Source organism: Onychostruthus taczanowskii, unplaced genomic scaffold, assembly GCF_017590055.1.
Source record: "Onychostruthus taczanowskii isolate IOZ18803 unplaced genomic scaffold, ASM1759005v1 scaffold12, whole genome shotgun sequence".
Lineage (NCBI taxonomy): Eukaryota > Metazoa > Chordata > Aves > Passeriformes > Passeridae > Onychostruthus > Onychostruthus taczanowskii.
Window position 1 is genome coordinate 1,844,890 of NW_024498351.1, and position 72,089 is coordinate 1,916,978.

A 72,089-nucleotide genomic window follows, 5' to 3' on the forward strand; every position below is an offset into this window, starting at 1 on the left:
GCTGCATCTTTGAGGGTTTGTTAAATATACTTTTAATATGGATGTTAGAACATACCCTTCAGTCTTGTAAAAAGTCTGACCTGGGGGAGGGGAGGGAAATGTAATAAGAGTAGGTTTAGAAGTGTCAAAATTAGAGTTCAGGTGCTTAACTTCTGATATATCTGGTCCAATCTGTAGATGTGCTAAATGCTCGGCATTCTTATTGGTGTTAATGAAATTAAGATACTGTGGAGTGAAAGGGTTGTAAAAATTACTCTTTCTGATCATCTAATTATGATAACAATGCTACTTTTAGTTTATCCTAGCTTATTGTTACGTGGGCAAGTGTTGAAGTAAGAGTCTAATGTTTTCTCCTATCTGCAAAATAGAAATACCACATGTTTTTGGTAGATTGCAGCTGTGAGCCCTGTAACTGGTGAAGAACTCAAATGATTTAACTGTAATGTTTCATTAGAATGCTGGGGTTTTTTCCTGACTTCTCCTTCACCCCTCCTCCCCAACATGCACTCTACCTTTTGTCCTTGTCCATAGGATTGGTATTAGGAAGGATAAATGGGATTTTGGGTTTCTGTTAATGTTTATGACCTGGCAGCATACTGACTTCTCTGTCGTTGTTGTTTGAAATCTTAGATGGTTTCTCATGTACCAAGGCTATTTTAAGACTGAGATGCTTTGGTTCACGTGCAAATAGAAGCTGTCAACTGTTCAGCAGAACCAGGATACTTTCAGCTCCCCAGCTGAAGGCTGCCATATACTTTCAGCATGCCCTTGTCTGTCTGAAAAAGTTCACAGCTGGTTAGCTGAATGACGTGGAGGGCCTTTTTTCTTTCCTTATGCAGCTGGTGCTAACCAGGGACGCAGCAGTGGAAGAGATCAAGAATTATGAGATTTAAGAAGGAACAAAATGTTAATTTGAGCCCCCCAAAAAGGCCAGATTTGGATGTTTTTGTAAACTGCAATTCAAAACCAGAGGAAGAGCTCCTGTTTTCTTTTCTGGATTGAAATTCTCTTTTGGTACAGAATTAAAAGTACGCCAGTGAAATGGCCCCATTCTCCATAGTGTTTAAATATTTGGTTGGACAATGTTTTAGAGATAGTTTTCTTTGTTAGAAATTGTTCTACTCCTTCTGAAAGGCAAGCTTTTTTGTACAGGCTCTAAGAGGATTCCTAAAATTGCTAGCTGGCTGTAAAATGTCCTTTTTTGTCCTTTTTTTTTTTTTTTGGGGGGGGGAGGGGGGAGGAGTATCACAAGTAACGTACTGATGGATATTATATTCCTGCTGAGTATTTTCTGTCATTTTACAAGTTTGTTTTAAAATTGAGCATCTGCTCAAAAGTAATGGTAGTTAAGGACTTAGTTTCTTGGCCAGGACAACACTTAGTTTCCTTTTGTTATTAGTTCTGTGTCATCACAGAAAGTAGACTAATGTTATTTTGAGTTTGTCTTACTTTTTTTTTTCTAGACATATTGGGCTGAATAGCTCAACATAACAAATTATTCTATGTGCTTTAGTTTCAAATTTTTCATGTAGAATCCAAGTTTTAGCATCAGGATTCAATTAAATGATAGTTTGATTTGACTGAAAAATTAATGGTCCGGAACTGAAACCTCATAGTATTTTTTAAAGTTCTTATTTTCAGTACTCCTGTTTTGAATAAAAGTCTGGACTCAGCCCAGTAACATAAAGCTACATATTCTCTCATCATCTAAACATACATGATGATTAAATTTAACAGTGATTGTTTTCTCATTGCTTCTTTTGGCTGCATAGGTATCTTTCTGCATTCATAAAATTAGTTCCCTGGCCATAAGTGACACTATACTGACTTGCTGTGAAAAGTTCCTTGCTACTGTCTGTTGTTCTTTTCAGGAAATAATAATTTGTCAAGTACAATTCATATTCAATAATTATATGTCATCTTCAATGACAGCTTGAACATTCAACTCCTGTTTATGCTTGAATTGGACATATTGATTTTTCATTTTAATCATAAACAGATTGGCATGTAATACATTTGACAATACATCTGCTTAAAATGTGTTAAGATCGCTGAATGAAAAAAAGGGGTTTGCAGTGCAGGCTAGTGGAGTTACTCAAGCCAAAAGGAAAATGAGGATGCATTCTAATCTAGGTAATTCCCAACAAGAGAATGCAGTCCCTTTAATTTGGTATCATAGCAAGCATATTTATAATTGGCTTTTCTGGTTTGCTTTTAGTCTGTTTTCTGGCCAGGAGACATTCTGCAGCCAAGAATACTGGGAGTATTTAAAAAAAAATATTGTGGCTTTACTTGAAAAATGTTTTTGGGTTTGAATTTTGATTTTTTTTTCTCATAGAAAATTCTACAAACGAAGATTGAATTTGGCCTAACTGTAGAGTTTAAGCTCTTGTTACCTCTGTATTCAGTCCTTAATACTTTCATCTTTGGAGTTCTATATCTATGTATATGTATCTTAAAGTGTTAGGAGAGTGTGTACTGACTATATTAAAACCATCTTCTGCTAAATTGGTGCTTTTGGATAAAGATGAAATCTTCCAGGAATACTCCAATTTTGCTGACTGTAATGGTTTACTTAGCCCCTCAAGTTTCTTTAGAACTTAAACAGATACCTTAAATTTGAGTCCTTAAAATTTTTCTGTGAACTTGCATGTAAAACTGAGTGCTTGGCTTTATTATAAGCTATCTACATACTATGTAAAAGCAAGTTATCAAGTTTTAGTTTTGTAGGCACTGTGATGTAAATACATTTTTCCAAGTCCAGTATTTCTATCAGACACCAGGTAAAATATAAAAACATGGAAATATGTATATGCACACTATGTGTACACTCAAAAGCAGATGATTGGTGAATGTTTGAAATGCTTTGGCTAGAGCAGATTTAACCAGAAAGTTTCTGGCATCTTTTGACAAAAACACCACACAAACTGTAATGGTGGAATTGGTTGTGAGTGCAGCAGATTCTCAAGTGAAAATATATGGGAAGTATGTCTAAGTACTCGTAATGAAACACTTATTGTTTGTAGTTTGCAAAGGATGGAATTGAGAGATTTGGATAATCTTGGTATTTGGACTTCTGTGCTTCCTGTTACAGAACATCTTGAGGCTCTTCTTGATCAGTGAGCCTGTCACTTGTTCTGTCCTGAGCATCTCTGTCCATAGTGATTTTTAAGGCTATTTGTTTCTTCAGACTTTGATAATTCGAAACTTGAAGACAAGTGGTTCATAGTCCTCTATCACAAAAGTATGTATTTCTTATTTTTAAATAAAGCATGAACAGTTTCAGAGTTACAGCAGTTATTTTGCTGCTCAAAGTGGGGTGAACCTAAATAGTTTGTCATTACAGAGCCTTTCTGAGGCTGTCTTTGGTGGTGGTGTTCATGTTTGTGTTCAGGCTTGGTTTTTAACGTGAAGGTCATGCAATGATTCCTCTAAGGGTACCATATTTCTATGGTTAGTTTGTTGCTAGTGCTTATTCTATTTGAACCCCTTGCTCTTTGTGACTTTCTAATACTTTTCTGTACTTCCATGTTTTCTTTGATCTCACTTGTATTTTCAGGATGCTGCTTTTATAAGTATTGCTGGTTTTAATCATACAAAGGATAAATCCATATTCAGGTTGAGTGGTCTTTGAGTGTGGCCTGTCATGACTTGCATTTCTGAAGAGTCATGGAATATAAGACTCTTTAGATTTAGTATGTTCCTGTGTTTTATTCAGCTGCTATAGTGTAGAAGTGAAGTATCCATGCTTGTCTGGAAAAAAAAAGTAAATTAATTATTGATTAATTGTGGTCAGTTAATGGGGAAAGTGTAGAAGATACTTGAAGAAATGTAAAGATCTACAGACTGTTGCTTTTGCAACAGAGAGACATTTTTCAATTAAAGAAGGGACTTCACACATTAAAAAGTGCAGCTGTTAAAGAAAAGTATAAAGAAGCAAGGAGCTGCTCTTTAGACTTGATTATGCATAGTGGTGGTATGTTGTTTCTCCCAAATAAATGTGCCTTTCCTGCCAGTCAGGTGTCTGATTTGGGATGGAGAGGATAAAAAAGACAAACTTTTCAGGCACATAAGCCCTTCTTCATGCTGGATTAGATGCAGTACACAATTGCTACAGGTCCTGTAGGCACATGGGTCTGGTGCAGTCGCTTGTACAGCACTGGGATAGGCTTTTTCATGTAAAACATACATTTAAGTATATAAAACAACTGAGATGGTATCTTAAATTTGTTCTTAGTAAAATATGTCAGCTTATCTTAATTTTCTCATTAGTGAGATATATGATAAATTACTGGAGACTTAGCTGTGGCATTATTTATGTTAACTGATATAGCATAATAGTGTGGTAATGAAAAGGACCTGGGAGAAGAAGAGGGAAAGCAGAACTTGGACAGCTATCTACAGAAATGAAAGGAATCTTGACTGCCCACTAGGTTTTAAGTGGTTCTCAATTGTAAGACAGGCATTTCAATTATATTACTAAAAATTAACACACACCCCACCTCCCAAAAGAACAATCAAACAATCTACCATAGCAAAACCTGGGGCTGTGTCATCGCTTGACTTGTCTGTAAGCAGTTCGGTCACTGTTTTGACTTGGATTTGCATCTACTTCTGAATAGCAAAATTTAGAGTTGCCATTTCAAACAGAGATTCTTATATTTTTTTCCTTTTGAGACAACATGCTGATTTCTGAAAAAGGCTAGGACTCTTTGGTGAGTCAGTGCCTGGTTGTTGATGCACAGTTCATCAAGGCAGAGATCTAAATGCCAGCAGAGAATAGTAAAGAGTCTGTACATTCTATTAGAATACCTTTGCTAGCTACAAATAAAAGGGTAGGAGATGAGCCACCTGGCAATGTCCCAAGTACATCTCAGGTCACGGTAGTCTCCTGGCAGAGACAGAGAACTCCTGTCATATGTGATTGTTGTTGAGGTGAGGGTTGAGGTATGTGTGCATTATAGCTGGGGAGAGTGTTGCTGTTTAGAGCACAGCTCCAGAAGCAGTGGAGAAAGATAATTTGGTTTATGATTTGTGTTTGGCACATAACAATGAGCAGGAATCTTCTTGGCAGACCCCATGCTCCTCTTCAGAACCACAAAAATAATAGAAATGGGCTGTTGTAAAAGGAAAGATGGATGTCTGTAAGGGGCACTTGAAATTGGCAGAAGTTAAACAACACCAAACAGTTGAGCTGAGCCCTCCCTTGTCCTCCTGGTGGCCTGCTGATTTTAATATGATTTGGTTGTTACTTGAGTTGTTCCTATAGTCAGATTACATGTGGATATTTATAATTATCCCTGCTATTTCTTCTCTTCGTGGATTTTTTTGGTCACACTTTTGTGCATTTTGTCTCTTCAGTTACGTTGTAAACCCTGAATGATGGGGTGTGGGAAAGATTAGCATTCTCTCTGCTGTGCCATGGGTCCAATCTCTGGAAGGTGGCTTTTCACTGTGCTTAAAACCTACAATAGAGCAGGAATGAGGATGATGGTTTTTTGTGTACACATGTTCTTCTCAACCACAGCTGCTTCTCTTCCTCCCAGACTTTCAGAGCCAGTGAAACTCTAATCCTAATCTAGCTGGCAGTCTCTTAGGGCGCCATACTGTGGGGTGGGCAAACACTTCTCAGTTGTTTAATTTGTGGCCGGGCACAATGAAAGCAAAGTGGTGCCTGTTGCTGTGATTGGAGAGCTGCTGGACATTGGTGCATTTGAAATATGAGTCCAAACGTTGCTGCTTGTATCTTTTTCTGCTTAGAGATGCCTGCCCATGTGTCTTTTTGCTCCCACTGCCTAATTCAGCAGCTGTGAGCTGCAGGCAGTAGCACATGTGCATTGGCTAAAATAACCAACCAGCCTCTCCCTTTGCTCTTGCCAGAGTCTCATGTTGTTGAAAAGAGTTTTTAGGATCAGATCCGGCTTCTCAATTTACGTTAGTCCTTTGCCCAAGCCCAGCAGGAAGGCCTCATCAGGGTGGCCTGTCCTCTTATTCTTTTCTAGATCAAGTTTAAAAAATAGTAATTTGGGGAATTTTGTACAGTAGCTAAGTGGTTCTTATTTTAACTTTAAAGTAGTATTGCATATCAGGAAAATGTCTCTTAGGCCTTTTTTTTTTAGATTTATTTTTTTTAAGAGCTCATTTTTATTTTTACTCTTTTAAACATGTTAAAATACTGTTTGGGTTTCTACATGCCTTTCACTTTACTGTAGGAAGCATGGGCTTTTGTTTTTCAGTTGCCCAGTGCAGACTTACAGGGCAGGTAGGTAAAATGCATATTGCTTGCTCTTATCTTGAAACTGATTCCATGTATATGAATGATATGACTATGAACACTGTAAATACAAATATCATCTTTTTAGGGAGAGATCCTGGACCCTATGCCCAGAGGAAAGTGCATTCTACCTGTAGACACTTGTTTGTATATTCTGGTCCAAACACTCTTGTGCCAAGATGCATCCTGAATCAAATGTTTATTATTGAATTATAAGAACCTGAAAACTGTTTTTATAATGGATATATTGAAAGGCCATCAAATTTAGGACCAGGCACAGCTATAATTTTACAGGTATTAGGCATCTGAAATAACTTTGTCTGAAGATTACACCTGGATTTGTCATCTATTTTCTAGGAAATACTTGAACAGTGTTTTATGCACACAAAAAGACTTACTTCATAAGATAAGGAGCTCTGAGATTTACATTCTAATATTCAACAACAATTTTAAGTGCTTTTTTCATTCTCATAATAGAGCTGTCATAAACTATGTATTTTAAATGTATCAAAATAAATTTATGAAGAAATTCTACATGGAATCTTGATTCTCATATTTGAAGTGGAAAGTGTCCCATAAGGTTAGGTCAACTTTTTGCAAACCACATCTATTAACAGAGAGTTTTGTAGCTTTGCTTATTATTTAAATAGTTGCCTTAAATTACATTTTCATATATGAATGCTTGATGTGTGAGGAGGATTCCCTGGGGCTTCATCTTGCACTGTGGGAGGAAACAAATGAAGAGTTGCTGTTTCATCAAACAGGCAAAACACTTGCAATATGTTCGGGTGCAGTGGAAGAAATTCTCCTGACAGGCTGGAATGAAGGCAAGGCCTGTAGGGAGGTTGTATTCCAGCAAAAGGATGTGTGTCCAATTCTTGCATCAGCCAGCTGCTGATGTGCACTCCCTTGACATAAGGACCAGCAATGCATCACTGTCAGAATGTCACGCTGGCTTTTAGGGGTCAATTCTGTGTTGCTTGGATGTCTTGTAGTGACCGAAGTTCTGTCATGTAGAGCAGTAAAATGTTTTTTTCTTTTGAAAGTTGACTTCAAGCAGTGCTAGATGCCCTATTTCTGAGGGATAATCTGTTTCCTCTGTAATGTGGACAATGTCTTTTGCAGAAAAGATGTTGAAATGGTTCCCTTTGGTTGCTGTAAATGATATAGAATGGAGAGCATGTTACCTGCCACAGATCTCTGAGCATGGATTCAGTAATATGACTGAGTCAGCTAAATGATCTCATTGGACTGCATCCTCAAGGAGTGTCAGGAATCAGTGTCTTAAGTAGCTCAGAGACTCACAGCGTGGCTGTGGTTGTACTACTGCAGAGTGTGACATTGACTGTGCACTAAATGGTGGCCCAAATGTTTCTGGTTGTGGTGGGATGTTCTGTATGTATTTTCAGACATGCTCTTAGTACAGACTTAATTAACAAGTGTTATTGCATGAACTTTACTTTTCTGTGCACAGTTCGATCTGTCTGTGTTGTGGGGGACTTGGCAGAGGGACAGATATGGGAATCAATGCATGTCCAAATGTCGCTTTATTTTCACTTCTCTTTAGTTGGGAAGTTGGGATGATATAGGTGGTTTAAAAACCTCAATCACTGAGGCTACTGTGGAGTTAAATAGTGGTTGCAGAGATTTCCTGTGATCTGGAAAGGCTGCTGTTACAGCAAGGAATATCAAGGGGAAAACTCTCATTAGCTGAATATTTAAGTGAAGTGTGAGTTGAACCACACATAAATTTAGCAGTGTAAATTATTATAGTGATAACATAATCCACTGAAGAGACGAACATTGCCATCATTCTTGTTGGTGATTAATCACTTACCAAATTAGGGAGAAATTGTAAGGAGAGTTGGTAATATTGCTACTTCTCCCAGCAAAGCAAATAAGCAGTGGCTGAAGGAGTTACCTAGCTGTCTGTGGGAGGTATGTGAGTAGAAAAGAGGGAGGAAATTGGTGACTCTTAATAGGTGGTGCATATTTAGTGTATACACTGAATATAAAAACCCCTGCGTCTGAAAACTCCCTAGGTCATTATTTATCTGTTTTTAACAATAAAAATGTTATTGACCTTGTAATACTTTATCAAGTTCAGTAAAAAAATCCATTTATTTAAAGGCTAAAATTTGTATATTTAGTTATTTCCTACATGCACAATTTAGGAGTGTGTGTCTGCTCAAATCTTGGAGTTCCTTACCCTTTGTAACTTTACCAGTGTAATAGGTTTCAGATGTAAATAGTCTGTGTTGACTATTTGGTTGATGAATTGTTTCACACCTGCTTTCCCCTGCATTTTTTTTTGTTTGTTTTTGTGGGTGGAATTATCTGGGGAAAACTGCAGATCAGGTGAAGCTGAAACCTGAACAGCAAGTGTCAAATAAAACTGATGGGAAAGGCTTGCAGAGGGGCAGAAGCACAATCAAGATTGCAGTTGGATATGTGAGTGCTTTTTGAAGAATTTATGCGTGGTTGCTTGCTTCAGAAAAGTATATATCCAGACAGGCACATAGATTCAAGTATCTAAAGCATGGAACATATCTCAAATAATGGAGGGGCTTCATTTATCAACTTTATGAAGTCATGTAAATTAGTAAAAATGCAAGCAGAGTGGTGGTGGTGGTGATGTTATGTCTAACTTATTCTGCTAAAAACCCAGAATGTGAATTGTATTTAAAAGGGGATCCCAAGAAAGGTACGTGTCGGATTGTTCAGATGTTTCAGTTCATGGTCTGTTATTTACCTGTTGTAGACTCAGATGATGAATAATGGGGATACTATAGACCAGTTGCTCTGGGGAGGCTGATTCTAACAGTGAATTGTTTAATTTCCTGAAGGATGCAAACTGATGATTTCTTACCACTTATTTAGGCATTTCTAAATAAGTGCATCAAATCATTCTGCAAACCATAACATTATGATATATTTTCTAACAACATCTGAAAACATTTCTGAATAGGTCTAAGCCACTGAAATCTTTGAAGTTTTATGGAAGGCTGGAATTGACACTAATCAAATTTGCTACTGCAGTTTTTTGCGATACAGTATGTGTTTGAGCAAAATAACTTGATTCGTAGTCAAAGATTTGCTAAAAAGAAGCTGAAGCAAGACTGTGCATGTTTTCCCTGGAAGGAACAGGAATTCTGCAGTGAGCACTGGTATAATGGATATTTAAAAAGCCACCACTACTGGGTTTTGTTTTACAATGCCATATGAGTAGCTAAGAATGTCAGTTCAACTGAACTATTGATTTTTATCTTCAGAATTTACATAAAATCTGAATCTAATATCTACATAAAATAATACCTGTTTGTTTAAACATCGTTTAAGAACAGGTTGGAATTTCTTGAATGTAGAGGGATTTCATTAAAAATTACAAAAGCTCTCTAGAAATACTTTGCATATTTGGATATCATCTGCAAGTTTAGTGGCAGATTGATAGGTATTAGTCTGGCAGGTGTATACAGATTAGAATACTCTAACTTTTTTTGTTGTTTAATGTACTGAGATTATTTACTGCCTACTTTGTCATGAGTCAATTTTTATCAATATAGCTCTTGACATGGGAACTCTAACAATCACCTTTGATGAGAATGGGGGCAGTTTCTGTAGTGCTGATGGAAAAAAAAATCCCAAACCTTGGGTTGAATTGGAGGGGAGTATTAAATATAATACCTTTTTTTCAACCTGTGTAATATTTAAATGTCTCTTATTGACTTGGAAAATTGTATCCAACATTTCACATGTCCTGTGTGTGTTATAGTATATTTTGTTTTGAAGCCATAATAACCAATGTTTCCAAAAAAAAGCACTTTAAATTTTATTCCTAAGTCCAGAGATGGGGAAAGAACAGATTTAAAAAAAACATGGAGTGCTGATGTTCTCTTGGTATCAACTCTAATGAGCATCTTCTTGTGGGCAGTCTGGCAGCTATCAATTCCAAGCCTAGAAGGGCTCACAGAATCTGCTAAATGCCTGAAATAGAGCCAGCAAACCACTGTGAGCAGCAGGGATGTGGGAGCAGTCTTAAAACCTCCTGCACCTGCCACATGTGTCCAGTCACTGCAGATCTGAGTAGGAAAAGCTTGCTGGATACCTGTGGGAGGGCTAGACACACTTGTGCTCCTGCTGCACATTATTGCATCTGTCAGCATATCATATCTATTGCAAGATTTACATGGCGTTACTGACAAAACATACTGTTTGTGCTGCCTGTCAAATGCCTCCCATTTATTGTTATTGTTCCTTTTTTTCCTTTTTTTTTTTTTTTTTTCTTTTCCCCCTAGACTGCAGACAGGATGGGCAGACAGGTCTTCAGCTCAGCTACCAGGTAGTGTGAAGTAGCTGCAATGTTGGCTTAACTCATGGCTGAAAGACTCCTCTGTTGACAGAAGGTCACCAGGATGGCACTTCTGCTGCCAGAAAAGGCTTCTGCTTTCCTGTTCAGTGTAAGCACCCTTTCCTGGGCAAAAGTGAGTAGGCTGTAACATTTTCATGTGCTGGGAACTCCTGGCTGCCAGAAGTGGACTCTGAGTCCATATGAAGCTAGGTGTGAACTACTGTGCATGGGGCTAGCCCAGGGATAAAGGGGAGAAAATGTCAAGGTGATATAAAACTGCTGCTGCTTCAACTTTTCTGCTCTAAGGGGGCACAATAAAAAGACAGCTTAGAGTTGAGGCCAAACTCTCTTCAGAGGGGATTTTGTCACATAATTTCATGTGTTTGGGATGAGTGGGGAAATAATATAAAATGGGGTTAGAGTTGGGGGGGGGGGGGCCTTTTTATAAACCCCTTGGTAGGGGGGGCCTTTATATCAACCCCTTGGTATACCTGGTTCTGATATGTAAGGTATTAATTGGTTTCTATTGTTTTGGCTTTTATTATTCGCTTCCTGACTCTTAGATAATCTATTCCACCTATCTGATCCAAAGGAATATAAGATTTAAAAGGAAATGTGTTAATATAAGGCAGAGAAGCTTTCAGATCACCAGTGCAGAGAGGTGATGCCAGTTGCTGAATGAACAGTAAAGGCACAACTCTGGAAAAAAAAATCAGCAGAGGTTTGAACACTGGCTGAGTTGAGCAGTGATATAGTTTTTCGGTGCTGTGGAAGATCAAATTAATTGAATGTGGATTTTATTGTTTTGTGTTAGCAAAAAGTAGCCATTGAGGCTTCATGGAAGATAAAACTTTCAAATATTGATGTACACATCCCTCACAAGTTGTAAATTTTTTCTGGATATCTTTGGCATTTTTGACCTGTCTTTTAATAATAATCTAAATATTATTGACAATCTTGAGTCAAAATTCCTGCTGCCAGCTTTATGGCAGCAATTCTTTTAGTCTTGCTGGATGAGAGGTAGTGGAATGGGATCGGCCAGAAGAGCCAGTGGTTGTTTTGTGATGGCAGGGGAAAGGTTTTATACAAAGGACAAAAATAATCCTATGAGGTGTTAGTCCATTTGTCTCAGTTGGAAAATGAAAGATGTAGTTCAGCTTCCTCTGTCATTAAAGGAATTAATTCCAATAATTTCAAGAATTTCATATATAGATGTTTTATCCGGTTTAATTTTAAATATGAAAATTTTTGCCAGGTACTCTGTGGGGTTTTGCCAAAAGTCTTAAATGAAAGCCAAATTAACTTGGGAGATTAGTGGTTTGTGCCTGAGAGGGAATTTTGAGTGGCAAAAATCATCAAGTTCAGCTTTTGCAGGAGCTGTGGGCAGTGCTGTAAGCACTGTAAAATGAGTATTATAAACACGAGCAAAGTCAGAGTTTTGTAAATGCATGCAGACTGTCTGAGGATCTTGGACAGATGTTTCAGATGTTAAAACAGGATAGGCTTTGCCCATCCAAACAATCTGTCACTGTGCGTGTGTTCAATAGGCAAATAAGAGGGAACGCCAGCTTTTTTCATGTAAATCTCCAGGGATTTTCCTCTAGGGTTCAGAGCTCTGGCAAAAAGCTGTCTGCAAGAATAATTAAACACGGGGGGGGGCAGAACCCTACAAAATTTAAACAAAATATCCAGTGCACAAGCACAGCATATGTATATCTTTGACTTTAACATATCAATGCTTACAATTAGAAAAAAAAAATCTTATCCTATACAAAATTTCTTATAAAATAAAGTATTTTGAGGCTGTCTAAAGGAGCTCGTAGTTTTGTACTAGGAATTGGTCTCTATCCAGTATGCTTTACATGTATTTGTTGAAGGATACAATACACTTGTATTATTGCACCGATTTCATTCTTGGATGATTTCCCCTTTGGCATACTAGTGGCAGTTTTTCATTGGTTATTCATTTATATTATTGATTAACACCTACTGGACCAATTTATTAGTCCCACTGAATCCATTTTAAGTATCAGGATTTGCTAATGGAGAAATATCCTTTACAGAATACTAACATGACACTTGTAAAACATTCATTGGCTTCATTTATTTTGTTGTGTATAGCATAAACTATACATCAACAAGTAGATGTTTTGTTACAGGTCTCAAATTTAGCAAGCCTTCTGGCTTTTCTGATATGGAATATTACCTGGAGCACAAATGAAAATTATTCAGTGAGACTCATGGGGCTCTTCCTGTCTATCATAGAGCTGTTAGCAGTCCTTCAAGGAAAAAAAAAATTCCCAGTTCTGGTCTAGTTGCATATGTGGGCTTGCTTGTGTTTGGGGACAATGTGGAGATGGTTTCTGTTCTTTGTATCTCAGGGGTATGGGCTGAACTGGGTAAAATGAGACACTCCAGACAGAAGGAAACTAACTTAAGAGAATGGTTCAAGTACATGGCACAGTGAGATAATTCTTCAGGGAAGTTCTTGGTCAAGGCATTGTGACTCAATGACATAAAAGTACAGGCTGTATCTTCAGAAACCCCTTATGGGCTGATAATATTAAGTACTCTGGTTTAGGATCATGCGTTCCTTATTGTTGGGGAAATATATTTGCACATCACTGGGTACATATGTATATGTAGTTTTTAGCATTTGAATTGTCAAAAACCTTGTTACATGTGCAAAAATTAATGATTAAAGGCCTGAAAACTGAATGGTAGGGAAATTCTGCCAGCCTCCAAAGCTTAGATGATGTTGTTCAGTACATCTGTTGGCAACCTTTGGCCTGTTCCTAGCCATCTAGGTATTTTTCCTTATTAGCAGAAACAAATTGCTTTACTCATAAATTTCTACCTTTGCTGCAGCTTGTGATTGACATGCTGCTGATGACTGACAGGTGTGTGCTTACAAGATTTTTGTATGATGCCTGGGGCAGGCCTAACTGTATGGGGGAGAAACCTAGGGTTCAAAAAAAAAAAGGTATGAATAAGGCTAGTGTTCTGAACTTCAGCTGTTCCCCTCCAGAATGGAGTAATGCTAGAAACTGTCTCTCTGCATTAAAAAAATGTACTGTTCTCAGGCCTTTCTGATCTGAAGTGCCTTAAACAAATAAACAAAATATAAAATGTACGAGATTAAAAGAAATAACCAGAGTTAGGGAAATAGCAATTAAGACAAAAAAAAAAAAGAAATATTTTATACTCTAATCCTTCAGTAGTTCCTAGATCTCTTTCTAGTAGACCATTTTGGAATGGTACTTGTACTTTACCAAGGGCACATAACTGGTGAGAGGTTGCAGTAGGGCTGTGATTTAAGACGCAAACAGATGTAGGGCAGTAACTTGGCTGTGGCAGATGAATAGGTGATGAATCAGGAGAGCTTTGCATAGTACAAAGGATAAATGTTGTCAGTGCAAGTTGTCCTGTTTCTTGTCTTTAAAGACACCTCATTTGGGATGTGCTCTTTTCACAGAATGAGATGTCATGACTGTCTTCTGACTTGGTAACTACTTTGAAACTGGATAACTGTGGGCTGCAATTATGAATTAGTATTTACTGAAGCTGAGCATGCAATTTGTGGTGTTATATTGCTTTGAACTCTAACAGGTCACACTTGACACATTTCATGGGGTTAAAAATGAATATTTTAGTAACTGAAAGTGGGCCAGGAAACTCACATGAACTTGAATTTTTATTTCTTTATGTCCTATTTAGACGATTCATGTAGTGCAATGAGAAACCTTTATGCTCGGATATTCCCTAACCTTCGTATCCAGTCTCTTCCGAAACATAATTTCTTGCTGTCTGTGGGGTCCAAACAGAGCTTAGGGAAATCCAAGGCCTTGGACTCAGGAGGAAAAGGGCTGAATTAATAAATGTCCATAGACTGTGAAAAGAATTTGATGCTGACTAGCATTTTCCTCATGGGCCCCCTTCTGCAGTGAGAAACTGCATTTCACGGGGTATTTGCAGAAAGCTCCATCAGAACAGGTCCACAGAGTTACACAGACTGGAGAGCTATGAGAGGAACAAATGTTAAGCCTGGTATGGAGTGGAGGGGCTCCACGGAGATAGTGTCTGCTTCACTTTCTAGCAGTCAGTGGATTATTTCTTTATGAAAAAGATATTGATACATCCCAGTCATCTCTCCAGAACATACACTTTGGTTATTTTCTTCCTCTTCTGCCTTTAGTATTTCCCACTGTTCCTGCCATGGGAGTTGTGTGTGTACAGAAGAAACGCAGAAAGGTTGCATGGTGGACATGATTTCTGTTTTCTTCACAGGTTTCAGTGGAAATGCCTAAGAAACTAAGGGCATGGGTTCTCATGACTGCAATGATTCACAGTCTCAGTAAGGGAGTATAAGCACAGGCTTTTAATAAGCAAATTAGTTTTTATGTGCTAGTGACTATATAATTATTTGAAGTTACTAATATTTTAGAGCTTACACAAGGTAAACTTCTAGTTTTTTTGTTCTCTTGATTTCCCCCTGCCTGTGGGAAAGAGTGCTCAGAATGAATGTACAATGTGTGGAATACATTCTCATTTGATTTTAATTATTTGCTCTGTATATTCCAGTGCATTTTGTGGGACCCTGAACAGACTGGATGGCAGGTCAATTACAGGATGTCTGTCCACAAGTGCTGTTGAAACTGGCTTAAAGCATGGCTTTGTTGGGAATAACTTGCCCTTGTGCTGTCACTGAGCCATTTGTAGGCTCCTGTCTAGGTTGCTAAAGTGCCTGGAATTGTAAAACACAGACAACATGTAGGTAATGTCTTGACTTTTGACAAAGGTAATTTTCAGAGACTGGGTAGCTCTGACTGGTCTGGGCTAAAGTTGGAAGACAGACCTCTTTAATGCCCGTTTACCTGTAAAAGAGTAACTTGGAGCTGCAGATTTGTGATTTAACAATCCTTCCTGCCAGATCTCTGCTAACACTAATTAGGGCTGGATCAGTGTGTGCGCTCAGTTGTGCTGTGTTGAGCCAGGCGCAGCACAAGCTGTGCTGTTGCTGCCAGCCCAGTGCCAGCTGCAGTAGCACAGACGATACCTGATCCAGCATAAAGTGAAGAGTGGTGTAGACAGATGACACCTGATCTCGCCCAGTCTGCTGGGACAACAGCTACTCCTTGAATGTTTTTAACAAATCTGAAATGACCAAGCAATTTTTCACTGGCTCTGCAGTCTGTGTCATGGCTTTAGGGATCCTGATACAGCAGTAAGCATCTTAAAGCAATATTCTTCATCTTGCAAAATCATACTTACTTTATCTCAGTAAACATCTGCCTGTGCCCTTAGGAATTTGAATATATCTATTAGATAGGAGATTAAAGTCTACAAATTCTAGTTCTGTTTGGACTTTATTATTGCTTAGTTGTCAGACAGTTTTTTGCTAAATGCCTGTTCCTGTAAATGCTTAAGAGTTTAGTACAGTTTTGTTGCCTTCAGTGAGCACTTTACTTACCAGACTGCCATGTTAGCTCTTGGTATCTGGATCCTAAGCAAAGAAAGTCTTCCATGGTAAGAAGGTAAAGACCACACACACCAGATATTTTAATTTAATTGGGATTCAGTTGGAGTCTAATTGTAAGTTAATATTCTCTTAAGGGTTATGCACAAATTCCATTGAAAGTTGAGATCTGAGATCTAAAGCAGGAGGAGGACACTTTTTATATATATTACTATTAATATCTTGGTTTTACATCTGTTATCCAAGAGTTTGGATTGATGTTTAATAAGTGACAATTTGTGTGTGTGTCTGTAAGCCAGTTTGGGGACTCTGGTGTTTCTTTTTGAGGTGCAGTTCTGTGTTAATAATATAGGAGAAGTGTGGCTTGTCTTCTCATAGCACTAAAAGTGAGATAATCCCTGTGTAAGGAATCAGTAAGTATGGTCCGCTTAATCTAGTCCCAGTGTGAAACTGTTGACATTTGTTCTTTTTTTTCTATCATTATGTGACTGGGCCTGTTTTGTGCTGGATTAGGCACAAATCTCCTATGCAGCACATTTGGCATGTTACTAGTAGTTTAACTTCATTAATAATGTATGAAGGAAATGTAATCCATGACAAGGAAGGAAAGAAAAGTATTTTTACAGCTACCAAATCCTCTGGAATGGGTAATTATTCAAGATTTGATGTTATAGTTTACAACTGAGCTCCTTCCACAGAATAAAAGAAAATATACGTACATACAAATATAGTAGTACTATAGGAAATGTGCTGCTTCCTGTTTGAGACTGTATGTACTGGTTTAGAGTGCACCAAAATGCAGAGAAGTGTAGATTGTAAAAAGGATGTGCTTTATCTTTTATGTTGTAACCAGCACTGTGTTTTGATCTCAGTGAAAACAAGCTCAGACAATACAAAAAGCTTTTTAAAAAAAGGAGGGAAAAAAGGAATGAGCAGCTACTCACTGAATTATGTTGACCTTGCATAAGAAAGAAGATTACTTCCTTGTGTCTGTCAGCTACAGAGCATAGATCCTACACTGGTCTATGGGCTACTTCAAACAAATTTTCTTATTTAGAAATTCAATAGCATGCTTGGTATTCCCTCTCACCTGCAAGGCAATCCTAAACAGTCTCAATGTTTGAGGTGGCTGAAAAGTCACAGTGTGCTGTATGGCGCCTAAACCAACCCCAAAGTGGCAGTCACTTGCAAGTACTTTTGTGTTCTGCACTCCCGTCACATTTGTGCTATCAGAGCAACAGCTGGGGAGACTTTTTCAACAAAGATGAGTGTCAGATAATCCTGATGAGATTCCACATCCAACATCTTTTGTAATTATGTCACATTCAGCTGTAATGGAATAATTCAAGCTGAAAGGACAAGCTTTGATCCTTTCTTAAACCTTTCCCTGTGGACTGGCTATCTAAAAGATTTAAAGATATTTCTGTTACAAGATCTAGTGTTTCCTCAGAGAAGTCATGTTTCTGAGGCAGTGAGATCTGCAAGAGCAATATTATTTGCCAAATACAACTCTTGGAGCATTTTTGCAAAATAAAGATGTCAATAAGAATATGCCCTTCCATAACCAAGAAGGAAGGTAGAATTTATTTTAATGTTAAGTCATTTGTGTGCACAGAAAATGGGATTTATTTGTTAATGAATCACAGTGGTGCAATCTATAAATATTGGTGTAAAAATATGCTTGTGCTGAAGGAAATACAAATTTGTTTAGGCAAGGATCATATGTATTTGGAATACCTATTTAGAGAAGTAAATGTTTCTGAAGAGCCACTCTTTTCCAAATAATTAGTTGACACTAGGATTTTTAAAATAGGAAACTGGCCACTAAATCTTATTGAATTTCAATACAATTTCAGTACTTTATGCCCCTAGGCCCTTTCAGTAAACTTAATTAACTTGGAAAGGCCTTTGGGTCTACATAAAAAAGAATTTCTTCAAAGGAATCTTTCTTATTTCAGGACAATATTTATAGTCTTTAGTGTTACAGAATATGGCACTAGCTATTTTATGATTCTGAGCAGAGTAGTGTGGCTATGGGTATGGAAACTGCTGTAGATGATCTTTCTCTGGGATCCTTTTGGCTTCGGTTTGGAGGATGGAGTTTGGATCCCTAATTTTTCTGTGTGTCAGATTTATGCCAATGTAAATCCCTTGACTTCAGTGAACGTTTTTCATTTGTTTCCTGGCCTCCTCTGGAAAGAGAACTGTTTCTTAAGGTTTTCACACATGGACTACATTAAGGGGTCACATTCAGATGATACTCTTCTGGCATTTCCATCAGCCAGGGGTCAATGAAGTGCTATCTGGGCTAAGGGTATGGGGTTGGGCATGTGTTTAGTCAGCTCCAAATTTCCCATCTGTCAGACATGAGAAATTCAATGTCTTTTTGTGCATGCCTGTTTGCTTAGGGTCTAAGAATCAGTGTGGCAGGGGTCATTTCTGAGGGCTGTGCTGGTGGAGTCCTTTGGTATGCCTCCAAACAACCTGGTTCGTGCCTCACTTCTGTCTGCTGGTGTTTAATGCTCACTCATCTTTATGGTCCTGAATTTGTGAGGCCTAGGATAGAAGCTGACCTCTCCAGAGGTATACAAATGGGAGAGACCTGCTTTCACACAGTCTCTCCTCCAAGTTTCTGCTGCACATGTAGAATGTTATTAATTTTGCCTTAGCTTAAGTTTAGTTAATAAATAAAATCAATAACCAAGGTCCTGGGAGAATATTTTTCTCTCTTTCCCAGGATGTATTTCAGTTTATCTGCAACCTAATAAATGGTAGTGACTAACGATTGGTATGAGCAAACCTCAAAAGCATCAATTCAGAAAGCAACTCGAGTTTGGACATTTACCCAAGTCAGTTGTGTCTCTTGAGTGATCAATCTGGTCTGAAAGCTTGAAGGATTTCTTCCTCCATTTTGCTGGTTGAAAGGAATTGCTCTGCCTTCAGTTCAAGAGAGCAAAATTCTGGGATGTAGTACACAAAGTTGCTCTTGTGCCTCTAAGGATGGATTCTGAGAAGGCTGAATTTTTAACTCTTTCATATCCATTGTACTCAATGGGACAGTTGCAGGCTGCTAGCTAGGGCAGTTAATACCCCTGGAAAAGGTCTGATGTTTCCATATGGATAGGAAAGCCAGCCTTGGATTTTCCCCATGTCATTTGAGTCTGTCCTTGACCACAGTGATTTATTCAGTGATTTATTTGTTCAAGAAGTACCTCTAGAATTTGTGGAGAGTGGACAGGGTACTAAAAAACCCTGAGGAAAAGGACAGTGCTTGCTTATCTTTTAAAGTAGTAAGGGGTTGATGAGAAGAAATAAGCAGGACACCTTCTAGACTAGCCAGAGAGGTTTTAATCTTTGGAAAAATTCTGTAACAAATTAATGTACAGATTGGAACTATCTAGGATCATATCAAGATCAAATTATATCTAACTGATATAAACCCCTTCTATGACAGGGCAAAATATACGTGGGTAGAGGCAAAGCAATAAATTCCTGTGTATCTTGGATTCAGAAAAGCTTTTAAAACAGTTTTATGCAACACTTTTGTAATTAATTTAAGACTTGTTGTCTAGGTGAAATTGTTGTAAGGTAGGCTCCCAACCAGTTGGGAAATTGTACCACAGAGGAGCTATTTGTACCAAAAATAAAAGGGTGTAACAAACAGGGCTATTTGGAGCCTGATTCTGTCTGAGGATTTCATTGCTAATTTGGTTGTTTTATTGAAGGCTGCAATGAAGAAAACTGGCATGAGCTGCAATTGTTTGAGGGTGGGATGAGAATTCAAAATGAATTCAAAATAATTTTGGTAAATTAGAAGTTAAGTGATCTGAAAAGTATAGGATGAAATTTAGGCAGCTTGGTGATTTTTGGAGGGTAGTAGTTGCTTGCATAAGTATGGATGAGAAGCAATGGAGTAAGCAGAGGTTTGTGGAGAAAGATCCAATGCCAAGTCACAAGAGAAACATGACTTAGTTGTGTTGTTTTATTGATAAAGACTTAAACAGAACTGTAACAGGAAGGACATTTATTTCTTGCTATTGTGAGCTTTCAGCTGGAATTCTATGTCCCATTTTGAGCTTACTTTGAGAAAGACTTCACAGAACAGAGAGGTTGGAAAGAACCACTGGAGATGGTTTAGTCCAACCTCCTTATTCAAGCAGGGTTTCCTAGAGTATGTTGCTTAGGATTGCATCTAGATGGCTTTTCAATATCTCCAGGGAAGGAGCCTCCACAACCTTCCTGGACAATTTGTTATGTGTTCAGTCACCCTCACAGCAAAGTTCTTCCTCACACTCAAGTTAACTCTTTGTGCATTGGTTTCTGCACAATGCCTCTTGAAAAGAACCACCTGGCTTCCTGCCCTTGGCACCCTCTTTCCAGATACTTATAGAAATTAATGAGGCTCCCTCTCAATTTTTGTCTTTTTGTGAGGCTGAACAGGCCTAGCTCCCTCAGTCTTTCCCCGTAAGTGAGGTGCTCTAGTCTCTTTTCCCTCTTTGTAGCTCTCTGTGGGTCTTGCCCCAGGAGCTCCAGGTATTTCTGTACTGAGGAGCCCAGACCTGGGCACAGCACTCCAGATGTGGCTTCACCAAGGCTGAATAGAGGCACAGGATCACCTCTCTTAATCTGCTCGCAATGCTCTTCCTAATGCACATCAGGATACCATCAGCCTTTCTGGCCAGAAGGACATGCTAGCTCATGGACAGCTTGTTGTCCTCCACGTCCCTTTCAGCAGAGCTGCTTTCCAGCATGCTGGCCACCCCCTGTAGTGGTGCACCAGGTTCTTCCCTCCCATGTGTAGGTCCCTGAACTTGCCTTTGCTGAGTTTCAAAGGGTTCTGCTCTGCCCATCCCTCCAGCACATGAGATCCTTCTGAAAGTCTGTGCAGCTCTCTGGGGTATTGGCCACTCCTCTCAGCTTTGTACCCTCAGCAGATTTTCAGGGGAGGCACTCTTATCCCTTCATCTAAGTTGGTGGAAAAGCTAAGCAATACTGGATCCCCTATCAACCCTTGGGGGACACCACTGGTTACAGGCCTTCAACTAGGCTGTGATGCTGATAAAAACCCTGAGCCCTGCTGTACAGCCAGTTCTCAATCTGCCTCCCTGTCTACTTTTCCCCTGCCAATTTTGGGTTTGCCTATGAGAGTATCATGGGAAATAGTATGAAAAGCTGTTGTGAAACTTCATGTAGACAACATTCACTGTTCTCCCCTCATCTATCTAGCTAGCTGTCCCATCATAAAGGTAATTGGGTCTGAACTGGTTACAGAGAAATGAAGGAAAAGCACTAAGCATATTTGATGCTAGGAGAATGAGACAGGCTGAATGGACTTTGATCTTTAACCTGATGAAGGCAGTACCAGAGGGGGTACTGGCAATGGTAATGGTCTGCAAACCTGCTCTAGAACCAGTATAACATTGCTATCTCTATGGTGAGTAGAAGAAGCAATAATGGACTTGAACTTCAGGAAGATGGATTAGAAGTAGTTTTTGGTGATATTCTCTTGAAACAAAGAATTGAAATGTTTAAGTATCTTTTCGGGAGACTCTGGTCTGTTCTTGGAGAACACTGAAAATAAGTATTATCAAAAATGATCAAAGCATGGTTTATACTATGCCTGAAGCAAGGTACAGAAATTACCTCTTAATGTCCCTTATGACAATATTCAAAAACCTGTGGTCAATTCTCTATGATAAAACATTGTATATGTGTATTACCAGAAGTATAGTTGGAACTCGGATATTGGTATATTGGCACCGATGAAACCAATTTGCAGAGCCCTTTGAATCTCTGAATTGTTTGTATGATCACTGAGGGTCAGTTCTTCAGCCACTAGAATTAGAGACAGGCTGCTGGGGTGAATTGACAGGGATTTGGTCTTGTAACTTTTAAGCATGTCACCCAACCAAAAATTAGTTTAGGCTTAGTAAAAATGTTCATTAAAGCTTAGGTGTTGATGCAATCCGAAGGGGAAATCCAGATTGGTATGCAGTGGATAAAGTTTTACTGAACTGAAGATGTGATTGCAGTTTGGCAAAATCAAAGCAAACGTAACCTGCTCAATGCACTGAAGTGTCATTTCCGCAGCAAACTGACAGTTGTGCATGTGGATAGCACAGGGGAGCTGCCTATGCATGCTGGTATTTCCTGTATTAAATCACTTTATATGTTTGGAGATAATGTATTGCCTAGCAGGAAAATAGCTTGACTCATTTTACATACTGGAAGGTACAGTATTGGTAAAAATCCAGCTATTCTAAAAGGATGGGGGCTGACTGTGGTCTGTCAGCTAAGTGCAGATTACTTCAGGCTAGGGGGCTCATAGGCTATGTGTGATGTTGCAAAGTGTGGGTGAAAGGTACGAGACTGCTCAGAGAAAAGCAAGCAAGAGAGACAAGCTACTCTGACAGGCTACAATAGTAGCAATAAGTCTTAAAGAATTCTGATCTAAGTCCTGTTTCTACATCCTGTCTACCTGCTGGGGCTTTGATAAGAGCAATAAATCTGTTATTCTAGTGTTCAAACTTTCTTTAGTTGGGAAGCTTTTTCGAAATGTTTAACTGGCAATGGAATTCTTCAAATGAGTGCAGTTACAGGGCTGAGAAATACTCTGGTTAATTTGTTTTATTGGGGTAGTTTGTTGCGTATATCAATGAAACATAATTTTTACATTTAGGTATCCCAAATACTTAATCTACTATATGAATTAGGACATTAATCACAGAACTTCATCAGATTTAATTATAATTAGGAAAGGTGTTACTAGTACACCTATCATGCTGATAGGTGTACTAGTAACACCTATCAGCATGATAGGTGTACTAGCAGATGGACTTGTAAGACATGATGACCAGTGGTGCAAGTGAACTTATCTTTTGTCTTCCCATCTTCCTAATGTCCTAATACTGCGTTGTCGGGGTCCGCTGTTATGTGTCTCTGCCCCGACACGGAGAGATGTCTGATTTGCTATTGCTGTGCCAAAAAGATGATCATGACTTTAAGAAAAAAATCCCAGCTATATTTTGTGAAAGTCTAGAAAGACAATGTTTGATGTGATTTGGAAAATTTATCCATTATATGTTTACTAAAAATATTTTAATATGTGATGGTTAGAGTAAGAACATAAGAAGCAGAAAATTTTTTTTTTTCCTCTTTGGGTGGTTACCAGAATAATCTGTTTAGCAGAGATGAATTTACCTTTTTTAGTGAAGCTACAGCTTGGAGCTTTTGAAAAATCTAACCACTAGACCTGTCAGGTTTTTGATATATTGTACATTTGGCTCAAACACTCACACTCATGCTTAATTATCTGGATGAATAAATCCCACACTATGCTCCAGTATTGTGATGTACAGTGCACTCTTAAGGGCAGCATCTCTCTATTTGAAACTGTTATTTTTACTCTTCAGCATGATGTCTAGGATTTCTTGCAAATGTAATGCATCTTTAGTAGCAATTTAAATGCAGTGAAATTCTGTGATTTCAAGGCACTTGTAAAGGTCAATATGCTACCAACACTGGACTGTTTAAAAGTAATGAGAACTAGTGATTTCAGAACAGTTGATAAGATACTATGTTTTCATCTTTAGATGCATACAAAATCTACAGTCATAAGAATACAATCTATGAATCCTTAAAAAAAAAAATTGGTGATCTACCCTGTTGGGGCTAAATCCTCTAAGCCAAAAGTGTGATATAGTGCAGTGCAAAAGAAGTTTCTTTGCAAAATGGGAACTAGCCTCAGTAATCTCAAATGCATGTGGGTGAAATTGGCATGTCATGTTAATATTAATTTTAAATTTCTTGAGGAATTCCCCTGGAAATTAATACTCACTGGTCTTTTTGTACTGCATCATGATTGACATTGGCAGTGAATCGTTATTTGGTTTACTTTCATAATAAATATTAATAAAATGCAAACCTATGCTTCAGAAATCTATAAGTATGTGAAGAATGTAAATTTTTTCATGAACTTTGAACTACTTTTTTTTTTTTTTTTTTTTTTTTTAACATTTTCCTTGTTCTAGAATCCCAGATTTTGTAACTAGAATTAGTGGAATTTCACTGTCCTCTAACTCATTTTGTGAGCAAATGGTTAATAAAAACCAATTTCAATATGCATGGGCCTGAAGGTGCATGTGTTGCTCATCAGAAAAATGTGATTAAAAAAGAAAAAATATAGACATTAATTAAAGCTCTGGTTATAACTGACTAAATATGGAGAAAGATACCTTAATTAAATGTGTGCTATGTTTATGCCTGCGTTTGACCTGAAAAACAAATAGTCTTTTTAGAGTTAACATGGTTTGTCCAGGTTGTGCTATTTCCTGTCTCACCTGAATCCACGAAACACAGTAGCTTATTTCTGTTTAAATCAGCTAAAATTACCCATAGTTCTACAAATCACAAATTTATATCACTACTGTAGCTGTTGATAACTTATGTCAAATTTTTATTATACCCATGCATGGTTCTTAAATAAGCTGTTTGCTGTGAAGCTTAGCTAACTTAGCTAAGTGACCTCTTATTCATAATGGTGTGTGCATAGAAAAAAGTTCCTCTGTTGCTCTTAAAGTCCACATTTACATAATTTCACATTTCTCAGTGAGAGCTCCATCAGTTAAGTGGGGAACAAAATCTCCCTTCTCACTTCTTTCAGTTTAAATATTTCATGGATATCAAAAATAATGGTGTTAGCCATCAATTTCATTCCTGTGGATTATCCTAGATAAAAAACATAAATTACATTTTAGGTTAGTAAAGTCTATGTTACATTAAAGTTTTAGGTGATTACCACAGAATATGCACATAAAAGGTAGCCTTAGATCAAGAACCAGACTATTGACTGAAGCTCTGATTTCTGCTCTTTTTCCTCCCCTGACACAAGCCATTTCTCCCCGTGTTAGAAAGCTGAATCCTTTCTTCAAGAAATGGAACTAATCATATTCCTTCCAGCTCCACTGTATTTTCCTAAAAGTTATCAATTTTCAGTTTCTCCCAGCTCTTCTCAGAGCTGAATGTTTTCTGGGGTGTAGGAATGTCTTTCTAACTTGTCCAGACACTTTTTTTCGTTTTGTTTTTTCCTCCAAGAGTTCTTCAGACAGATGTAGAAATGAATCTGTTGTAGGGAAGACTAAGCAAATATCCAGTGTGCTTTAAGCTTTATATTATTCTAAATATGCTTCAGGTCTTCCTCAGTTTTTCATAGCCCTGTCTTCAAGCTTTCCTACTTATTTTGTTTAGAGTAAAACTGTTAATGTGATTGAAACTGTTTCTAAAGTACCTTCATTGAAACTGTTTCTAAAGTACTTTCATTGCCACCAGAGTTATCACCTTCTAAAATGCAGGATATTGACAGCACCAAATGTATTTTTTGAGTGTGGTCCTGGTTGGGGAAGTTTCTGCTTTTAATTCAGCTTTAGTAGGATGGTGAGCTCGTCGTACTGCTGAGGTCTCTTTCTACTGAGCACTGAACTCTGGATATCTGGAAAGGATTGGAGGCGACAGCCAGGAGAACAAGACTTTTTTTCTTATCAAGTAACAGAAGATAAGACACACAAGCAAAATGATGGGGAAATATTATTGATCACTGAATAGATAGAAAGAAATCAGGGAAAAAGAGCCATTAACCAAGTGAGAGGAAAATAACACCTTTTATTAATTCTGTAGGTGTTATACCTAATAAGGCAGTTCTTGTAGAACAACACTTCAAAGTCGCCTCTTAACTATAGATTTCAAATAATTTCCTAAGGATGGGCAAGTACAATTTTCTGGCTATACTTGGGAGTGAAGGCATAAAACTGAAGTGATTACTTTAATGCTTTCATTGTAGAGTCCCATTCTCTAAGCTCTGGTTAGAGAAGATGCTGTGAAAGACTGTATTTTGCCTTTGTTCTTTCTCTTTTTGCTTCTTACTGATTTGAAATATTAAAGAATCTTTACAAATGTGTTTTCTTGCATGATGCTTCCTGTTTCACATGTACCAAAAGCCAGAGAACCTTCTTCATATTTATAGATGCTGGCTTGTGCTGTTTAAGCAATTAATGTTAGCTCATCTGCTTGACAAATAGTGTCTTCGCATTGTTCCTCCTGCCATTACATTTTTCATGGTTTAGCATGTTCTTAAGGGAAAAGGAGCTAGAAAAGGCTCTCATGTTTTCTTGTCCAAGGCAACTGATAGGGTTTTACCCCTTCTTTCTTTTTTCAGCGTGATTTCACTTCATTCTCTAAGTACAGTCAGGAATAATATACAATCGGTATGTGTAGAGGGTTTCTGTTTAATTTTCTTTTGTAAAATTGGCTTATTGTTATTACTATTTCAATAACATACTATCGTGTGTTAGTATTGATTAATTTGTGATATTCTTTTTACCTGACAAAGTAATAGAAAAGATCTATCAGTGGCATCTTGTGTCTGCTGCAATTAGCAGACTTCAGTATCTGCGTTTAAGAGAATTTGATACAGGATGCTGGGCTGTATTTCTCAGCGTCTGAGCATGAATTTAAGCTTAAATTCTAAGAACAATGTATTTGACCTCTCGTGTTTTTGCTAATTTCTATAAAAATTATAGAAGAGGAAATAAAAGGTCTAATCCCTACACAGTTGTGCAGACCTGGAAAGAAATTCAAGAGGTCATGCAAATAGTACTTTCTGCTTTATTAGCATATCACTAAAAATGATTTTGGATAAAGCAGTGAGAAATGACAGTTTCTTGCCCTCTTTTTTCTGTATTTGGTTAATGGAGAGTTTAAGTGTAACATATTCCCAGTAACTTAAAGATATAAATATTCTTTGTTCTCTTTTTCAATTCTGAGAGATGGTTGCTGTACCACTTGCCCCAAAGGGTGCAGAAAAGCTATTTAGAAGACAATCTGTTCTTTTGCCCTTTCTCACTGAGAAGCAAAATCCTACTGAGATGCCCCCACTGATCTAAAAAAATAAAACAGTGAACTCTGGCTTTTCCCAATCCAACTATATAGCCCAGTGATTGTACCCTTCTCTCTGCAATCTAAAGAAATATTTTACATAGCAACTTTTCAAAAGAACATTCAAAGAGTTTGGTAGGATTGGCTGTGGTCTAGGTAGGTAATTGTGCATCTTTGGAATTGAATTTAAATTGCTAGTGGGAATATTTGTTTGTTGTATTTTTGGTCCCCCCCCCCCCCCACACACACACACAAAGAAGGGTTTACTTGGCGCTTTTTTCCAAGATTGCATTTTGACAGCAGCATCAGATGGACTGTTTAACTTTTTATCAAGCAGAAGAAAACATGTAGTAATTGCCATATTGGATTGTGCTTGTGGTCTGTCTAATGTACTACCATTTCTCTGATGACCATACCAGATGCTTGAGATGAGGATGGTAGACCCCACAGGAATTAGAGGCTTCCATAAAAATTTCATTCTAATCCCTTCTAATGAGAAATTGAGCTAAAACTGAAGCAGGAGTTTTATCCTTTCCAGCAGTCTTTTTAGGTTGGTGACTCTAACAGCTCTAAATATTCTTACTTGTGTCCAGATTTGATTTGTCTTTGGATAGTAGTGTTTGGGTTTATGGTGGTGGTGTTTTTTTTTTTTTTTAGCTTGTGGCAATAAACTGCATGAATGGTGATAAAATCAGATAAATTCTTCTAATGTAATTGAATGTCCCCTTTCCTCTTGAACCAGTCTTCTCAAGTGTATTTCACATCACGTTGTGGTTTGCAAAGTAAATAGCAATGTGGAAGGCAACTACTATGTGTTTTCTCACTGAGTAGTGAAACTATGGTGATATCCTAACTAATGTCTGTACATACAGTCTGAGAGGCTCAGCACTTCCCCCAAACCCATCTTCTCAAAACCCTGTTTCTTGAGTATTTCAAATTGGGCACCCCAAACCATTGATTTTCAAATTTCCATTGATTCTGTGACTTCTCTAGGGAGCATTGGTTTAATCCGGATATAATTTTATTTTAGACTTGGATACTGTATTACAGCTAAAACATTTATTTTTAATACCTGTTTGTAACAGTCATGGATTGATAAGTGGGCTATATTTTTAGATTTCTTCTAAGTCTATGGCATGTGATTAGATGCTCTTATTCCCAGGTGAAATCTTAGATTTAATTGTCAGTACGGAAGGTATTTTATAAAGCAAGTTTGTGTGCTATCTCTAACCCATCTTTCCTAGGAGTGGATTACCTGCTTTTGCATGTCTGATATATCTGGTTGTGTCATATAAATCACAGACTCTAACTGGAGTGATGGAACCTCTTTGGTGACAAGCAATAGTCTGATCTCAGTTACATCTGTGTAAGTCTGGATTCTTCTCCTCTGTTCTCAAAGGTGTTACTTAGTATGATTCTGGATGTAGTTGGAACTGTAACTGGAGCAGTTGGCTGTGTAATGTTAGAGCATCTGGTGGGTTGTTTCTTGCTGGACTCTGCCTCCTCCCCTAGGACTGTAAATGCCCTCCTGTACCTTGAAGTCAGATGCCAGAAAAGATCTCTATTTGCAAGAACTGTCTGACTGAGATAGGGCTTTGACTGACACCAGTATCAGCTGCATGTGCATGCTAGTTGGGAACCTAGTGAGTGCAAGATAGTGACATCAGAGGATTGGAGGGAGTTCGTTCAAGAGACTGCAAATCTCTGCCAAATAGATGGTCTCTGAAGAAAGAGATGTGTAAATTCCTTAATTACAGTAATAATCTCTTGAGTTTATCCTAGAGCTCTACATGAAGAAAACTTGACCATGATTATTGAAAATGTAAATGCTACTGGTCACCTACCATTCCCAGTTTCTAAATTACACTTTATGTTTTGTTAAATCCAGGCTGTCTCTGTACATAATTAAAGACCACATTCTTTATCCAGCAATTAAATGGAATACATTTTATAAAGTATTAAAATGGACTAAATTTATTAATTTAAAGACCAGGGTATAGCTTGGTACCATTAAAAACCGAGCTTGTTAGGATAAATCTTTTTGATGACTTAAGCACTGAAATGGTACTTAGAGTGCAGTCTTGGTGCATGAAATCCTTCAACCCTCTTGTGGAAGTATCTGGCTGATTTCTATCCTTAGTTCCCCTTATTTTCCCATTTTTGGATTCTTTTCTACTGGTTACAGTGTCATTGGTTAAATATATTTTTCATCACAGTCATGGCACTTTATGAAGCTTCAGATTATATTATGAAAGTTGCTTCATGGATGTGGTTTTAAGAAAAGGTCACAGTGATTGTGAGGAAAATACAGTGAATGACCACAGTGGACACCAATGTAAAATTTTTACTTCCAGTGGCTTTGAAGTTGGGGTGATTTTTTTTTTTTTTTTTTTTTGCTAAGATTTTGGTACAGGAGAGCATTAGGAAGGGATTTGGAGGGGAAAATTGTGGAGCTTTGAGAGGGCTTGAACTTAAATTTCATACAACAGAACACTTCTGTGTCCCCAGCTGCATTTCAGAAGCGTAATGTAGGTAAATGATGGAAAGGAATAAGTGTGGAAAACCATTTTTTCCCCCCTATTTGTTTGCTTCAAATATGCACTTGTCTGTAGTAAATTTTTCTACACTGGAAATTCATTTTCAGCAACATTGTATAAAACTGACTCAGAGTACTAGTGTAATGCTATGTAAATATATATTTTAAATGGAAAAAAATTAAAATTGATTTTCTGCCTTTTCTATTTGGAGTAAGGAAGAGCAAAGATACTGTGAACACTTTACAGGAACTTTACAGCTCCAATGTATTTTAAGAAGACTTTTTACACTACAGCTTTTAAAAACATAAAGGTTAAATAATAGGGAATGGTTAAGCTATCCCAGAAATGTGAGTATGTCTTGTTTAAACAAAAGTGTATCCTTGTTAAATTTGAAGTTGTTTGAGAAGATGATTAGTTGAGGCAAGCTCTGCTTGGACATCCCATTCATAATTTTCTAGCAGTTAGAAGTAACTCAGTTGATTTAACCTGTACTAAAATGAGCTTGTTAAAGCCAGAAGAGTCCAAAATTGTTACAGTGCCGGAGTAACCAGTGCCGTTTTCTCTGTAGATCCTGTAGAAGAGATGGATATTTGTGTTGGTTGCAGAGCTGGGAGACGAAAGTTTCCTAGATTTTGGTGGTTGCCCTAAAGAAAGGTTTATTATCTTTGATGGGGATTTTCATGCTCATATAAAGCTTTATTTGTAACTTTTAAAATTATAGACTATAAAAAAAGTATTCAATCTGCTTTCCATTCTGTATTTTTCCAGTCACTGTAAGATATCAAATATTAGATCTGTGTTCAAATGTTTTATTTTTGTGTCTTAAGAAACTACTGTATCTACCAGAAGACTAATTTTACTGAAGTAATGCTTTGTTCTTAGACAAAATATTTTGCTGGGTTTAGATCTAAACTTCTGGGAAAGCCTTAGGAACTAATGTATTTTTCTCATCTTATAAACTAATCACGTGCTCCAAAACTGGGAGAAACACCTTATTTTGATTTTTCTAATACTTTGGGTTCGTGCTTGCTTTCTAGTTGTTGCCAGAATAACATCATACTTACACTAGTTATTTTTCAGCCTCAATGCAAAAAAATTTGAAAAGTACCTTAGATGTAACGACGGCAAAACAGGCCTCCCCTAAAGGTCGCATTATTTTGTGACTGCTTGGTCTCTGCACAGAAGCAGAGCAAACTTTTAACAAGCTTCAACTGTTGGTATCCCTTCCACTTGGGCAGGTGGTATAGTGCACATCTTGACACAGCTTGGATGCAGATGGAGGTGGGACAAAAAAGTGGGAGGGCAAAAAACAAGCTACAGAAAAGAAGACCAAGGGTGAGGAGGTCAAAAGCACACTAGGCTTGTTATTGAGGAAGACGTGAAGTCCCAAAGTGATTCTAATGGTGTCAGGATACAATCAGGCTGATATAATCATTGGGTAGCATGAAAGAGGGATGAGGCTGTCGTTACGTCCCACCTGAATGGTGAAGGCCAAGGGCCTTGTGCAGATACTAAGAATCTTTACTGATTTTCTGATGTACTACCAAATCATTTCTACATGGAATTCATTCAAGGTCCTCTGTTTTCAAAAACTTCTGTATGGATTTGCCAGCATCACTTACAGCCAGGAGTAAATTAGGTGGGGGGACATATACTGACGGGGTGGGAATTCTTCCCAGTCAGGCTAATGATTTCCTAGATTATTGGTTTGAATTCTGTTTCAATGTAGACTTGCTTTTCCTGGTAGGCATACTATTCCTCTCCTTCTAAAAGCTGCTGGCGCTATTGGACTTTTGTTACAGACGAGTAAACTTCAGAGTAGAGATGGACTTGAGTAGACCAGAGAACATTTGGAGTTTATCATGCATCACACACTCTCTAATCTGAACTCACTGTGACTGTGTGCCTCTGCGTGCTTGACTATGCAGCCATGGGTGTATGGATTTCCTGTTTTCAGTAAGGCATGGAGCATACACATATTATTGAGAAATGCATTTTTAATTTTTCTTTAGTAAATCAGCTGCGGTATCTGTGGAACACCAAGAGCCATAGCATGTAATTCTAGAAATCTGCAGCAGTCTCCAGACAGTTCAAAATGCCAACAGTCTCCAGCATTTGCAACTCTGCTTGAGTCAGAAACAATAGAAGAGCTGTGCTTGCAACTTTGCCCATTTATTTTTTTTTTCTTTCTTGCTGGTGGGATACTGTAGATTTTAGTAGTAATGACTTTCATATGAAATAACATTTAAGTAATTATCTGAAATTATTTGCAGAAACTGTATAAAGCTGTAAAGTTAAACCAACAAATGCATTTAGATAAAAAACACTTGTGTTCTATCAAAGGAATTGTCTTTTTCACAGATACCTGCAGATGACAATTCCTGAATATAAAAAAAAATCCCAGCTATTGAAAAAGCTGAGGACAGTCCCTTCTGTGAAGGCTAATTATAACATAAGATGTGAGGAATGGATATTTTCTACATGGGGCTTCAGAGAGAAGACTTTCTGGGACACCTGGCACAGGTTTTTACTTGTGAGCAAGAGGCATCGACAAAGAATGCTTATAAAGCCCCAAAAAACCCAAACCCACCTTTTATTCACTCAAGATCATTCACATCAAAGGAACCCATCATTTCTTTCATGCAAATACTGTGGGGATTGCTTCACCCAGGACTGGAAAGCAGCCAGACTGCATAGCATGACAGCTACTCAGCAGTCCACAGCAAAGCTATACACCACGAAGGAACAGGAATGGATTGCTGGTTTTAAATCTGATACACATTTGCAGCAAATGTTCAGAAAGCACTTTATTTCTGTGTTTTGACCATATCTTCTCTAATGTGCTGTTTCATGAGCCTTATGGTATAGTCTCAAATCTTCACTTGTTTCATGTAAAGTGTTAAAGTAGTACGTCTCTACATAATTAAATGGTCTTACAGAACTGTATGCCTACTCCATCTCTTAGTAGCTGCAAAATGTCATCTTTACTTTTGCAACCAGTATTAGAGATTTCTCTATGCTTGTTCACTAGACATTAAGTTGTTTCCAAAAGAAGTGAAAGTTTCTTTTTTGTTTTGGCATTTTCTCACAACATCTCTAGCACCTCCTAAATGTCATGTGTGACTTTTCAGGCTTGCACATTGAAGAAAATTACTGAATTCTACCAGCCTGAAGTCTTCTCTTAATGCAACCTACTTAATTTTCAAGCACTAAAAATTAAACCTTGTAACTCATTGTTAATTTCAAAATAACCTTTCTTAGAATTAAAAATTCTACAGCTGAAAGTATTCTCCATCTTTCCTCAAGCATTTTCCAGCTGGCTCGAGGCAATGGATATTGTGGCTTTCCAAATAGAATCTCGATTCCTATGGGGGTTCAGGTCCCACCACTCACCACATGCAGGTATAGAAGCATTAAATGTTCTCCACAGAAGATCTTTCCACTGAACATTAGTGAGCAAACCTGAAATTAGCAAGTGAGGTAGCTATACCATTTATATCTTATATAAGAAAATGTGGGCAGGATCTAAGGAATTAACTGAAATGAGAATGTATGCAGTCTCATTATTTCCTATCAGGCAGAAAACTCTCAGATGAGAAGATATTTAATCATGTACTTGTCTCCAGAACCTGAAGTTATATCATCTCGGTTTATTTTTAGACTTCCATTTTTAAATATCAAACATGATCCCTGCTACAGAGTTGCACTGATGTGTATTTAAATACTTGTGTACAACAAATAAAAAACCCAAACAACTTCCTGTAGAACAAAGCAGATGCAGAGACTTCTTTCCAAAGAAATGTCAAACTGCAGGTGACATCCCCTTCATTGTGAGGTGTCTGCTTGCTTCTTGCTTTTTGGATATCAGAGTATTTACAGAATACACAGGGAGTAATGTGCCTTGTTCTTCAGACTTTTACAGACTATACATTCAGCAGGTCTTTTCTTTTTTTTGAGAGGGTGTTGGGGTAATGCTCTCTTTTAGAAATTCTGCTTTTGAATTACAGTAAAATCAGGTGGTCAAGGTTTCCTTTTTGATTTGTATGCAAGGAAATATGCATAATCTGAATGTGTTGAATATGTACTTGTCATAGTAAATAGTTTCACTAATTGGATGTACAGGACTGTTTCAGTTATGGCATCTACTCTCTATCTCTTCATGGGGCATTTGGATTTCCAGAACGGTTCTTAGTTATGCTCTGTACAGGTAAAAATAACTTTTTAAAAGTGTCTCAGTGATTTTGGAATACAGCTGTGTTAAGGCAAGTCTATACCTCACTTTTTTCTGCAAATGTGCTTTGACATTAGAATCTTGGGTTTTGGCCATGCAGTCTTCACAGTGGATAAATGCAGAATTATGGGGTAACATGGTGAAAAGGCAACAGGAAGGATCAGTCCTGCAAGGCAGCAGGACTGACTAATGACTTAGTTGTGGAGTTCTGTGTCATGGGACTATGCAAGGGATGCGTTTAGAGATTTAATGCATCAATAGAAGTTAGAAACTTGGGTAACTATTAGATGCAGTGGCTAGAATGAAAAGTGTTGTGTACTTCTGAAAACATTGAAGGCACTGGGATAAGTGGGGTAAAGGTTGCTCTCTTCAACTTTTTTTTAAATTATATCTTTTTTACTTGGTCATGCACCTCCCTATTGCCCTTGCTAGGTCTTTATTTGATTTGGTCTAGCTGCTCTTAGTTTCTCATGTTTGTATCAGTATGCTTATAATTGGCTTGGATAAAAGACTAAGGCTGGGTCCACAAATGGCTGAAGCCACAAAGGTCAGGTTTTTATTATCTTTTGTAGTTTTTATAACGAGAGATTGTAAAATATGGTATATTTGTGGGTCCCAGGTAAACTTAAATCTTAACCAATGATATGTTGGAGAAACACTCTGAAATAGGAAAAAAGCTGACAAAAAGCAGAAGAGGAGTAAAATACTCAATACGTGTCCAAAATATATATTTAGAACTGTAACTCACCCTAAGTCTTGATAGCTTTATGCACAGCTCTGTTCTTGATTTCCTTATGAAGTAGGATCACAATGCTGTTTTTTCAATAATGGGTGCTGTATTATCTGATCCCAAAGTGATAAAAATGAGTGCCTGACAAGTTAGAGGTGGTGATAAATTGTTTAGCTGAAACTCTAGATAAATTTTCTTTGAAACACATTATTTTTTGAGGAGCAATTTCTTTGGAGCTGTATTTGCTTACAAGTCTAGAAAAGAAGAATAAAACATGTATGTCTGGATGTTTAGCCTTTTGTTTATTTCTTGAGAGCACAGTTGTTAGAGGCTTCTATTCTGTAAGCAAGAATGTCAGAACAAAGTTTTTACCAGTGAAAGAATGGATGTGCTAGAGACACCTTTTGCATCTCTACTCAAGGGTGATTGCAAGGGTGAAAAAGGATCTGGAGAACACTGATTTGCAGTCCCTTATGAGCTGTTGTCAATGTTGCTGTAGCATTGTGATTCATGGAAACCAGAAGGAAATTCCTCCCGTGCCAGCAGCAGGAGCACACCAGGTATTCCTAATCAGCTGTGGCTCATGGCTTATGTCTCTTTTATGTTGTTCTCTCTAGAACTGGTCACTTTGCTGGATTTGGGAAGGAAGAACGATACTGGTAATAGCTACGAGGGAGTTTAACAGCGTGCTTCCATCTGTACTCTTGGCTCTCTGTGGTATTCTCATTACTAACAAAGTCAGACTGCCATAAACACGAATTGTGTGTTGCATTAATTTCCTCTCCTTCCCCTGTCCACTACTGCATATACAATGACTGAAAACAAAGTGTTTTAGAAAGCATTGAGCTAGTATGTGGGGTGCTTTTTACAAAGATGTTTTACCTAATTTTTCTCTCCCCCAATTTCCTTTGACTCTGTGTCCTATGTCTTTGATAGGGAGCTCTCATCAGGTTGCATCCCTTGTAGACAATTTTGGTCACATGCAGTTCAAGGTTGTTGAATTTGCACTGCTTGTGCAGCTCAGGATGTGTTTCCTTGTAGGAAATGTCCTGTTGCAAATGGCTTCTCATGAGAGGCTTGTTAATCTAGTTTCCCAGATTTTTTTTCTTGTGAAAAGCTGATTTAGAGGGTTGATATATTTATATATTTTTTTGCCATTATGAATTCCAAGTTAAGTAAAATCATTGCGTTTGAAAAACTAGTAACACAGTTATGTACAGCTGTTTAGTAGATCAAGGTGCCTTACAGAGATACAGATAATGAAAGGATATTGTGCTCCAGGCAGATTGTAGTAACGGAGCCCTGCTCTCTACAAACCCTGTTGGACTTTACAGGCCCCTCTATCAGCCTGTGTCCATAGCCTGTAGGTTTAGAGAGCTGGACTGTGTTCAGAGGACCAATGGTTATTACAGATTTGTATATTTTTAGCACTCTGTGTCATCCTAATTGATGGACATAGATTGGCATTATATATTAGGCTTGATTCCTGGGATATATTTGGCTTATTTAACAATGCTATCTTTAGAATATCATCAGCATGCTAATCCTCATTAGTTGTATGAATGGCATATCTTGGTGTCATTTAACTAGATGAATTGGTTCTGCCAGCCTATACTACTCTACTGGGTTTTTTTTAAGCTCATGTAGTAGCCATTTAAAGTCTAATAAAGCTAAGAATTTTTCTTTGTATCTTATTTTCTTTTTTTTAACCTGTTATGAAAAGAGTGAAATTTTGATGGCTTTTTTTTTGTCACAACTTTTAATCTGTTCATTTACTACCTTTGCATTTATCTCTCAACATACCTCTTTGTGACTTCTGTTGTGACTGAATATTAGGTAACTGTGGGATTAGTTTGATGAGTTGGGCTATAAGGAAAAGAAGGAACTTCTTCATAGATAACTTCTGCAGTTTATCAAGGTCATAATTATAATTTGCAATATGGCTTGGCTAAAATAAGTCAGAGAAGCATCTTGTTCTGCTAGTAGTTAAACTCTTCAGGGAATTAAGGATGGGCATTGTAGCCTAGATGAAAGCCTCACTTGGGACTTTGTGATGTATCTGAGCCTATTGAGCTGTAGATAGGCAGAATCATAAGTTACAGTATAAATATTAAATATAACCTGCCTGCTTTCTCAGCAGCAGTACCTTGAGTACATACTGGAGTCTTCTGTTTTTTTCTTAGTAATTTTCTAATGATAAGTTCAGCTCATGCTCTCATGTTCAGCTGATGTTTGGGTGGCTTTTTCTACAACTGCCCCCAGATCTTTCTGAATATAGTTAAAATTATCATTATAATGAATGCAAAGCTTGTTTTGAAGTAGATATGTTATTTTGTCACTTTGCTGCTTAGTGTTTTTTGGGATATTTACTGATATCATGTGCATAACATTTTATACAAAGTCTTCTAGGATTCCACAGTAAAAGCTGATTAGTAAACTACTTACCCTGATTTTCTTAAAAGAAAAAAAAATCTAAACTGTGAGGTGTGGTGGCTTCTTCAGAGCATCATGTAAGATGGTGTATAATTGGAGTATGAGTGGCATATAGTTATATGAACAGTTAACCTGCAGATGTGTGAGTAGGTTAATCTGCCATTGGTAAGTTTATTTGGTTTTGTTTTTGATTTTTTTTCTGTTTCACTTAACCTGTGCTCTTTTAGCTACATCCTTCAGTCTAAATCTCTTCAGTGTGGTACAGCGGCTGTAATTGAGGTAAATTGCGAACATGGGTGAATCCAGGATTTAATAGTGAGATTGTGGAATAACAAGATCTTGAGGACAGGACTCTGCTGATTGTGCCTTCATGTGGGAGACAAGTGTAGGAGTTTAGCAATGAGATGGGTTCATGGTGGTACTGGCCTTAAGGACATTTTTCCTTTTTAGGTCTGCAAAAAAGGCAGACGTGAAATCAGTAAATCTAAAAAATTGTTGTAGGAGAGTGGATGAAGGTGTGGTTATGATGACACTTATGTTGCATTACCCCAGAACACTCTAACACCTCTGTTTAAAGGAATTATAACCATCATATAAATTTTTTAAAAAATAAATTTTGAATTTCTTTCTTCAGTAACCAAATGGAAAGGTAAAATGGGACAGCAAGATACCATGGTGATGCTAAACATTGAATGAGCAACTCATGTGGCCAGCAGAAATTCTGTGTGATACAATCTAATCTACTTGTTAGTGCAACCAAGAAAATGCTTGAGACATTTATTCGAAAAATAAGTGGAAAAAGACATTTAAGGATGTTGTAGAGCAATCTAGGTTGAAAAGTATCTCTGAAAGTCACCTGCTCCATCCTACTCTGAAGCAGAGCCAGCTGTGGTTCTTGAAGTGTTTCTCAAGTTGTGCTTATAGCAAGATGTTTAATGTGTCACATAAGAGAGAAACAATGGTTTTAATTTTAGTCATTCCAGAATAATGGGTAGAAATGGCCCTAGTTAATGTAAAGGCTATTCATTTGAGCAATGCCTAAATTTAATCTGATAGCTAACACTGTGGTACTCCAAAGAATGCAAAAGTAGAATAAATAAAGTACCATGGGTCCACATAAAATTTTTATTTCAGTATAACCTTTTAACATTGTATTTTTAATTTTTAAAAATGAAATAGCACTTAAACTGCCTAATGAGGCCAGAGCCAAAGGAATGTTTTGAAAGGGAAGAATATGTTTTGGCAATTCTGCTTGATACATGTCAGAATATTTAGAGTGTGATCCAGGTTAGAATTGAAACCATATCCCCCTACTCCCATGAAGTTATACATTGTTAAGGCTACTTCCAAAAGCAAAATGTCTCTATCTGGCTTTTCTCTCTGTCCTGAATGCTTAAACAAGCTAAGTGGGGTTTCTGTGTGAAAACTAATTTAAGTGTCTTCTTATTTATGTGTGAAAAATAAGTTAGGTTCCTTCCAAGTGCAAGTTAATCACAGAGATAACTTTGCTTGTTGTAATTTTTTTGGGGCATCCTAGCAGAAAAGGGGTGGGGAAGAGAGGAGCACAACTGCTGTTAAAATGCTTGACTTCAGCAACAGCAGCTTAAATTGATAATGAAAGGACATTAGTTTTAATGTCACTTGAAGAAAATAAAGTATATTTGACCTTTTGATCATCAAATAAATGATGCATCCTACCTCTGGGGAGGTTGTTTATATAACGAAAGGTTTGTAGGGCTGAACATGAAAACAGGCTTGCTCAATGTCTATCTGGAGCAAATCACCTTGCCCCTGGTGATTATTTAATGTATTTTTCTCTATTACAGAGGCTGTGTGCTAGCTTTTGAAATAAAATGTGGGACACTGCCATGTCTGTTGTTGTTGCCAAATATTTACACTGACCTGTTTCCATCACTTACTCAGAACACATTTTCAATCTGGCTGAGTACGGTGCAGATGTGAAACAGTTGGATATTCTTAAACATGGTGTGTGGTTTTTTGGTCTTTTTTTTTTTTTTTTTTTTTTTTGGTGGTGTTGTTTTTTTGAAGACACCGCTGTGAGGTTCATACAGCCCTTGACACAGAGGATGAGGAATGAGATGTGCTGGCAGTTGAAAGTGAGAGCCAATTGCACTGTGAGAAGGAGACATCTTGAGTAAGAATTCTAAGTTACTGCAGTAGCCCTAAAGAGTCCTGAAGATAATCAGTGAGACAAGGACTGGAAAAAGCCAAGGCAAGATATTAAACCGAAAAAATTATTTCCCACCATTTAATGGTTTTATTATCAAAAGGAGTTTTAGTTTGTCTTCCTGTTCTCACGCATCCCTTGCATATGATGAAACAAAAATAGTTTTGAGGAGAGAAGTAGGAAAATCTTGTGTGGTGAAGTGGTTTTGGTGTTATGAGAGAAGATCTCTTCCCTTGGTCTGTAGTCCTGTCCATGTAAAACCCATGGAGACATGTTCCACTGCAAGCTATTGAGTCACTGTAGGACAGACATATAATGAAGGTTCAAAAGGCTAGAATTTTTTTAAACAATGGATGTTAAAACAAGTTTTAACATTTACCGTGGAGCCTGAAACAACCCAGTATGAAATGCAGTGACTTGTGCAGCTGCAGTGTGAATTTACAACTGGTATATATTTAACAGAGTGAGGAAGAATTATTTCTCATATTTTCCTATGAGCAATCAAAGATGCCTGAAAAATGTCATATTTGCAAGGTCCCAGGAAGTCTCTGCTATACACAAAAGTTAAATGTAGGTTTCCCAAATCCTTATGCAGTGCTGAACTAATCAAAAAATTGGATATTCCTACAAATCACATTGACTGAATTTTCCTAACATAATAATGATCTTTTCAGAGGTGCTGTAGGCTGCGTAGCAGGAGGTTTCTTTCTTTTTAAGGTTGATTTGCAAAAATGTCCATGATATTGCAAGCTCTAGTTTACTTTTTATGATATTGTATAAGCTAGAGGTACTACACCAGTGAAGTAGTGCTTCTTAGATTTAAAACACCAGCTCTTCTTTGCTGTGGAGACCTTCAGCCTTCAACCCCAAAGAAAGTCCTGTTGGGACAATGGATTAGTTTACATCTGTTGATGTCTAAATAAAAAAATCAGATGCCTCAATAGAGCTGGACTGAGAGAATAGAGCATATTTCTCTTTAGTCTTTTAATATTTTCAGGATTCTTTGTTAGCAAGCCTATTGTGAGTATTCCACTGGTAATACCCATCATCTGAGCTACCCTCTTCCTGATTCCATGGCTTACTCCAAAACAGTCTCTTGAGTATGAAGCTCTCTTCTTAATAAGTACCATCTTTCAAGCTGATGTTGATTGGCATTAGGCCATGTTTGCCTCTCCTGGGCATGTTTCAGTCTCCAATATTTTGTTTTCATTGGGTTTTACTGCTTTAGGTTTTTCTCACTTTTAAGTTCTCCAATAATTTAAGCTCTCCTGTGGTTCTGCCAGCCTTTTTGTACTTAAAACCAAGTTCAGTCACTTGGCAGATTTTCCCAAATGCTCAGGTTCTGGAAATATCCCCCTGACTCTGAAGCAAAATATGTCAAGAGGGGGACTTTTTCAAGTCACGTTTTATGTTTCATCCCTTAGAGTCACTTTCTGTTACAAGTCAGAATTGCTTCAGATTGGCTGTTTAAAGAGCTTTGCCTAAGCACTGACTTTCCTTAAAGTACAGTGAGAGTAGGAATGAATGAAATGTTGTGAAAATTTACTTTGCTCCTTTTATTCAATGGGAAAAACCAGCTGTTGTTTTGCAGGAGGCCATAGAATCACAGAATGGTTTGGGTTGGAAGGTACCTCAAAATCATCTAATTTCAGCCCCTCTGTTGTGGACAAGGGACATTTTCTGCTAGACCATGTTGCTCAGAGCTCCGTCCAACATGCTATTGAACACTTACAGGGATGACATTCACAACTTACCTGGGAAACCCGTTCCAGTGCCTCACCACCCTCAAGGTTAAGAATTTCTTCTTCTAATCGAAACTAACTCTCAGTTTGAATCCATTCCCCCTTGTTCTGTCACTACACCCCCTTGTAAAATCTTTCTGTTAGACTCCCTACAGGTACTGGAAGGCTGCATTTAGGTCACCACAAAGACTTTTTTTCCAGGCTCAACAAACCCAATGCCCTTGGTCTTCCTTCATAGAAGAGGTGCTCCCTCTGATCAGCTTAGTGGCCTCCTCTGGACTTGCTCCAACAGGTCCTTTGTGTGCTGGGAACTCCAGAGCTGGATGCAGCCCTGCAGGTGAGGTCTCACCAGAGTGGAGCAGAGAGGCAGAATTACCTGCCTTGGCCTGTTGGCCAGGTTTGACTTCCTGAGCTGCAAGTTTACATTGCTGGGCCCCGTCCAGCTTCTCCTCCATCAGAACCTCCAAGCTGGCAGAACTGCTCTTGATCCATTCATCCCCCAGCCTGTGGTGAAATACAATTTAGTCTGTAGGTGCACAAAGCCAGTAGTGCTCTCCTTTATGTACATGTGTAGTGAGGCTGGTTATGTGTAGTGATCAGCAACAAACCCCATAGAAAAAAATCTTATTTACATCTGTTTCAGTATAGTGAAGTAGGTTGCAATTAATTAGGAAGTTTCTGGTGTGGTAAAAATCATCATATAGGAGGAATGCAAACATATGATTTTCAAAGAGGAATTGAATTCCATATGTGTTATGCCCTCTCCCAGCTAGGAATTAATTGCAACTTTAAAAGAGATTTGATTATGTCTGTTTAAAAATTAAAAAAAAAAATCAGCAACAAACCCCAACTCTCCCCTCTCTCTGCCATGCCTAGCCACATTTTCAATACTGAGGATATTTAAGTGATTCTAATTTAAACTTTTCTTTCATTACTTTGCTAGAGTTGAGAGAGTGCTTTGATCAACCTTTGAGTTATATAATTTATTAGAACTAAGGGAAGAGGATAACCCTCAGATGTCTTCTGTGGTAAAGCAGTGATGCTGAAAATGTTAAATGTTTGCAGACTAAGAACAGCTTGGCTGGAAAGGCCAAAAAAGAATAAATAAAATGTGACATGTTTTATTTTGTTATTTATTCCCTAGTAAGAATACAAAACAAAAGTAAAAATAAATCATATCTTATTCAAAACTTGGGCATGAGTTGTCTGGAATGCACCTCTTAGTGGTAGTATCCTCCCACACCATATATGATGTCAAGACACATGCAGTTAGCTTTAAGGTTGTCAGTACAGCAATTTTGTTAAATTGTTCTAGCTTCTTAATATATACATTGTAAATCCCATGAAGGACACTTGTATATCTTATTGGCACATGTCGGAGGCTGCTGCTCTGCTGTGTTCTGTCGATTTTGTAGTTCTGGTTGTCCTTTCCATAGCTTGGTGCTTGCTGCTTTCCTAAGGTGTTTCATTCAATTCACTCAATTGTGCTGCGTTCAAGTGTGGTATAAATCCGAGCACCTAAATCTGTAATTCTTTGGCTGCTGGTGCTGACAGGATAATTAGGAACAAGAGCATTCAGATTTGCATTTCTAATTCATTGTGGGGGCACAAATTAAAGCAGTTGAAAACATCGTGTGCAGACGATATATTGGCTGACAGGGTGAGTCAGAGTGAGGAAAAGAGGGACTATGCAACAGGATAGTATGGATCTGGGTGACACCCTCTCTCTGAGCTGCAAAAGTAGCTCTGGTGGTATAGCTGTTCTTTGAATAGCATGATCTTCCCAGTTAAGTCTAATAAATGGGTAAGAATAGCTGGCCTTCTCTCAGGGGCTACTGAGCATCAGTCAAGCTTACTGAAATGACACACCCTATGAAACAACGTTAGAGTCTGGCTGTTTCTGGCTGGAAATTAATGTGCAAAACTGGAAAATGGAAATGCTGAGGTCACTCTGTGAGTAGTATATTTTAATGCACAGTGCTTGAAATTTAGTCCTAGCTTGCAGGAATATCAGTCCTGAAAGATGCTGATGGACTTGCAGGTGAGACGTTTATTGCTCATCATCCTCATTGTTTGCTTAGCGGGGGAACACATTACAACAGGGTTACTACCAAGAGTTACAGCAACAGCTTATGCTGCTGTTGTCTTCTGAGACTGAAGCTATTGATATGGCAGGTTTCTTGATCATTCCTGTATCAGACCTTTTAATATAATTAGGTGATTTCCTTGCCCTACTGATTTAGAGTTCATTTACACCAGTTAGCGATCAACAGTAATTTAATTCTCTTCTTTACTAGGTTACCTGGCAGGCTCTGGGGTCCTTTCTCTTTGTGAGTCTTAGCAGCAGTTTAAACAGAACAATTTATGTATAATCAGTTTTGCCTCAGTGTTGAATGTTTGCCAAGTTAATTTAAGCACTCCTGATCTTATGTTTCTATGTAGAGGTGTGTCAAAAGCTGGATCTGTTACGTTCCTCGTAGTGTTACTAATTTGTGTTTGAACCACATACAAGCAGAGGATAAGTGCAGGATGGTGTAAGTGTGCTAACATCATCTTCATTTCCAGAGGGAGAAGATGTAAAACATGCAGTAGTGCTATTTACACAATAAAGAGCTGCATAGAAAGGGTAAAGTGATGTTTGAGTGGAGAGTGGAAAATGGTAATATGTCATCTGTCAGTTGCAAGGGAGGAGAAAGTGTAACAAAATGTGGATCAGTCTTAGGTGTAAGTATGACTAAATGGAATATGTTTTGGAGTCTTACGGGGCATACAATCAGAACCGCAAGCACAAGATCCAGAGGACTAAGGGAGAGATTATCATCTGATCAGATCTAACTGCCTCTATTCAGCAGGACAAAAAACCTGATAGAAACAACACACACGCATTGAACCCCATTGCTTGTTTTTATTTGAAATACATCTTCCCAAAACAGTCTTGATTTGAAACAATCAACACTTTTCAATTTCTATTTTAGGTGCTACCAAAGATAATCAACTTCATTGTTCAAAAACCAAACCAATACTATTTTATCTACATTTGTTAGCTTTACTTGCAGAGTACTATTTATAATTTTTAGCATTGGTTCAAAGAAATCCTTTAGGATTTTGTACTTTTTATGAGAAGACACCATCATAGCCTGATTTAATAAATTAAACAGATATGACCTTTAAAGTCTGAGAATTTTATCCAGTCTTTAAAATGTTTTTGTTTATTTTTATTCTTTCCCGCACCCAGTTAAACTTCCAACAAATTTTAAAAATAATCTGCATCCCAGATCTTTATGTAGTATTTTTAATCCTTTGGTTTCAAGCAGAAAAACCTACCTTTCCCCCCTTCATTCTCTCTGAATCCACCAACTCTTTTTGAATGGGCAAAGTAGTTGTCTTCATAAAAAATTAAACTAATTTGTAAATTAAGTCTCTGGGATTTTCAATTTTCTGTTGTAATTTATGCCTAGATCTTTCCTTTCTCTCAGGTTATTGTACAGTGTCCTCAGTTTCAAGGAACTGGCCATTCCAAAGCTTGGTGACAGTATTGTGCTTTGCTTAATTCTTCCTCCATATTTTACTTTCTCAACTGATCCCTACTGCATTTTCTATTTATGTTTGCCTTGCAACCTTAACATTCTCCAGCCAGTTTCCACCAGATGATCCATGACATATGGGATTTTTCCATTCATAAAATCTCTTCACAAGACTGTGCTATGAAGATCCATGCTACCAGAATCTTCAGCTTCACCAGCCATACTGTTCACCTCATTGCAGGTGAGCGGGATGTATTTCTTAGACAGGAATTTGGCTTGATTTTTCCTTTTCAATTCATTTTCATAGTCTGTGAAGCTCTTTAATGTGTCATTCATTCATGGATTCTTTTCCATTTGATGACGTGCAATGGAAAAAATGTGGTCATTAATAGAGATATACAAGATAAATGAGGGCTCAATAGGATTATGATTTGAAGGAAAACTTTTTTCTGTCCTGCCTTGGTTTTTTTCCTCTGTTATCAAAATAATTTGGTTTTTATTCCAGTTTAGGATATTTGGTTACTCCTTTTGGTAAGAACTTCGAGACAGGTTGTGGAAAGCATAGTTTCATGAAGTTTTTTCTGGGATTTGTCTTAAACCTTGTGGGATGTGATTTAAATTTTCTGAAATTAGTTGTCAGTACTAACTCTACATCCACCTGTATATATCCAGCTACCTTATTTTGTTTCAATAATTCCTGCAGCCTATAGTTCCTTGGTCTAATGGTATACTGCATGATGGTGTTTCAGTTGAGTGATTTTTTGAAATTTCCAGGAGCCCACAAATTTGAATGACCCTATTTGTTTTGAATTCAGATAAGGAAAAATAGCTATTGTGACTGTCTTTTGCATACCTCATTCCATAATTTTTTCCTGTGTGCTGCCTTTATTTGCTTCTTTCCTGAAATACGTCCAGCTGCTTCAGCTTCCAACCTTATGGAAAGTCTTTCCCCCTGTATTCCTTCATTCTCATCAGCTTAGTATTTGTACCCTCTGATTTTGCAATATTTTTTAAAAATAGAGGGATTGTGTGTAAGTAGTAAATCCACTGTGAATTCTAAATATTGGATATCTAAGTGAGGAAGAAACAGGCCAAATGGAACTTCCGTTAAAACAAATACTACAGTTGGAAATTATGTTTTCATTCCAATCTTTAAATAGATGGGGGAGGAGGACTCAAAGTTAAGTTGGAAGAAAGTAGTTGATCATTTGGGAGAATACAACACAAGACTGACTGAATTACAAAGGAGAGAAACAACCTCTTGATTTGTCAAGGGAACAGAAAACCAGATTCCTTTCAATGTGGGGTTCTGCTTAGGTCTTGCCTCTCTATTACTATGTGACCTGACATACTGGGTGCTCTGGGATCTGTTGGGAAGTTTCTCTTGATGTGTGTATTTGCAGTGGGGAACAAAGCAATTACGGCAGTAAGCTAGAATGCCTAAGAGATGGAGCCAGTGGAGACAAGTCCAAAGAAGGAATCGGATCAGAGAACCACCTGTAGAATATGTGCGACTTGAAAGTTTGGAAGAAGGGGCTTGTTTTGGTTTTTACCCCTTTGCTTTTAAGACGTGCTGGGCGTGCACACAAATGTTCATGGAAGTACATTTCTCTGCAAGAAGCCTGTGCAGCAGCTGAGCTTTGTCCCTGTGCATTGTCAGCATGCAGTGCTTTGCAGACTTCCTGCAAAAATTCCTATATCACAGTGATATATCATTTTTAGAGGAAGAGGGAATTGAGGCAAGTTACATGGGGTATTGGTGGTCCTCAACCTGCACTGCCCTGGTTCCCTATGTTGGGTAACCCTCCTTCCCTCAGACATGCATACACAATGGAAATATGACAGCAACTTTCTTAGTCTCATATGGGACCAGGATTTTGAGTTTGGTGGGTGTCAATCCCTCATTTCAGGCAGCTGGTTGAAGGGACAGCATATGAAGGAAAAGATGTCGACTTTGTGCTTTAGGGTTCCTTAGAACGTTTTATTGCACGTTTTGCTGTGCTGCATTGCCTTGCTGAGGCCTTGAATGCTTTGCCCAAGTTCTTGTGTGGTCAGAGAAGGGGGCCTTTTGGTTTTTCCGTAACCTGCGTATCTTTAAAACACTGAAAATTAAAGTTAATTGAAACAAGTGTTCAGGCAAATTTATGGGGGTGGCTCTGTGGGAAGGTAAAACAAGCCAGTTTTGAACTCTTTCAAGGTGGATTTCAAGACTCCCTTCTGTCATGGATCTGGTCAGGAGAAGAACAGCTTTGCAGCTTGGAGTCCTGTGGCTTGCTGGAGAGTGAGAGGCCCATGGTATACAGCAGCAAAGGCCCAGTTAGAAAATAAAAGTGCTTTCTTCCATACACGCCTTGGCTAACAGGATAGGAACACTTGAGCTGCACAGGCACACACAAACAATATGCTTTAGGGAAAGACCACAAATATGCTAAAAATCATAATCTGATAAACTCAGATGCTTTCAAAATACAATGTCCTGTCATTTCTTTTCATAACAAAAATGATCACTTAAGACTTTACCACAGCTTAAATATTCTCAATGTAAACATCAACAAAACTGATGATTGTTTCAGCACCTAATGTGCTTTGCACAGTGGAAATAAATACTTTGGCATCCAATCTTTCCATATGATATTTCTAATAGGAACCTACAGTACAGAATCACCATTTGGTTAGACAGCTGAAGTAAAGCAGATTAGATATGCAGATATGGAGAATTCTTTTCCAGACACTTTTCCATTTCTGAAACTTATTTTGTTATCACTATTTTAATCTTTTCAATACAATCAGAAATTTCTTTCCAAACTCCTGAGCCCATCTTCTCTTGAAGAATGAATAGTTTATGACTTCTCATTTTTTTTCCCACCCAAGACCCAAACCAGCTGCAGGCTTCACTTTGTTTCTCCTTCTTCCCTCCCTCCCAGATTAAAATCCCAGAGTCTTCAGTCTTGGCAAGAAAGTGAAGCAGTTTTTTTGCTGTGGGTTGTTGGGGGCTGGGTGTAGAGGAGTGAAATGGAATTGGGTTTCCATGCCTGCCTGTACTGCACGTGCAACCAAAAGCAGCTGTTATGGAGTACCCAGCTGCATTAGTGGGGCTAATTTGGTACATGATAGTGATGCACCCCTTACTGCTGCTTTGTCATGGTGCTGGCAAGATTTGAGTTACTTCATTAGCCAATTCTGCTCAATATAGGATCTCTCTCCTAGAGACTGTTTCTGAATATGGTTTGTTATTTAAGATGCACTGATCTTAGTAATTTATGCTATTGTTCCATAGATGTATCATTTTTCTGTGGCTTCACATTTCTATTGCCATTCAGATCATATTAAACATGGTTTTTCATTTTAAAATACTAACATCTAGGATTAATTTAATCCCACATTTTTTCCTGGGTAACTCAAAGTTTTGGATGAATCACTCCCAAAAAAATATTAACATGTCCAAACCTCAGCCTAAATGTGAAATTAAACCAGGATTCAATAGGTTTGGAGGAAAGCCTGCTCTTGGGCCCTCCTCAGAGTACACACTGAATCAATGTTGAATCTGTCCTAACAAGTCTGACAGCCTTGCTGCATTGCCTAGTACCTTTGGATCTTCTGTGTTTGGGAGTTTCTTCTGCATGATCCACATCTGAAGCATCTCAAACTCAGACAAGCAAAACTTCTGAGAATTAGATGGAATTAGTTAGATAATGGAAAGGGATTATTACTGAAACCTGATGTTGCTGATTTGTAGCTTGTTTTTCTTGCAGATATGACTTTTTAGTACCTTTCTCAACAAAGGGAAATGTTTCCAAAGAATTTTGCACTTCAGGCTTCAACTATTTTAACAGAAAGTTGAAAGCAGTCAAAGCTCCCTAGCAAGAGAAATTTGGGAAGGTACCAGATAAAGCAAGCAACTGAGCGTGACACTCATTCAATTAATGGCACACCTACAAAAGGAAGGAACTTGTAATTTCTCTCTAAAACTGCGTTGGGGCATCACCTTATCAATGTTCTTCTGCTTTCCAGTTTCTTGGAAATTCCCTGAATTTTCTCTTAGCTCTCTAAACATGATTGCTTGTGTGGTATTCTTTTATCAATTAGCATTACCCTTTTGTTAAATATGGAAAATACGCTCCACTTTTTTTAAGAGACATTTGAGGAACCATGAGAAGTTTTATGTCACATATAAAACTGTAGTATTGTAAGCAATATAAGTATTCAGCTATAAATCAGCAGAAAAACTTACACTTTCATTACATTAAAACAGAATCATCTGCAATGCCACCTAATATGGATGAAAGGAGCACACTGGAACTGGCAGTTGTTAATGGGGAAAGAGAAAAGTAAGGGTTGTAAAGGCCTTGGCAATTTCACTGAAAGGGAGAATACTTTTTCTACAAACTCATTTTTATTTTTAGAAAAAAAGGAACATGTAATTTATCTGGAGATAGGAAGAGAAAGATAGTAAAGAAAACAAGAATTAGAAGGAAGAAGAAGAGTAGAAACTTGAAATTGCTCTTGAAGTTATTTCAGTTTAACTGTATTTTGCAATCCACCACCAAGAGTGATTTTTTTGCTTACCTTGTAAACATCTGAGTTTTTTTGGGTTCTCCAGTAACAGTGCAAATTCCTATACTTCCTTTTTTTGAAGTTAGAATGGGTTCATCATGTGGCTGCTATTTTTCTTCTGGTCTGTTTCTGTTCTCAGGAGGGTCTCCTTTTCCCCTCTTTTTCACAAAGTTTGCAGTCTCTGCTTCCAAGATACGTGTATCTCTTTCACCTTGTTTTTGATAGGAATCCTTTATCTCTGCCTTTCATCTCTCTTGCTTTCCAGTATGGAAGGTATATTTTATTCCTCCTCTTCTTCCTGCCCTTATGATGGGCTGTTATCTATCACTTATCCTATTCTGACAGACAAGTTGCAACCCTTACAAAGGTCAGACCTTGGGGTGAGATTTGTGTCCATCTCTGTCTTCAGAGAAATGAGAAGCTTGTGGCTGTGCTGCTTTCTGAATTGCATAGTAAAACAGTGCAGGAAAAGAAGGGAGGTGTAACAGGTAAGCTATCTGTTGTCCTGACACAAGGCTCCAACAGGGTAAAGTTAAGGAAGGTGAGCCATGATCCTTATGTACAAGTGTTCCATAGCTCATTGTCTATCCTTTGGTTTGGTTCATAAAAATTTCTATCTAAATAGACTTGATATTTATGTCTCAGTGCATATGCTATCATGAAATACACTGTTTTAATTCTGAGTGTCAGTTTGGGCTGTTGAATGCAGTGTCCTTGTCCTTAACCAAAATAAAAACCAGACACAGTGCACACAAACAGTGCAGGGAGGAACATGGATATAACCTTATGACAGTATTTCATCTTATATAGTTGAAGTCACTGGTATTCACCAGCATTGGGCTGTGGGCCAAAATTCAGCCTCAGTGCACTTCTAGGGGCTGCATAGAGTTGTCCTGTTGCCTACAATCCCCCTCTTTTCTCCTCCCTCTCCCTCCTCTTCCCTCTGCTTCAGTGTCTGAATTAAGCAGTTTGGCAGATAGGAGAATTAACTCTTGTAAGGCTGGGAAAGAATGTGGAGGTAACCCACTCCAGAAAGGCTGGGGTCTTCCAGGCTGCATATAATTGTTGCGGTGGTAAATAATAATTGTTTTTAGCCTAACATTTGGGAAAGCCTGGGGACAATTGTATGTTTGTTGTACAGCCTTTTGAAAATAGTGGAGGAATGTAGTCTTTGGCGATGATAGCTCTGCAGTAAAGCAAAGGTGAAGGGATGCCAGCACCTGTTCTCATCATTGCTGTCTCCTTTGCTGCACTCAAAGCACCACCAATTTCACTGGCACGGGGCCATCATCTTTGTTCTGTCCAAGAACCTGATTTTCTTACAGTGCTCATACTTTTGTAAAGCCTAGGGTTGGAGGATCTCAAATACCTGTTCCCTGACAGAGAAGGAGCCCTCATGACAAGTTTTGGGGATTGCCAAGAAAACAAATGGCATCCTGGCTTGTAACAGGGATAGTGTGGCCAGCAGAACTAGGAAGGGGTTGTCCTCTCTGTGTGGCACTGGTGAGGCTGCACCTCGAGTGCTGTGTCCAGTTCTGGGCCCCTCACTACAGGAAAGGCGCTGAGGTGGTGGAGAGAGTCCACAAAAGGGCAGTGGAATTAGTGAAGGATCTGGAGCACAAGTCCTGTGAGCAGTGGCTGTGTGAGCTGAGGGTGTTCAGGCAGGAGAAAAGGAGACTTGGGAGAGCTGACTCTGTTTAACTACCTAAAAGGAGGTTGTAGTGAGGTAGGGGGTTGGTCTCTTCTCCTGTATAACAAGGCATAGGATGAGAGGAAATGGTCCCAAGTTGTGCCTGGGGAGGTTTAGACTGGATATTAGGAAAGATTTCTTCACAGAAAGGTTTATCAAACATTGGAACAAACTGCATGGGGAAGTGGTGGAGTCACCATTCCCAGAGGTGTTCAAAAGATATATAGAGGTGGCACTTAGGGACCAGGTTTAGTTGTAGACTTGGCAGTGGTGAGCTAACAGTTGGACTCAAAAGTATTTGTAAATCTAAATTGTTCTGTGATCCCATAAGTACCCCTGGACATGGTCAATGAGCATTATTATTCCAAAATTTTTAAGCTTCCTTCACTGCTTGTTTTTATCTGATGTTTGAATGTAAGGTTGGGCCAGTGAATTCTAATCCTGACTATCTCTTCATTGTAAATACAATGTATTTTTCTTTATTCTTAATCTGTTCTTCTCCCTTCTTTATATCTTGTTTATTTCTTTCTTTCACGTTATTCTATTTTACTCTTTTCCTTTGTATTATTCTGTTGTCATTTTTTCCTCTTCAAATCTTTATTTGTATGACCAAGTTCATGCTCTCCCCATTGCTACTTGACATTCACCTTATTTCTCTTCACCATGTGTTTTCATTGCTTACATCAACTTTCAGCTTAGCCTGCTATCTTTTTTTTCAGCCAGAAATCCTTTTCACTCTGCTGGGAAGATGAAGCAGCCTCGCTTTGTTGGACAAACTGGGAAGTGGTTTGTGTAGTAATTTCTACATGGTGGGTCAGCGTCTGCTTCTGTGGACTCTTGGCTCTCTGCGAGGTGCTGTGCTCCTCCATGGTGTCTTCTCTGCTCCTTGTCAGATCACAGGGACTGTGTCTTGAAACTGCTGGAGAGAGAGTGGAAATTGCTGGCTACCGTCCCTAGAGCCGCAGCCAGCACTTTGTGTTGGGGGGCTTGTTTTCCAATAATTCAGTATTTTCAGAATTTCTGTAAACTCCACTGGGAAGGAATGATTTCCTTCTCCTGACCTGTCAGGATGGAGCCAGAACTTCAGCTGGGGTTTGGGCCTGCTGCAGGACAGTATCTTTAGTAAGAAAGGCTCAAATTGTTGAGCTTCTGAAAATTTTTCAAAGCCCTGATTTTTCAAGGATGGTGGTTATAATTTCTGTACAGAGTACATCAACAAATAAGGAGGACATCACTGCTGCCATTTGACCCTATTTTTTTGTTTGAGAGTGTGTGGGCAAAGCAAGACCTGGAAACGGGCATAAAACCTCTGGGCAGGAAAGGCGTCGTGTCTCTGGGACAGCTCATGCCGACAATGGGGTTTGTTCAGCAGTGTGGCACAGCTTTAGGCTGTGCAGTGGCTTTGGCTTAGCAAGTACTGCTTGCCTGGAGCACAACTGATTGGTTTGGAGCTTTTGCATTAATAAAAATTAGTCCTACAGCCACATCTCCATCTTCTCACTCCAGAACAGCCTGCTGTTGTACCAGTGGAATTACTGTGCATTCTAGACTTTAAATCCATAAATTGCTAATGCCAGACTGTTACGATGAGCAGCTTTTTGATATCCTTTACATGTTAAAAAGTACTCAGGCCTGTTGACAAAGCAAAGAAATGGTGTCAAAAATAATTTTAAAACCTTTTGACCTGCAAGGTTTAAGAGAATTAGGCACAGATTCTTTGCTTTAAGCCTCTTGGTGACAAGAAATATGGTCCTATGCTAGCCAGTTTGATTGACAGTGGCGTTTGTAGTTTCAGCTGCTAATACACTGTGCTCCTTGTATATTCCTAGTGTGTAAATATAGAAGAATATTTGTCACCTGAGTTGATGGATTATGCATAAGTGAGACAATGTGGTTAAAATTCTAAAGCATAAATGAAAAAGCATAAACTTTACATAACTCATAAAGCAATGCTTAATACTTATAATGAAGTATCCTTATTTTAATCAAGGGAAACTGTCAGACTTTCAAACAAGAAAAGATTATGCAGCTGGCATGGTGTGTGTGGCTTTTTATAGCTCCATGCTACTAACCTGCATCATTGGATTTTTGACAACCATAATAAAATGTATTGGAAAATTGATTAGTTTTAAGAGACTCCTCATAGCCAGCTGCTTTTATTTGTAAATGTCATGTATTCAGCCGTTGTAGGCTTTATCTCTTCAAGTGGAATTCTTGGCTGAATGTGAACCTTTGCATAGGTATAAAAGCACTCTTTTTTCATATTCTTCAATTAGTTTTCAGCGTTTTCATGTGTTTTTATAGAAATAAAATTTTCCTAAAGGCATTCCCACCATAAATGGTTGCATATTTTCTTATTTCCCACCATGCCATAATTACAAATTATTTGTGCTCTTCAGAGGTCATAAATTTGTAATAATAGCAGGACGACTTTGTAATTGATATTTTCAGACAATTCCACAGTTTTTTTCAAGGGAAAGAGCATGGTTAAGTTATTGATTTTTGGGTAGAGAAACAAGAATTTGCCATGAAAGTGTGTTATCACCTCTTGAAATATGCAGTAAAATTGACATTTTCAGCATTCTGCTCTTATCTTTATTTGCTGATAGAGAGAATATCCAGATTTTTTTAGCTTTAAGGGAAAGACTGTGGTTAGGTTCATATTACTCAGTATTTAATAAATATGAAGTACAATAAAAGGAGACATAGCTCTGTACCTTTCTCAGATTTTAAGGAAAGCACTTTTCATTGCATAAATTAATCTAAATAAATGAAAGGTCAAAACATCTCTTTTAATCTACCTTTATTCACATAAAAATCTGTCTCTTGAAGCCCTTTCATAGACTAAGCTATCCTGCTGACCTGGGGGAGCTCTGTACGAGGTGAAGGACTTGCCTGTAAACTGGTATGTTCTTTGTATACCACTCTGAAGCAGTTTCTTTGAGGCCACATCCCACTCTTTTGCTGTATACTGAGTCCTAATAAATGTCAATGGCAATTTCATGCATGTTTTGAGAGGGCTGTGCCCTGCAGTATTATTTTGTTTTACAGAGATATGCAGAATGTTTGGTTTCTGATTGGTTTATATTTTTTAAATTTTTTTTTATAATGTGATGAGCTTTCCATGGCTCATGGCTGGCATTTAACATAAAAAGCTTAGATTCAGAAGATACAAAAATGGATATGAACATAGATATCAGCATGAATAAGATTATTTTATTTGGTTTTAGCAATGAGGGATTCAATTAGATGCATTTTATCATTTGCTCTGCTAGCTCATATATTTGCTTTGTTATTTGTGAAAGCAGCTTCTGAACCCAAGCATGCCCACAGCTGAAATGAGGTGTGTTCTCAGATGAAATATTTTAAAGTGCTAGTTATCATCTATGGATTATTTTAACTAGCTGCAGTAGCTTCTTTCATATGTTTGAGTCTCTGCTGTATTCTAGACTGGAAGATCCAATTGTCACATTACTTTGTGGCAGTTTGTGCATTTCTCACCTGTTCAGTGAAACCCTAGAAAGTCATTTGGCAACATGGGTTAGAAGAGAAAGGTTACATTCACTGCATGTACCTATTCACACCATGTACCTATAGTTTGACAACATATAATATTTATTAAACCTTCTGACTCAGAAAAAAGGTGCAAAGAACGTTACTATAATAAGACTAGATCATAAAGAATAACAGATTCTAAAAGAGAAGGTGGCTAGCTTTCATTTGGTATGGAGGTTACTTCTCAGTTTTTAGTAGACTTTTTTACTTCTATACCTGGAGGAATTCTATTTATGGCTAGATGCAATGGACCAGACTTCATTATATTGTATGGATAAAAAAAAAATTCAGTAAAAAGAGAAATAAATGTCATTTTTATGGTTTTGTGGAGAAGAAATTGCCCTTAACTTTTTCTCATTTTGTCCTTTGAGGTTGATGAGGTTATTCAAAGACTAGGAAGTCAAAAGAGACTGTTCAAATAAGGTTCCTTGAGCTCCTAGCTGTTATAGATGCTTATGTTTTAACCCTTCACTCTATGAATACTAAGCTCCATACATTTTCAGGTTGTCTAATTTAGTGTAAATAAGTTATCTACTCTGTGTGTGGAGATGCCAAGAGATAACTGTACTATTGGTTGACTACCAATTCTCTTGAAAAAAATGTCTTTTGTCTCACTTCACTTTGTTTTCCCTCAGCATTCAGATGTAGATTTCCATTATAATTTTCAATGACTTGGTTAACTTTGGACTCTTAATACAGTCTCAGAGTGGAAAAAGAAAGCTTGTGGTCACCCACCCTATGTGCATTCTGAGGATTCTGCTGTTAGAGATGGTCCCCAGTATGCACAGTATTTTAAGGTCAGTTTTGACATACTTGAAAAATAAAGTTCACCTCCCCCCACATATAAAAAGAACCCACAGGGTTTTTTTTCCTTCAGGCTGGCATTTAAGAACCTATGTCAAGCTCTCCATTATAGCTCTATCTAGCAACCTCACAGATAATGAAAGCAGCAGTCACACCTCAATATTTCTCTATCATTTTTCCTTTCCTCTTTTCTAGTTATAATTTTTAATTTTTTTCTCGAAGAATAACTCTGATACAAAGAAAAGATCCTAATGCATTTATTCTTTCTAAAAAAAAATTAAAATGCACAATTCTTCTGTTTTTTGTTCATCTGATAGAATGTAAAGATTCATGAAAATATACCCTCTCAAGTGATATAAAAATGCTATACCTAGACCAGCTGCAAAGTGTAAATGCGATCTGTGGTGTAACTTTTTTCAAGTTCAAAACTGACAGATGATGATACAAAGCTGCTTATGAGCAAGCAATACTAAAAATAAAGTAGTAAATGGGAATCCTTATTTTGCATGACAAATGAACAGAAATATTAACAGTTGATGGCCATGGTTGTCATCCAGTTTATAGCTTTTCATTTTTTCAATTAGAATTTTAAAATACCAACAAAAGCAGATGTGTAATTAACCCTTTCAGGCCTCCAAAGTCTTTCCAAATTATGGGTTGATTGTGTAAGGAAGACCACACCTTTTCTATTTTGGGAGTTGAGATTTATTCTAAGAGGAAACCTGGGGAAGTAGCTTGGCTGACAAGGGTAGACTGATGTGCCAGGGCTTGATTTTTCTATGCTGTAGAAACTGGTGCTACTGATGTAATGCTGGAACGTCAATGTTGCAGTGACTTTTACTTTGAGGCACACTGCTCTGTTTACGTTGAAAGATTGAGGCATGCATTTTCTTCCCTCAGAGCTCTTGCTGCTTGGGTATTTGTTATATGCTTTAGAGGTCAAGCAAATTCCTGAAATGGACTGAATAATAGATTGATTTGGTTTGATTTTGTTGTTGTTGAAGTCAGTGTGGTTTGCTGAATTAGAGAAAAGTCAGGCACCTGTCTGTTTAATGAAACAATTTCTGAAGTGAATGGGAATTAACAGGAACAGGAAGTAATTAATTTCTGGTGTTGTGTAATAGCACACCAAGATTTCAAATTATGTCAAAACCAACATAGTGCACTAATGTGTCAGAGTACAAATGTCAGTCTCTCAAACTGTGGGTTTTTTTGCATTTCTGCATCTTTTGGTCTCATAACGAAGGGGTTTTCTAGCTTTCAAAGGTTCAGTACCCTTGATTCCAAATGCTGGATTATCCTGGACAGAATTATTGAAATCACATACCTCTAAGAGATAATAATGAAATTCAAAAAAATTAAGTAACTCTTGTTGAAGATGAACTGAATATTTAACTTCATGTTTTAGTAAGTAAACCAAAAATATACCTTGTTTCCCATGTGAAAAATCTGTCCTGAATCTGTCACAATGTAGGCCATTTGTCCACAAGCCTATTATCAATCCCTGCTGACAACTATGATGCTGCAGTATCATCAGTGTAATCCCTAGATATTTGACAGAATAGGGTTAAATAGCTCTTGTAAATCTCCATTTACCCTTTGTGCCTTCCCATTTGGATGGGAGTGCCTTGGAACTGAGCTCTGAGGAAATCAGCTGCGTCTGAAGGAAGAACACACAGAAATTGGTGTGAATTTGCTGTGCGTTCCCAGCAAGCTAAGCAGGAAAGTGAAGAGATCAGGACTTGTTGAGGCTGAGAGAACTGGCTGCACAAAAGAGGGAGAAGGCACAATTCAAAGCGTGAGCTGCAGGAACAGAAACCTAGCTGCCCATCTATGTTCTGGCTTTTTGATGGGCAAAATAAGAAATTATTATTTTAAATTCCCAGCTTTTCTTGCAATGGACTCTTTTGCGTCCTTGATAATTGTACATTTGGGGAATGGATTGTACAAGGTCTGAGAATTTATACTCATATCAACCCATAGTCAAATATACAAGAGTATAAGATCATTAGTGCCATTCTACTGAGAGCCCCACTGGCATGTTTTGCTTTCTATCAGGAGGCCAGTGAGAGAAAAGCTCCTGGGGCCTAAACCAGCTCAAGGACTTGTGAGCACATGTGCCTGGAAAGTGACTCCACTGCAACAGCCTCTGCAGTGTCCTTGTGGGTTGTTATTTTATGGAAACCCTGATTTTAAGCTGGCTGCAGATGGCAAAGTAAGTGACATCATCACACCACAAAGCAAATAAATGCTTGCCACTTATTTCTGTTACATGGTAACCACATTTCTTTCCCCCACTTCTGCATACACTTTATTATATAATTGCTTTCTTCAAGGAAGTTAGCAAAGAAGTGTTGGGGAATAAATAGAATAGGTGTGAAATACATACATTTTTGTTTGTTAATATTTTCTTTTCAAGACCTCTTTGCCCAGTTAGCTTTCATCTGCACAATACTTATGGAACTCAATGCAGTGGCTTGTTAGAATACATTAAACGATGCAAAACAAAAAAATTCAAACCCAAAGCCTTTCCCCTGCTTTGTTTAAAACGCCACTCTATCTAAGATAACTGAGAGCCTTGTGCCACATGGAGGACACAGTGCTTTTGAAAGGAAGATATTTCCTTGTTATAGTAATTTTTCCATTTAGAACATCCAGCTACTCTCAAGCTTCTAATAGCAAAGTAAAAGAATACTTTGTACCCGTAGACTAATTTTAGCTAACACAAACCAAACATTTCCCTCTTCAACCAAATGACCTTGTGGCCGCCTAGAAGTGCTTATATGAAACAGCACAGAGGCTGTTGGGAGGTGTTGATCCTGGCAGGGGGATGATTTCATGGGCCTCTGCTGATGTTCTGAGTCAGGTGATGTGGCTCACAGACCCAGGAGGCAGGCAGTCAAGGAGGTTATCTAGGCCATGAACTTGAACTGCCCTGACGGAAACAGTGGGAGTGCCCATTGGGAACAAGTGTTTTGAAATGAACTTTAGTCTGTAAAACTGTCTCCAGACTGGATCAGCCTGTCCACTTTAATAATAATGTTCAAATGGGGCATGATTGTAAATTACATAGATTTTAGAGAAGGATGGTAGTAGTCTGCTTCATAGCTTGGGAAACACCAGCAATGAAGACTGGTGAACTTTAAGTTAAGAATCACTCACCCCTGCTCACTGCTGATGAATATCCTTTCCAATATGAGGACGCACGAGAGCAGTGCCAGAGGAGCATCTCCACAAACGCACACCAACTTTTGGGTTGCCTCATCTGCAGGGAGTAAATACTTGACAGCTGATTTCAGCAGGTTTGAACCTACTCTGCAGCTGGAGATTGGGAGCAAGGAAGAGCATGGCTTTACATGGTGTTGCTTGACATAAATCTTGTGTGTGCATCCTGTTTTGATGATCAGTGAATGTTACCATTATATTTCTACCATTCACCTAGAATCAATGTTTTTAAAATAGTACTGCTCCCTCTCTTGAAACAAGCAAGAAAACCCAAACCAAAAACCAACTGCAAAACCAAACCACCTATTAATATTTATATTCTTATACATCCTAATTGAGTAGCACTAACCTCAGAACTAGTTTCTGGGTAATTTGTTCATTACAGAGATTCTGAAGTTGATAGTTCCGGAGGGCAGAAGAGGCCATTAACTGCACTGCATAAGGCAGTGAATCTCTCTGGTGGTTCTTGCAGCTGGTTAAGTAACTTGACCAAATGAGTGTCAAAAACCAGCTGAGTGTGGTTTTTGAACACATAGAAGGGATCTCCTTTTATTGATCCGAAGAGAGATGACTGCTGTAGTTGTCTTTTAATGCGAAGCAGTACCTCATGTGGAATAAGAGTCTAAACAGCAAATGGAAGAGAGAAGAGGAGGATCTCAGGGACATACTGCTAACACAGTCTTCCAGTGAGAATGTAAATCACAGGTGTGGGCAGAAGAAAAATTCTGCTACAAACTTTTCTTCAGCATCTATAGAGAAAGGGAATATTTTGGGTCCTCCTGGAGCTGGGCGTAGTGTAATTGAGAGATTGAGGGTATGACAAAAGGTTTGGGAGGTTAGAGTTAAGTTGTGTTGGCAGAGATGTTGTAGGAAAATGTGCAAATATCTATTGTTAATCCTGTTACTGAAGGATGCCACTGCATTGGCTGGAAGAAGCATTAAACATATTCCTCACACAGCTCTGGCAGTGGATCTCCTTCCCACTCTAAAAACTTCTGAATATTGTGATCTCATTCTTCTGTTTGTGTTTGTGTATGATGGACAGGGCTGCTAACGCTACCTATGCTTAAGGTTGTTTAATGCTTTCAGTCAGAAGGTCGTGTTTTTAACTGTTCATGCTAGTGCTGCCAAAGCTGAAACAACTTTGGCTGAGATTTTCCAGATGGGTGTCTTCATTCAAGACAAGTTGGGAGGGGAGGGATTTCAGCCAGGCTTATATTGGTGCACTTAGAATAAGCTGACAGAAAATGACTTTTTTTCATATTACAAAGGGAAAACATCCTGCATCTTGCTTCACTCTTAGAATAAGCTGACAGAAAATGACCTTTTTTTCATATTACAAAGGGAAAACATCCTGCATCTTGCTTCACTTGGAGGGGTAGGGGGAGAAACCTTACAGTCTATGCTTGTCCACTTGAAATCTGGCAGGCAATGGTTGATCTTGGAGGGAGGAGGCAAAAGTAAATGATAAAATAATGAAAAATTACACCTTAGAATAAAAATAAGTTTTACAATGTCTGTCTTATGACACTAATTTAATTTTCACATAAAACCTTAACTCTGGTGTTTTCCTGCATCTTTGAATGCCTGACCATGCAACCTTAATGTCATTTCAATGTGCTGAAAATATATGACTTCTTTTTTTCATAACAAAGTGAGCTAAGAAAAGATCCATCAAGGGATATAATTTTGGCACTTATGCCTTTCAGCTGCTCTGCCAAGTCTTTAGATCTCTCCAACTGAAGCAAATGGAGCAATGTACAGTGGTTGTCATTGTGCATGGGCATCTCAGCAGGTAAAGCCAAATCAGGTTCGCTTTGCAAGCAGGTATTAGAGCTCTTCCTTAAAACCACAGGGCTGCTGAGACACAGACCTCTTAGGCTTTAATACAAGCTCTGGCTGGATTGTTACTTACGTACAAGTCTTTTCCCTCCTTTCCTTCTTTTTCTGAACTGCTGTGCTTATAATATTCTTCATTCTCTTTCCAAAATACCTTCAGGGTAAAAAGAGGCTTCAAGAAATCCTGGGGTCAGGAAGTAATTTTTATTCCTCCTTCACTCACAGCATGTTAACTAGCTTTTATGTTTTTGTGCTTTTTCCGTGTATATAAAGAAAAATCTGAGGATGATTGAGCAAAATGTTTGCTTTTGCAACACTTGAGCTCTGGTAGTGGTGGTTAAGCAGATAATAGGTGCATGTGTGAGATGATGCATCAGGGAAACCAAAGGAGAACCACAGGAAAAGGTGTCTGCATGGTCCTAGAGAAATGAATTATTTCCCCTAGTGAGGGAATTTGTCAGCAGCACTACAGCATACAACAATTCTTTATCTTCAATAATAGAGGGAACTTAAAAATATTTACTCGTCGGTAAAAAAGGGCTTAGACCTGGTAAGGTGACAAGAAAAGCACAGTGGGAAGACAAGGCAGCAGTTTTCATTTCTGATTAAGCTATCCTAACTCTAAGAAAATTGAGTTGTTATCTGTAGTCTTATTTTCTGTGTATTATTTTTGGAAGTACAGTGTGGTTGTTTCACTTCTTAAAGACTGTGATGGAGTATGCACAGCAGTCTCAGTCTTATCAGTTTGATCTAGACTTTTGGCCAAAGAGTATGCTTGAAATAGTCTTGATTTCTTTCTCCTCTTTTAGTTCTTCTCCCATTTTTCAAGTGTCTGGACAGTAGAGACTGGAAAGTAAGTAGAATTACAAGAAGAATGAACTTATCCCCTTAACCTTTTAAGATACAGTTATGCAGAATAACTTCTGATTAAATCACTCAACAGTAAGTCACCTTTTACTGGGAGATACACTGAGGTGAGAAAAAGGGCTTTATTCCACATGTGCCTGTGTGAGATTATGTATATATTTGAACTTTGTTCCTGGCTCTGTTAATTGCTCTTTCTTAAAAAGAAATTGCCTGCTTTAGAGTTTTTTAAGGACTTCACCTAAGTTTTATCTAAGTTCAAGATTCAAGCATCTTGGAGCACAGACTACATTTCTGCTGCTTCTCTGTGCAACATCTGCAGAGCATAAATAAAAAAGTGCTCTAATAAAAAGTCATAAAGAGTGTTTATTATTTTTATCTCTGTGAGAAAGAGGTAATTTTCTTATTTAATTCTGGATATCAACGGTTTTGTAGCATCACTGCATGTCTGAATTTTCTTTCATTTTTTATGAATTCTATTTTGCAAGCCATATCTGGAGTTGACCATCCTCTTTGAGCCTGATTTATTCTATGGTTCTTCTACCTACAAAATAATACATGTTCTTTAATTAAATCTCCAGCTAAAAAATTTCTTGTGCAGTATAATAATATAAACCTCAGTATCTCTTCCTTTTGGATTTACAATTACTGTGATTTTTGTGAATATATCAACCATAGACATAAAAATATATAGGTAATACAGGAAAAAAGTTCCTTTTGGTTTGACTGTGGCAGAGTTTGACTGTGCTAAGTATTCTCTTCAATGCTACAGAGAAGAGGGTGCTGCTTTGTTCAAAAGATCTGTCTTTCTCTGCTCAGACCTCTGGAAATCCCCACAGAAAACTCTGTCTGTAAAGGCTGTAGCATCCTTGAGGTGTGGTTTTTTTTTTTTTTTTTTTTTTTTTTTTTTTTTTTTTTTTTTTTTTTTTTTTTTTTTTTTTTGTGAATATGGGACAAAGATGTTAATCTAAATAATTTTGCAGTCCAAGGTAACTTCCAAGCTATCTTTCAGAGCAAGTTGTGGGCTGTGAATGATCACCTGCTGTTCATGTCCAAGTTTTCACAGATTCTTGGCTGTGCTGGCTACAATTGCAGCCATAGTGAAAGAAAGCAAATCAAACAAGGCTATCAAATTTGGCCAATCTATTTTAATCAGGATATGTGATACAAAGTTAGAACGAAGATTATTAATATTTTAAAGAAAAATAATTTGGATAATTTGCTTATGTTAATAATATCTATTAAAAGGATATTTGATTGTTTTTTTATATGTTAGATTAGCTGTATATCCTGGTGTGACTCAATTAGAACAGTAGAAATTTTTTTTCCCCAGTTGATACTCTGATCTACCCTTTGACCTGGACGATGACAATGGTGAAAAAAATCTGGGGTTGGAGCATCCTGTCTTCACCCTTACATTTTCGTTTTTTCCCCCAAAACATGTCTCCCCTCTGCGCTTTTTTCTTTTTTTTTTTAGAAAAAAGACCATCAGAAGTAGCTGTGGTGTGATACTGAGTAGCTCTTACCCCACTGGATAACTGGGTTTGAGGCTTTCTCTGGGACTCTGCACTTGAGTACACCATCATTTGTTTGTCCTGATTCGACTCAAATATTTTGCAACGAAATATGTGGGGGTTGGCTTTCACGCAATAAAGCACTTACATATTTGCTTAATCTGAGGTAAACTAATATCACCTGGAATCAAATTGCATTGCTTATACATGTGAAATAGAGCACACCTTCTTGAGTCATGGCAGGCTCTGTTCTTATCAGGATATATTGTAGAGCAGCATTAATAGTTGATTTTCTGCCCTCTTCCTGCTAAATGTACTTGCTACAAGAGCTTGTTAGAAGAACATGTCCTTCACTTTGTGTTTCCATCTGTCTCATAACCACCATTATTTGGTTTGGGGGTATTATTGGCTTATCTGTACCCATTTGCTACAATCTTTCAGTTTTAAGCTCTTTGGGGGCAGTACTGTCTTTTTATAGCATGGCTGTGAGTACAACAACAATTTTCAGGGTCATGCAGTCCTGACTAGAGCTCATTGATGCAATTTGATGATTCTAATAATAAGATAGATTCTGTTCTGAACACAAGGTTGCTTCCAGGCTGCATCTTCTCTCTGTCTCTACTTTTTGCATGTGCGTAGCCTTCTTCTGTGTCTCAAAGGAAGCAACTGGCATAGGTATGCACTTGGGAAGGATCTTCTTCTCTGGCTGCAAAAGGGTCAGTTCTCATTAGCTCAGTGTACTGAGAGTGAGGTGCAGAAAGGCACTTTCCTGTATGAAGATCCCCCAAGCACTTATGCAAGAGCTGCCGTCTACCCTTGCTACAGACTGAGGCAGGTGAGGAGTTTCTGAAACATGCAGGTTGTTCCTGCCAAAGCATGCAACTTTTCTCTGTGTGTTCTGGTGTAAGAGCTAACAATAGATTGAACCCTTTTTTGTTGTTATTCCTGCAATTTGATTGCAAGTACGTTTGTGAAGCCAGTTGGCGTATGTCATAAAATCTGATTGATTGAACAGTTAATCCTTGAAAGCTTTCCTCTGAAATATTGCCAAGGTCAACAAGGGATAGTGCCCATGTATACATGTCATAGAAATTACCTATTTTGCCATTTTTATCTAGCCCTTTATAGCTATCAACATGCAAAGCATTCTGGTCTTGTCATGCAAAATGTTCTTTTCCCAAAATACTGGTTTCAGTTATCTGTGTTCTGCTTTGCTTGAGAGAAAATTTCTTAACTATGATGGAGATGATCAGTGAATTTGAGTACTACTTATAAACTGTTTTTTGGTTTTTTTTTTTTGTTTTTTTTTTTTTTTTTCAGTTCAGAACAGTTCGTAGAACAGGTTATCTTATGGAAAAGAAATGCTGTGAATATTTTTGGAAAATCAGTTATTTTCACATTTTCTAGGAGATTTGTCATGTCTTGAACATAAGTTGTCCTTTACATAAATGTCTCACACGAGAGGTTTTACTCAGTGCCACAGAGATGTCATACATATTCTGAATGTCATACTTGTTATGTGAAATGAGGTACTCTTCATGTTGCTTATGCACTGTAAATGATGGAACAGTTTCCCTATTTCTGCTGTGTTTAAGCAAAGTTTTTTTTTCTATTTGGCCTTAGGCACCACCCTTGTGAATTTATTCAGTTTTTGTCAATAATTCAGTTGCTTACCCCCGATGAGCATTAAATTTATGCCAAAGTTTGCAGAAAGCCTAGACAATTCTTGGAAGACACAAACCCCAACGTCTTCTTCTAAGGTTGTCAGAAATTATTTAAAATGACTGTACAGTGGTTCCCAGGCACTAATGTCCTATTATGCTTCTCTGAAACAGAATGACCTCCTGAGACCTTGTCATAGTACACAAGTGTTCCTAGGTGACTCTGGCAAATAGATAACCCGTTGTGTCAGCTCTCACTGAACTGAGCCAAGGTCTGTGTACCCTTCCTGGCTATGTGAAGAGATGATCCTTGTGCTGTGGGTGGCATTCTGTGCTGCATTCCAGGAACATGGCCCTTCTTGACAGCTGTCACATATCACAAATATCCACTGAGCTCTTAGTATGAACCACTAGGGGAAACTGGAAACATATAAGAAAATTTTGGCGACTCGTTTACCATAATGTCCTTTGGGGAACATTGGGGCAGAGATTCATCCCCTGTTGTTTCTCGGAAGTTTGCTTTGGGAAACTACTATGTCTTGATCTTCTAAGGAAAAGAAATTAAAAATCAGTCATTAGACCACTCCAGAAATGGTGCAGTAGGAGTCAAAATGCAATGAGATACTAACTTTTGCATCCAAATATATTATTGTAGGACCACTCTACAGTGTTTCCAGTACTGGTCTTGTTCTGCTGGCTTTAGAAATGCGGGGATTTAAAGCTTTTACAAAGCATAATTTATGCCCTTTAGGTACCTAAGAAGTTAGGAAAGAAAATCCAAACTAATTTTAGTTAGATGGGAATTTCTATACTCCCTGCTTTTTTGTTCATTTGCTTTTAGTAGGTAGGGCATACTGCTTGTGGGAAAGTCTTTGAATTACTTTCACCACAAGCTAAGCTCTTGCATGATTTAGAGGGAGCAATAGCTGAACAGCAGTCTGCATTGTAATTATAAAAGGAAAAGACATAAAATGCAGTCAAATTTATCAGTAAAGACACTGCTGCCAACTCTGAAAAGCACCTGGCTAGGTATTAAAAGACACAAACATGATCCCCTTACTGAGCAGTATTTTATAGACTGTAGCTGAGAGCCAAAGAAAACAGCTTTTGTAGCTTTTAGGTGTCCATAAACAGCTAGATAAATATGAGGGAGCCAGAATACGGGATAAACAAGAGAGCTAAGTATCAGCTTGCCACATTGCCTTTCAGAGCTCCCCAAATGCCCAAGTGAACTTGGAGTATATTACTTCCCCAGTGTTTGTACTGCTTTCCATGATTCCTGGAGGTGGCTTCCCCAGCGTCAGAGAGAGAGAGTCAATGGAGCAATGTCATGATATAAACGCAGGCTGTGGCCTGTCATCTGTATAATTGCTAGGATTGCATAGTTGACCATATTTCATGTGAGTTGGCAGTGACCACCAGTCTGTAGTCAGGATAGGGATTTGGAAGAAGAGCTGCACCTATGGTCTCTGATCTCCCTCTTGTAGCTGCTGCCAGCATTCAAAGCATTGCAAACGAGTTTCATAAACAAATCTCATTAAATGTTTTTAGACAGAGGAAAGCACATAGCCATAAATAGAAAACTGATAAGTGGGCAACTGTTAAAAATAGCTCAGTAAGAAATGGTAAGTGGAGAAATAATATGGATGTGATAGCATAAGGAATATTCTACACACATACTTGAAGCCTTTAGCAGTTGCCAAAACTCTGATGAAGTGAATGAAGAGCAAATGGGTTGTATTTCAAACACATACCATTACACTGAGCAACAGTAACGTTTTATTGCTTCAGTCACATTTTTTGACTGAAGTAATAAAATTTGTAAAAGATAAAGAAAAATAAAGGATTTATCTCTCCCTCCTGTCATATTCTCCCTTCCCCCCCATTTCAAATTCAAAACAGATTTCATGGTTAACAATATTGGCACTCAAGTTATGGAGATGTTTAAAAATTCACTTGACAGATTCAGAGAAACATGAAGTTTAGTACACAACTAGAGTAACAATAGAGTAAAAATACTTTTTAGCAATTTTATGGTCATAGCTTATGTCATAAGCATAAGCTTAAGTAAGAGAAGAAACAACTACAGAGCTGGTTTCAACCACAATCCCACAAAGATTTAAGCATATATGAAGTCTTGTCCTGCAGAGGTAGTCAAAGGTAAGTAAATTAAAAGGTGCAAAAAGCTGGTCAGATGTTAAATGTTTTTTGTCCTGTGTTTTATTCAGTTTTGGTATGAGTGATTACACGACTTAATCTGAATGACCTTATTCAAATTGAGCGGATTTGCAGGTGTTGCTCTATGATATTGCCTGGTAAAACGGAATTCACTTTTCCAGATGTAATTATACATTACCCGTAAGCATTTATGTAGCCTTCTGTTTTTAAATCTATTGGTTTTTTTTAAATGACAGAGAATCTGCAATATATTCCTAACGTGAAAATAAGCTATTGTGGTATTAGCATTTCTGAATGCTTAGCTTATTTCATATTCATCAATACCATACCACCACTGATGAACATTGATAAACATAATGACTAATCTCAATGCACACAGTTTCTTAAAATTTGAGTGATGTGCATTTTAATTCTATTGTTCAAAGCCAAAATTTAAAATACAGCCTTATGTGCATCCATTGTTGTTGTGATACGGCACAAAATGATGACACAGACACTGCTGCTCTCGAGGGGAACAAAAAGGAAGAAGAAGAACTTTATTTTCTGCCTCCAACATTTATAGTTTTCCAAAGGTGACAGGGGATTGGAGGGTGACAGTGCCACCTCTCCAATGCCACTGGACAGACCAAGGGTCCATCAATTCTCTCCACCTCCATGAAAGAATGCAAAACATAGGTTATTTACAGAACTGTGTGTGAGAAAGTTTGTTGAAAGAATGCAAACATCAGAAGGCTTAACAAAGTTTTATTAAATCAAGGCGACACATTAACATTTCTGCTCCTATTCTTGCTGAAATGTCAGTGTGAAATAAAAAATTGTTTACACTAAATGTTTTTCCCAAAGTGCCCTCATATAGGGATAAGGATGGAAAGTCTAATATGGAATGAATGATTTTAGGAGCAAAGTTTTCCCCTTATCGTGAAAAGTTACCTAACATTTTTCTCTCACTCTCCTCTTTATTTTTGATCTGGACTGAAAAAAAACCATAAATTATAACACAGATGCTTTTTTCTGTATGTTCTTCTTTTGGGTCTTTTCTCAGAGGTGGTGGTGAGCAGTCTGCTTTGGTGTCCCTGCCAGCTGTAGTGCTTGTATGCACCCTGTCCTCTGCTTGGGGGCATATGAAGCACTCAGCTTTGTGGCAGAGGTTTATGCAGTTAACAGATGGATATTGTCTCTGGTTTTGGTACCAGGGACATATGTTGTAATAGGATGTTTCAAGAACTTGTTTGTGAAACATTTCAGTAGCCACAAATTTGTTTTAAATGCTTCATTTTTGCAGAGTGCCTTACAACCCTAGAGAATAACAGTGGATTAGGGACATGCCATGCTGATTTTGGTCTGAGATACAGTCACTTGCTCAATCCTGAGCTAGGTTTTTACATCATGGCTGAGGCATTACAGTATCATACTTTTTATTCCTTAACAATGGTTTTCTAATGGAACTGTTTAATGGTCTAAGGTACATTGATACAGTGGTGTAATAAGCAGTCTAAACTAATGAAGAACCTGTGTAAACAGAGTACCATAAGCAGTACCTGCAAGCAGGAACAAAAAATCTGCTGAGTAACTACCTGTACATGCATCCATGTCTTAATTTCTGTTCAAAGCTGTGAGTAGCAGCACTAAATATCTGAGCTGGATCTAACTGTGCAATTCTGTTCTACTCTTTCTCACCTCTATGGGTATTTCTGTTTTCCCACTGAGGATTTCCTGTTCTTTGTGGTAACTCAGAACTTTGTATGTTAGTACTTTTTACTTGGAAGAAGAGCCAAAGCAGTGGTGATCTTCAAATGGTTCTGTTAATACATGTAACTGTACATGTAGCTAAAAGAGAGTATGTGAAAATTCTTTGTAGATGTCCTGTGACTTCACTCACGCTTCAGTGATTAATTGAAATGGATAATTCTCTTAGAAAGGTATATGTTTTCCTTGTTAATCTCTGTGCTAATCTGTGTTCCTCTGACAACTTAATAAGCAAAAGGGTTACGTTATGGTTGTAAACCAGACAAACCAAAACCAGACTGCTACCTAATGAAATGTCACTTTTATTTTTTTTTTCTTTTAGAACAGACAAGTTTGCATTATGTTCTTGCTTTGAAGTGCAGCATTAGTTGCACATCTGTCAGTATTCCTCCTCAACTAGGAGGAGCATTTCGTAACTTCCTTTAATTACGAAGCAGCAAATACTCAGACTTATGAAAACAATTTGAATTTGGGAAACCTGGAGTACTGGATGGAAGACAATCTCTTTTTTTTTTCGTTCTTCTTGTATGGTCTTGTTTCTGTGTTAGTGTGTGGCTCATGAGGGAATTGAGAAAGGGCACTGCTGCCACATTGTCTTGTGCCACGTCTCTCAAAGAAAGAAGTTGATTCCTGCCTGTTCTACAAAAGAAAGCATAGTTATACTGCAGAAAAAAACATTTTGGCCTTGGGATCCTGAGCGTCCTTGATAAGACACCTCAGCTCAGGATACCCTCTGCTGTGTTTGTTACTCCATTCACAATTTTATGGTGGACTCAAATAATAAACGTTTTTTGGTTTTCATTCTGAGATGCTCTCTGTTGCACTAAGTAGAGCTGGAGATCTAATTTAGTAGCCTTAAGCCTACTGCAAGAGCTGTAAACTTGGTTTCTTGCCTTGGGTTATAGACAGACTGCCATTCTCCTGTACCTCTTAGGGTTTAAAGAGTAACCTTGTATGAATATGGTTTCCCTGAAGCACCAAGGATGCTTTTTCTGCCATCAGGATCTCTTTAGTAAAAAGTCTGGTAAGGTTCAGAGTTATCTGCACTCATCAGATAAAAGAGGCTGTTTCTGAAACATACTGCTAGCAAAAAGAAGACTTTAGCTTTGACTGTGTAGAACTGAAAGGTCTGATACATATATAGGCACACATGCATAATTATGCCTGTGCATGCATTTAGGACAAGGACCAGCAATACAACTTGTGTAGGTGAATCCTTAGACTCAAATATTCTCTATAACTTGCAAGAATAACATGTTTTATTACAATAAGCACTCACAGTGACAATTGCTGCTGTAACAGATCAGTAGTGCTTCGTTCATAACAGCAGTTATCTTTTTCCCTTACACCATCAAATTAAATAGAAGTAAAGCAATCCCTCTATTACTGAGTCGTAATCCGATGAACTAAATAGTAGTGTCATGTCTATTTTCAGAAGCTTTGTTGCTAAAAACAGATCTTTACTCTGTGGACTGCTTTAGCCTTTCCCAAAGTGACAGCATTTCATTAGAAATAGCTTGCTGGGCCTTCTTGCCCATCTCTCCACTCTAGTGCCTGGTCCATGAGAGCAGACAGCTGGGGGAGTTTGATGTTTTGAAGGTTATGATCACAGCAATTTCGTAAGTGCTTTATTTCAGTTCTGTTCTGGCTGTGCTGGGGACAGGTGCGGTCTGGTTCTGATTTCACTGTTCTTAATTTCTTATCTGACCTGGTAGTTAATCAAGGGCATGAGAGAGGAACAAGGGAAAGTGGGAAAGGAACAGCCTGAGACAGGCAGACACAGAGAGTGTAATGCTGAGCATCTGACTTTGCTCATCCAGGAACTGGCAGATCTGCCTGTCATTCAGTGCTTCTCTGTGTACTGACACTGCCCTGTGCAAAATGGATTTCTGAGAGTTAACCATCATGTTCTTCTTTTCCAAGGGGTCTTCTGTAGGATTTCATTTGCAGAGCACAGAGGGCAATATCTAGGGTAATTCCAGGGCTTAGTGACTGTGATCTTTTGTCAACTCTACTTGTGAGTGAAATTAAACTTGGTATGAGCACCCACAATCTGAGCTTGTGCAACACAATTCCTGGCCAATGAGTGAAAAATCATAAACCCGACAAGTATTTATGAGAAAGAAAAATGAGATGTCATATTATAACAGGAATATATTCATTAAATCTATCAATTTCACAGAAACCAAGAATTCCCTCTTCAGTAAAAGGCTTTGAGTAGGTTTATAAAGTCAGATATTCTTTTATGAGTTGTAACTTTTCTATGCTAAAACAGTGTGTTCAAATTCAGGTCAGTATTTTCCAAGGGAACAAATAACAAAAAAGGCTGAGTTCATGTGATGTTACAGTAGCCACTCTGTTTTTGAGAGGATATTGGCCAATGTCTGTGAATCACCTTATTGCAGCTGGAACCATACATTGAAAAAAAACCTTACAAAAGCAATAAGCCTACCAGGGGTAAACCTTGAATGTCAGTGGCCTTATGCTACTTCCCATCATCAGAGGATTTGATGCAGCAGGAATATAACAAAGACTTCAAAGAACAATTTCCAGTAGTCTTTGCCACATGAGCAAGATTGTTCCTGGAAGAACTCAGGGTGTGAACTCCAGAGAGTCTTCTTGCCTGCCCTGGAGCAGAAAGGCGTCTTTCCTGTCAGAATGAAGATAGACCCCAGACTGAAAATCTGGATCTCTTCAGCTTCTTGAGGGCATTCACTTATGCAGTCAGGTTTTCAGGAGTAGTAGGCAGTGTACTGGTGTTGTGAGTGACTGAATGGTATAAGTAGGCAATGTAATTAAACTTAATATCAGTTCATAGGGTAAAATTAATTCACTGCTACTAGCAGTAAGTATTTGCCAGTGTTGAGCTTCCAGCATAAAGTTTTCCAACAGAAACCAAAGCACTGCATGAGACAAGCTATAGCAGCACATGAGAGAATTAGACAACTTGCTCCCTGGGAAGGGGCCCTGGCTTGCTGCAGCTTCAATTACCTCATCAGCTTCATGTGTAAACCTTTAAAACTGGTGAGATTCGCATAATTTTGTCAAAAGGGATGCAGTGCAAGAGGTGGCTAAGCCATCTATGGGATCTAGTGTGCCAGTATGGATGGACAGGTTAGGTATGGTGAATGTGGGCAGAAAAGACTACAGTAGAAGCAAAGTTCAACTGTATTTGTATCAGATGAATGTTACAAACCAACATCCAAGTATAATTGGGCTGGTCTTAGTAGGTTAGATTGGCACCTGCTGCTGACAGAGAGGAGCTCTGTGCTGTTCCCAGTCCAGTGGTGTCGTATCTGTCTCACTCAGTTCTCCAGCCTCTTGCTTATTTCCATATGATGGCAGCATGATGTGGAGAAGCTGCTTATATGGTTTCTGTTGCCTTGGTTCCAGCTGCTATTGGTTAGAAAAACAGGAGGTTTGGGTTTTCTTTAGTTGATTGTTTGTTTGATTGGTGTTTTTGTTTATTTGGTTTGAGGGTTTTTTTATTAGCACTTTAAACACCATTTTGTATGAGTTAGGTAATGGTTGTAATCCCTGTGCTAAGTTAGTTTGCAGGGAGTTACTGCTCAGTTTTGTCACAACCAATTTTCCAGATGCTACACAGATGACAATTCTTTGTTTTTCTGACAGTCATTCTTGGGTAACCATAAACTGTCCTGTATGGGAACTAAAACTGTGAAGGGTGGAAAAAAAGCATGAATAGGGACTGAAGAAAGATGAAGGCTTTTACTGCTCAAATCCTTCTACTGTCTAGTTTTCTTTAATAAATAGCAAACAAACACAGGTAGAGACACATGGAGCAGAAAGTGATAAGGCCATAGATGCTAATGCATAGAAACCTTTAAAAGATTAAAAAAATCATCTGTACAGGGTGTGTGGGATTCATGTTAGACTCACAAAGTCAAGAGACACCTCTGATATTACGAAAACCCACCCACCTAAGTGTACTTAGTTTCTTGAGAGCAACACAACTTACCTATTATACCTAGGAAAACTAGCACCAAGTGGCAGCCTTGACTTTATTATTGTAAACTTAGGATTAGC